At 34.4% G+C, this 61685-nt stretch overlaps 3 protein-coding genes and 1 pseudogene across 3 annotated transcripts; all 4 read right to left on the bottom strand.

The window, feature by feature from the left end:
• Nucleotides 1-12288: 12288 nt before the first annotated feature.
• LOC116550682 (keratin-associated protein 19-3-like) lies at nucleotides 12289-12859 on the bottom strand. Its single transcript, XM_032276672.1, has one exon. It carries the CDS (start codon nucleotides 12818-12820, stop codon nucleotides 12569-12571), a length of 252 nt encoding a protein of 83 aa, XP_032132563.1. The 5' UTR covers nucleotides 12821-12859; the 3' UTR covers nucleotides 12289-12568.
• A 3966-nt stretch (nucleotides 12860-16825) lies between these two features.
• LOC116550683 (keratin-associated protein 19-3-like) lies at nucleotides 16826-22202 on the bottom strand. Its single transcript, XM_032276673.1, has 2 exons — nucleotides 22029-22202; nucleotides 16826-16917 (listed from the first exon to the last, which is right to left on the bottom strand). The coding sequence occupies exons 1-2, from the start codon at nucleotides 22159-22161 to the stop codon at nucleotides 16826-16828; spliced, it is 225 nt and encodes a 74-aa protein (XP_032132564.1). The 5' UTR covers nucleotides 22162-22202.
• Nucleotides 22203-26559: 4357 nt separating this feature from the next.
• On the bottom strand, nucleotides 26560-26820 carry LOC116550680 (keratin-associated protein 19-8-like). The gene has a single exon (XM_032276671.1). It carries the CDS (start codon nucleotides 26818-26820, stop codon nucleotides 26560-26562), a length of 261 nt encoding a protein of 86 aa, XP_032132562.1.
• A 6406-nt stretch (nucleotides 26821-33226) lies between these two features.
• On the bottom strand, nucleotides 33227-33767 carry LOC116550679 (annotated as a pseudogene).
• Between the last annotated feature and the right edge of the window lie 27918 nt (nucleotides 33768-61685).

Raw genomic sequence — 61685 nt, 5'->3', positions numbered from 1 at the left:
TTAGGTAAGTATGAGAAAGTAGCAAACTGCTTGTCTCCTATCCTTTGTATGACAAGAATGAAAGCAATTTAACAAAATATTTCTTTTGTTTTCTCTGTACTTCTCATTTTGATGACTGAAAAATCAATTCTCTTCCTTTAGAGACTCAAAGAAAATACATAGGAGGGGATACATTTGAAATTATACCTTCAAAATGTCAGTGACACTAGCTGATGAAACACTTAAGCAGAAATCAACTTTAATGCTTTTCAACACATATAAAAATACTTTCCTGTTTTACTTTTTTCCTGATTTTTAGTTTGATTCTTAACAAAACTTTTCAGCCACATTGTCTACATTCAATGAGGAATATATTCCTCTTAATATTGATGCAGATGAAGATTAACACAAATATGTTAAATGGCCTACAGGGATAGTCTTTACATGTAAGGAAGAAAGTTCAAAGTTAAATGTAAACACACATACACATTTGTTTAAATGTCGACACTCTATTTGATATTCACAAAACTGAGGAATATTTTTGACACTTGTTGTTTCTGTCCAATTTGTTAAGATAATATTTTGTTGACTTTGTGTATTCTATTTTCTATTTCTTCTATTTTCCTTTATTTTAAAAATGGACTATAGGAAGAACTTAGGGAGGCAAACATGTTATAAGGAAATATTTGTTTGTTTGTTTTGAAAGTGTTTAATGGAAATTTTAGAGGAAAAAATGGGAAATTTGGGTAAAATAGATAAGATAGTCACCTAAAGCATGTATAATGAACAAAAGAAATTAGACAAATTTAAAAAAGTTGCAGAGCCCAGGGGTACTCCTCGCAACTAATGTCTTATGAGGAAAGAGACAAGAAACAAGTGGAAAGTTCTTTGTGCTTCTTTTTTCATATATTTCTGTGTGTGTGTGTGTGTGTGTGTGTGTGTGTGTGTGTGTGTTCAGATATATATAAATATAATACAAATGGAATATTCAGTGTCAAATTGCATGTTTAAATGGTGGATTATTTTTTACTACATTCAAATAAATTTGTCCCAGGTGATTAGAATTGAGGCCCACTAGAATAACTACTTGCAACGCATTATAATTTAAGCTCATCATAAAGCATATGTTCACTTGTTTTATGGTAAACATCAATTCATGAAGGGAAGAAAAGTCTTAAAAATAAAAATCAGTTAACCCAAGTTATTTCAAGTCATAAATTTAAATACCCACTAGATTCTTCAGTGAACACTGAAGAGCAGTTATTTTTATGGTTTTGTACTTTATGTAAAGCTGGAGACATATATTTTACTTGAAACTTGTAGCATTTTTTTTAACAGATCTTATAAGCTACCGTTTTTTTTTTTTTTTTTTTTTTTTAGACGGAGTTTCACTCATGTTACCCAGGCTGGAGTGCAATGGCGCGATCTCGGCTCACCACAACCTCCGCCTCCTGGGTTCAGGCAATTCTCCTGCCTCAGCCTCCTGAGTAGCTGGGATTACAGGCACGCACCACCATGCCCAGCTAATTTTTTGTAATTTTAGTAGAGACGGGGTTTCACCATGTTGACCAGGATGGTCTCGATCTCTTGACCTCGTGATCCACCCACCTCAGCCTCCCAAAGTGCTGGGATTACAGGCTTGAGCCACCGCGCCCAGCCAGCTACGTATTAAATAAACAGACACATAATAAAGACAGGTAAGCAGCATTATACACAATTCTGTTAAGACAAAACTAAAACTGTAAAGAAACCACATATATTATGCAATGATTTATAAGAATTATAAATAGGAATATAATAAGTATATAATAAATATGTTTAGCCCTTTTTCCTAAGACAAGAGGACTTAAATTTTTAAAAGGCATTTGGCTTTATTTTCTAAGTGAAATTTTGATGTTCAAAAAGAAGTTCTGCTCAATAGTAATGGCAAAACTAAGATCATAGAACGTAAACTTGTGCAACACCTATGTTTTACAGATGGGGAGAGCGAGCTTATTGACTTATAGAAACTCAGGCCTGCCATGCACATGACCTGTTAATGATTATGATGTTTGTACTACACCACTGTTTGGAATAAAAGTTGAAAAAAACTCCTCCACTATAAAGACACTTATAAAGTCACCATAGATTATTGACTGGTGTTTCCAAAAGGAAAATAAGATAGGTTTTTGTTAGAAGTTAAAAGATTATTGTATCAGCTACATCATTTAAATTCACTTTGAAAGACATCCAGTCATTATAATCAGGTAACTATGGGAATAACATATATTGTTACTAAAAGCAAGAAATCATTTTTCATTTAGAAGGGCCAATCAACGCCAAAGAAGCATGATTATCGCAAATTATTACTTTTAAAAACAATAATAAATAGGTTCAAAGAAAAAAATTCAGAAGGAAAAATAATGTTTCAAATGGTCACCATGAAAGTTACAAACTGGGCCAGGCACTGTGGCTCATGCCTGTAATCCCAGCACTTTGGGAGGCTGAGGTGGGCGGGTCATGAGGTCAGGAGTTTGACCAGCCTAGCCAATAAGGTGAAACCCCCATCTCTACTAAAAATCCACCCCCACCCCCCTGCCAAAAATTAGCTAGGCATGGTGGTGGGCACCTGCAATCCCAGCTGCTCATAAGGCTGAGGTAGGAGAAACGTTTGAACCCAGGAGGTGAAGTTTGCAGTGTGCCAAGATGGTGTCATTATACTCCAGCATAGGCAACAAGGTGAGACTCTGTCTCAAAAAAAAAAAAAGAAAGAAAGAAAATTACAAATTGAATATTGGAGTGGAGGCCAAGTAAATGTGAAAAAGTCACTGCACAAACACAATCACCATGTTAAATGAGCTGCAGGTAAAACTGACTTTCTAATTTAACTTGGAGGGTTAGTGCAATCAAAAGGGTCAAATAGGTTGTATATGATGGCACAGTCTTGATTTTCATTGCTTAAATCTTTGAGATTAGGTTGTCATTTCTTTTAAGTCTTTTGTTATTAATATGGAGTTTTTTTTGCCAAAGACTGAACATTTTATGCCAGAAAGTATTAAAGAAAATTATTAAATAAATAAGTGAGTATTTCTCTACATAGTATAAAATCAATTCGTTTGTTCATTTGCTTGGATTGATTTGTTTTCAATGATACAGACTTAGTTTTAAAATAGCCTCCCGTGCTGCTCCTTAGTTACACATTTGCTTTACTTGCTTTTAAATATTATAGTCTTTTAATATTTTTTACCACTCAGAATAAGAAAAAAACAACTGTCCATGCCATCCAAATATTCCCATAAAGAACATAACTGTGATATGCCCCTCAGATGAAAAAAAATTCATCAGAAGAATAATGTCCTTTAAATAACTCACTCACATCACGTCTCAGTCATTGAAAGCACCTTGCAAGTTTATTTCTTTCTTCCCATAGAAACCTCCTTTCACATGATGTCTCTGAGGTCGAAATTCAGCAGCCTAGGAGACTCAATATGATATGAAATGTATCCAAGTTGAGATTTATTCTACAACAATTAAATACCAAACTAGTCATTCTCCAAAATATTTTGAGAAAAAAAAAGTCATACTTTAAAGATCATGGTTTACAAATGATCAACACAAGTCCCAGGGATGGCACAAAATGGTTCTAATTCAATGAATGCAGAATGTTAGTATCTTCATAATGAATGCTGAACTGGTTACAGAAAATATGCACCTTACATGGCCACAGAGAGGCCAGAATTTTATGTTTACCCTGTTTGTCAAGGTCTTTATCTCTACAGCCAAAATGAGAACGGTGATTTAAACAATTGAAGTGACAATACTCAGCCCACTGCTTTTGTGGAAGCCTAGACTGTCAATGACTGCAGCTATTTTAGAGGAATAAATTCAGTTGGGTAGACAAAGCCACTTGACTTGAGTTTCAATGTCACTCTCTGTTCTCCGTACAGTAAGTTTGTAAACCCTCAGAAGTGGGGCTGGTAAAGCTTACAGCCTTTACATCTCAAATAGCAAATTTCTAATATTCAGGAAGGGAGGGCCTCCTGAATATTAACATGTTTAAACTTAGTATGCCTTTAATCAACTTCGTGCCTGTAAGAGGTAATTTCTCCATTCTCAAAGCCTTGGCTTTTATCTGACCCCAATTGAGATTCTCATAAATTTACTCCATGACATGAGGTAATTCCTCAACTGTATTTCAAAAGATTATTTTGCTTCACTAATTATACATGACAGCTTCTGACATTCTCTGTAAGAAGGTATTTATGTAAACTTCATGGCCTGTCCACCATTATTCAAAACCAACCTCTATTAAAGGGTTAACCACTTCAACTGAGTTCCTAGAATAGACACATCTCTTAACCTGGCAATAATAATGGTAAGAATAGTGTTTATTAATACTTATTATATGCCAGGAACTTTAGATGTATTGATTCACTTAACACTGTCCCCTATGAGGTAAGTGCTATTATTACCCTCATTTTATAGGTGGCCTAGAGAGCTGAAGCAATGGCATGCTCAAAGTCATCATGGCTATTAAGTAGTGTGCATGTTGCATATGAATTTAGGTAAACTGACTTCAGAGCCTATGTTTTTCCACTTCACTAAACTGCTGATTTATAGAGACCTCCAAAAAGGGGAAAAAAGCAGACGCCTCTCGATGGTGTTTTCTATAACACACTTAGATCACCTAAAGGCTTGGAGTATAATTTTTCTATACATGGTTTATCTCTGTTGGCTTCTTATCCATGTCCTTTTGATCTCAGCCCTTTGCCCCTGCCACATCCATCCTAAAGAGGTCAGTCACTATGTGCCCTCTCTTGGGGGCTAGATTTGTCACTGAGTCACTCCATCCATGTGAGCTCCGCTTGACTTGGCTTCTCTGGTTCCAGATGTGTTTCTCTACTTTCTCCTTTTCCTTTCTCTTTTCCCTCCCAATATGTGTGTGCATAGTCTTCCGCAAGTAAATAGTAATAACGTACAGGATGGTTCTCTTCCAAAACCGTCACAAAATGAATTTACAATTCCGACCATGACCACAAGTCTTAACCCTAAGTCCTAGGCAAAGTTTTGAGATTTACGGAGCAATGCCAAGCCCCACTTTTACCCCAGTTAATAGTAAGTCAAACCCCAGTCATGTGAGCAAACAACAAGGCTGTCTTACATCCCCCAGCTGTTGGATGGTTGAGTATGAACCTTCTTATTATACTGAGGCTTGTGGTTGTGTGTCATATAGCGTATGATGGCAATAGAAAATGGAAAAAAATCAATTATAATAGTGTCAAAATAAGACTAGCAATAACTAATATATATGGTAAGCGATGCTTTGAGGTTTTTTATGCATTACTCATTTAATCCTCACAAGGATCCTACGAAATTGTTGCCATTATTACCCCAATTTAACAGATGAGAAAACTGAAATCCAATGGGCTTACGTATTTTTTCCAAGGTCACCCTGGGAAGTGGCAGAGTTTCCAGTCTGACTTACGTAAATTTGCCTTCAGGAAGTTTATGCCCAACCACCCAGGGACACTGCATCTCAATAAAACTTTGAAGATGACACTGAATTTGACAATAAAAAAGTTGTTTGGAATATTTACCCCGTTAGCTTCAACTAAGTGACAGACTATAGGGGAGGATGAAGGATTGCAATGGAAAGTGAAGTACAGAGGAAGTGAGAGATTGCGGGGTGGGGCAGTTATTCCTTTAGGTCATTCTGTGGCATGAAGAAAAGAGATGACAGTCGATTTAAAGGTAGTTCTAGATGACAATGAGGTTTTAACCTTGGTTTCTTTGGTTGTGTTTTTTACAGGACTTTGCATCTCTGAAAAGAGATATTGCATTCAGACTTCCTGAGTTAAAAACCAGCTTTACCCTGTATAAACATCCAACTTTAGGAATTTTTTAACCTTTTTGAGATTTACTTTTTTTTAGCATACAAATGAGTTTTAAGAAGACTGAAGGACAGTATCCCAGAACATAGATGGTGGTTCCAAGCTGGTCAATTTCAGATATCTTTCTACAAGGGGAAACTCCAAATAGAAGGATAGGTAACAGTGAATAAAACAACAAGCCAGAAGATAAGAAATAGAAAACCTGGAAAACTGAATGCTTCTAGTCTTACAGGGGAGAAAGAAAACTTCCTTCTCAAAAACAGTTGAGAAAAAAAAATGGGTGAACATAAATCTGCAAAGTGAAAGGAGATCAAGGTATATCTCTCCTGATGATACCATAAAAGAATTTTGACTGGAGCCTCTAATTCTTAAATGTGACCAGTGATATCCTATAATTAAAACATTGGACCTTCTTTAGGGACATTTGCCTCCCCTTCACTGCTCAGGTGCACAAACTTATATTCAGAGTCAAAATACTTTTTAATTTATCACAAGTTATAATGCCTCACAACTCACTATTGCATGATTTGTGGAAGTTGTTTAAATTTTCTAAACTACAATTTCCTTACCTATTCCACAGAAATAACAATAGCATATGCCTTACCATGTCTGAATATTATGTGTGACATGCCACCAAAGACAGAAAATAAATACGAGCTATCATTAGCAGGTATATTGCAGTTGCAATTGGCTTACGTTTATGCCTGTGATTATCCAGCACATTGTAGTAGCTAATGCCTATCTATGGAAAAGATGAATAAAGCATGATATTAATAGCATAAAAGTAAAGCTTTTTTACATTTTTACAATTTTATTAATAGAATCATATTATTACAAGAAAAGAACACAGGATTCAATGGGAAGACTGGCATATGAATTAATAACCAATAGTTTGGCATTATGATAGATTTAACTGGCGCATATTTTATGAAATACTTCCTGTAAGCCAGGCATTATTCTAGGCCCTGTGGAAGCAGAAATGAGTAAAAGACATTAAGTTTCTGCCCACAGGTAGCTTACATTTCCTGGGGATATACACAATATGTGAGTCAACGAGCAAGTATATAACATGACAAGTGTTATGAAAAAAAAGGTGATATAAAGGACCACAGGCCAATAGGGTCTCAGGGAAGACCTCTACACAAAAATGACATTTGTGCATAATAATATCAAGTAACTGCTGAAATCAGGAAGACATCTCAACAGAGAAGATATTTTTTTAATATATTTTTATTTTACTTTAATTTCTGGATACATGTGCAGAATGTGCAGGTTTGTTACATAAGAATATATGTGCCGTGGTGGTTTGCTGCACCTATCAACCCATCATCTCAGTTTTAAGCCCTGCATGCATTAGGTGTTTGTCATAATACTCTCCCTCCCCTTGCTCCCCACCCCCTGACAGACCCCTGTGTGTGATGTTCCTCTCCCTGTGTCCATATACTCTCATTGCACAGCTTCCACTTATGAGTGAGAACACTCAGTGTTTGATTTTCTGTTCCTGTGTTAGTTTGCTGAGAATGATGGTTTCCAGCTTCATCCATGTCCCTGCAAAGGACACGATCTCATTTTTTTTTATGGCTCTGTAGTGTTCCATGTGCCACATTTTCTTTATCCAGTCTATCACTGACAGGCATTTGGGATGGTTCCAAGCCTTTGCTATTGTAAATAGTCCTGTAATAAACATACATGTACATAAGTCTTTATACTAGAATGATTTATAATCCTTTGGGTATATGGGAGAAAATTTTTGCAAACTACCCATCTGACAAAGGTCTAATATCTAGAATCTACAAGGAACTAAAACAAATTTACAAGAAAAAAAAACACAACCCCATCAAAAAGTGAACAAAGGATTTGAACAGACATATGAAAAAAAGATCATCATCAATGATCATAAGAGAAATGCAAATCAAAACCACAATGAGATATCATCTCACATCAGTCAGAATGGCAATTGTTAAAAAGTAAGGAAACAACAGATCTTGGCAAGGCTGTGGAAAAATAACAACACTTTTAAACTGTTGGTGGGCGTGTAAATTACTTCAACCATTGTGGGAGACAGTGTGGTGATTTCTCAAGGATTTAGAACCAGAAGTACCATTTGACCCAGCAATCACTTGTTAAATTTTGAAGATGAGTAGGAACTCATTATGAGGAATGAAGAGCAGACCATCCAAGGTGAGGGAGAGGCTACTAAAAAGACAAATATTTAACAGGATTATAATCGTTTAGGTGAATACACATATTAATTCAGTCGTTGTTTGCTGAGTATCATATCATACCTGATGAGCCAACTGCATGGCCCCTGCTCTTCTGTAACTTGCCTTTTAATGAAATTTCCTTTCATATCAGCATATTGAAAGCTTCATTTTCCTCATCATAATAGCAGCATTATGTGTCATCCCAGGGAGAGACATAAAAAGCCATTTTAAACAAATCACTTTCAGCAAACAGAATAAAGAAAGGTGGTAGGTTTTGAGTTTAGGAGATCAGATAGGAACAGATGAGAAGCGCAGCCATAGTCCAAGTGGCAAATTATGAACATGAGCATTAGATAAAAGGCAAAACGGAATTGAATACATTTTTAAAGAACTACATATTTTACATATCTATTAATAGGATAGCACAAAATAGCTACCAATTGGCTGTGGAGATGACAGAAGAGACATGCAAAGCTTCTCCATGTTCTGACTTGAGAGGCTGTGACGATCACAGTGTCCTTGTCAACCAATTGGACAATAGCATCCACATGGTCTCTACAACCCATAGGAAGGTGCTTGGCAGAAACATAACTAAATATATAACAATATTAAGCCTCAGAATCTCCAAGTTCATAGCTCAAACCATAGATGGATCCATAGCTGCAACCTAGTCCTCTATGTTTCCAAGGCCAGCAGTGATGTTTGTCAAACTTATTTCCAGAAAAAGAAAATACTTTTATTCGGATTACCAAATTGCTCAGGCATCCTGAATTTTTATTCTATACACACATTCAATACAATATTGATTCAATTGATCTTTCATGTTAATAGAGCATTTTTTGTTGATTAAAGAGTTTTTATATTGATTTGCATTATTAAGAGTTTTCTATGACCAACTTGAGTGCAGTAATAAGATGTGACCATGATTATTATGTCTGAAAAATTCTTCTAGGTAGAGGAAAGAAAATTTAATTTTTGTTTCCATGTTTCAAGAAATTATTCACTCTCCAATTTTATCCTTTAACATTAATCTTGGCTCCTAAATTATGCAATCACTATTCACTAGCATGTTTAGGTATACATGAGACTATTATACCTCCCTCAAAATTAGGATCTACAGTTTTCCTCAGGAAATTTTTCTCTACATGCATTCAGAAGAATCATATGTTCTAATATCTTACTGGTATATTGTAATAGACATCAACAAAAATTCAGTTTTCCCAACAGAACTATTTAGTGACTGCAATTTAGAAATATATCTCATGTTCCCAGCTTCCAATTCTTTAACAACCTAACCAAGAATAAAAACACTTTTTTTGCAATATACTTTTAAAAGCCATGACATTCAGAAGCAACACTAATTATATTTGGGTACAAATTAAATTTAACAGCATCTGGACAGTTCAGGTCGGAAATCAAAAAGACCTTCAAATAAGGCCAGCACTTAAACCTAATGAGGATGTTTTTTGTTGTTGTTTTTGCTTCCGTTGTTTAGTTTCCTAATTTGAAGTACAAACTATGGTGTAGTAAAAAGGTAACAGTTTTTCTGTCTACAAGGTCATCTTTAGTAGAACATAATGTCTGTCTAGAGAAAATTATACAGAATAGTAACTTCAGTTACCATAATCTACAGGGGCTATTCTCTTGCACTTTTTGGTTAGAACATAAAATAAGTAGCTAAAGCTAAAAACTAGTTTAATTAAATAATTTATTAACTCTTCTGTTTGGTCCGAGGGAATTTAAAACATACTAAACCTTAGACTGCACCATCTCACTAACAAAATTAAGCATTTTCAAAGGCTATCTGCCGGAGGGTCTTTGAGTCGCTGTCTTTCAATTTAACAGCACTTGGACAGGTATCTGGTTCTCATTTCAACTTCACAAAAGATCAATTGTCTATGCTCAGTATCCTGATCTTATTACTATACATTATGTATAGATATACATGTATATATCAAAGTTTCACTATGCACCCCATAAATACATACCATTATTGTGTCAATTAAAAAATAAAATAAAACAAAACATGGACTGTGTTCTAAATATGATTGGGCTCTTAACCTATGAATTTTCTCTTTCTTTTTTGATTTTTTCCTTTCTTCGTTTTTTTTCTTCTCTCCATTTTTTGCTTCCAATGTTTAGTTTTCAAATTTGAAATCAAAACTATAGTCTAGGTAAAAAGGTAACAATTTTTCTCTAAGAAATTATTTATAAAATAGTGCTCCTCTTTTGGATTTACAAGAAGATAAAAAGATTTTCTAAGATAGATAGTAGGGGTCCAAATTTGAATTTAAGTGGATTCAGACAAGCCTGGTCATTTCAGACAAACTGGTGGAACAGGCTTCTCTTGCTACTTTGAAAGCTGACTGAGAAACACAGCAGAGGAGTTCCATCTGTGTTCACTGTTGGTGTTCCAAGATGCCTGGCCAGGGGTTGTCAGCTTGTAAAACAAGACCAAAAAGGGCAGAAGAATCTTCTGGGTGAGAATAAATTCCAAGGGAAAAAAGATCCAGGCTTCTTGAACTTGACTGAGCAATGAAGCCAGAGTTGACAGCCAAGAAGGCCTCTTTTCAGTAAAGCCTCCAGTGTATTCTCATCTGACTTTGTGTCATCATCCATTCATGACAAGGTATATAGACTAGTAAGAGCCTCTAATAAAGTGCAACGAAAATCAGAAAGCATCCCCTCCTGCTTACCTCAATTTTTCTTTCTTTTAGTGTATATTTTTAAAATTCTTTATTTTTGTGGGGACGTAGTAGGTAGATACATATATATTTATAAGGACATGAGATATTTTGGCAGAGGCTTTCCAAGTGTAATAATTACATCATGGAAAATGGGGCAGCCCTGCCCTCAAGCATTTATCCTTTGTGTTACAAACAATCCAGTTATACTCTTTGGGTTATTTTAACATGTACAATTAAATTATTATTGATTATAGCCCCTAATTGTGCTATTAAATACTAAGTCGTTATTTATTATTTCTAGTTTTTTGCATCTATTAACCATCCCCACTCCCCTCCCCCAATACCCTTTCCAGCCTTTAGTAACCGTTCTTCTACCTCCATGAGTTCCATTGCTTTGATTTTTAGATCCCACAAATAAATAAGAACATGTGACGTTTGTCTTTCTGTGCCTGGCTTATCTCACTTAACATAGGAAACTCCCAGGACATTGGTCTGGGCAAAAATTTCTTGAGTAATACCCAATAAACACAGGCAATCGAGACCAAAATGGACAAATTGGATCACATGAAGTTAAAAAGCTTCTGCACAACAAATGAGCCAATCAACTAGGTGAAGCAACAACCCACAGAATTGGAGAACACATTTGTAAACTAACTCCAATTTTTTTTTTTTTTTTTTTTTGAGATGGAGTTTCGCTCTTGTTACCCAGGCTGGAGTTCAATGGCGCGATCTCGGCTGACGGCACCTTCCGTCTCCTGAGTTCAAGCAATTCTCCTGCCTCAGCCTCCCGAGTAGCTGGGACTATAGGCACGTACCACCATGCCTAGCTAATTTTTGTATTTTTAGTAGAGACGGGGTTTCACCATGTTGACCAGGATGGTCTCGATCTCTTGACCTCATGATCCACCCGCCTCGGCCTCCCAAAGTGCTGGGATTATAGATGTGAGCCACCGTGCCTGGCCTAACTCCAGTTTTTTTGTACAACATTGTACCACTGGGTTCCAGTGCCTCATTGCAGTGGGAGTTGTATCAGTCATATATGAGACAATGGCCTTCAGGTAGATGCTAAATATAGAGTGTAGTTCTGACCAGGAAATGAGTGAAACTTCCCAATCTCCTTCTCACAGCTGCAACTGAAGGTGGAAAAAAGGCAAAGATATGCTTGGCCAGAACAATGGTATCAAGAAGACATTCAGCTAACAATAATGTTGCACAGCAGAATATGGGAATGACACTGTCCTTAATGATTCCAGGAACACTTGAGGGATACTTGAGAGGAGCTGACATCCTAAGTAAATAGATAGGGCCATATTATTTTAAATTTCTTGTTAAGATGGTGTCTTATTTGTTCTCAAGCTTCTATTAACATAGTAAACTAGAAAGATTTTTCATCAGATTCCACCATGGAGCTGCAGATCTCACTGCTTCATAAGTAAAACTTTTATATTAAATGCAAAACAAAATGTCAAATAGTAACAACGAAAGCATTGAAAAGAACAAAATATTTATATTTTGATTCATTTATTAGATAAAAGGAAAATACAGGTTTTTGCTAGGATCTTGATAGAAAAATAACATCGTGGCAATGGTAAGAAAAATAAAGCAAATTGAGAAGAACAAATTAGAGTGGTTATACATGAATATGCTCTCAAACGACAGATTCCAAAAGTAAAAAGACAACAAATATTTATAGAAGCAGCTTAACCATTGATAAATATCTGTCCACTGATGCTGAAGACAATAGAATAGATGTTTCTGGAATGAAAGCACAGGCTAGGACCAAACACATTTGGACGTTTCTCCTCTGCTTCCAATTTCAGCAAGTCATTTAGTAAGAGCCAGAGAATCCGTATCCTCCATAGCATGATGGACGGCAGCATCCATATCTGTAGCCTCCAAAGCCAGAGCCATATCCGTAGTCTCCGAAGCCAGAGCCATATCCGTAGCCCCCATAGCCACAGCCATAGCCATAGCCCAGTCTGCGGAAGCTGCCACATCCACAGCCACAGCCATAGCCCAGGCCACCGAAGCCTCCACAGCCATAGCCCAGGCCTCCATAGTACTTGCCGTAGTAACTCATGGTGTCAGGAGTAGTGAGTTGATTTGCTGTTCAGGCAAGATCCTGAGTGTGAATGCCAGCATGTGTATAAGGAGGCTTATATACCCTGGTCAGAGCACATAATGAGCATGTGCCCCTCTTTCTGTGTCGTTCCATGAATTACACTTGCTGGAGGCAGCTCGTTAATCTATTGTCCCCTGACAACACTCAGTAAGAATGCCTGAGCTTGTTTGGCTACCTAGTTAGGTTGTCCCTGAGCGTGTTGCTTTAATTTTATTAGAAGGGATTGCTGTTTCTTCAAAGTCTAAACATTCCAAACCCTAAATAGAATTATTTATTACCAGTCACTTAACATCAGTCACATTAAACATTCTTGAATTTCTAATTAAATGTATTCTCATCACAAGCATTTTTGGAAGTTGTTATAATTGATTCTACAAAATTTCAAGAACTAGCCAAGGTCAAGACTCTTAAACCCATCAGTTTTTTCATAAAGCACACATATTTTGTAGCATGTGAAACAAGAAAGATTTGATTCACCTGTGCATGTCCCTGAAATAAACAAATGTCCCCTAATTTATAGATTTTAAAACTTTGATCATGCACAATTGTTATATTTATTTTGGCCTTTGCACACCAGCATGCGAAACATTTGTTTTGTTTGAAGAATACAGCACAATTGTAGTCACAAGTAGAGAGACTCTTACAGGGATCAAAAGTCCATCTCATGTGAAGTCTTTCCAGAGTTTTCTATTTATATCCCAAGTCCCTTTTCCATTATATGTTCTACCCTCACTGTTACCCAAAAATTAGGATTATAATCTGCTACCATACAGAATGGTTTCTCTTTCTCTACTTTTTGTCATTAATTCACCTCTCTTATATCTTTTGCTGATCTCACTTCAAACTTCACCCAATTCTTTTTCTCCACAGTTCATTACTATATCCAGGTAAAGTTTGAACTAGGTAAAATGTTCTGGCTACAACCTATTTACTCAAATCAACATTTATTCTTTCCATGTAGATTTCCATACTCAATATTTGCTCTTGTCTTTGTCTATTCAGTGCCTATGTTTTTTGTTGTGTTTTGTTTTCAAGTGCTTTCTAGTTAGCCTTTTCTAAGATATCAACTAGATCTTTCTAAGACATTGATTACAGTGTTTCTTATTTCAGGCATATTTCAACTCTTCAAATTATCTGAAATTTTAAAAATATTTGTGCAACTTAGAATAACAAGAAATTCTCTAAATGTGAGGCACAATTATGAAAAATATAGAAAAGAAGGAGAATCTCTTTAGGGAGAGCTGACCAGAGAGTCCTTCAGTTCAGCCCAGAGAGTTAGAAATACCCAAGCATTCCCTCATACCTGATTAAACCTCATCCAGATTTATGTGTATCTTGAAACTTGGAACTCCAAAAATGTATCAGTTTTACATGAGTATAATCATACTGCTAAGCTTTTTTTAGATTTATGAGTAGTTGAATGACACATTTTAAAAAGTTTTACTTCATTTAAAATTTTTATTGATATGTATTTTACATGATTATGAGATACATGTGATATTTAATTTCATGTATAGAATGTAAATTGTTTAAGGTAGAGTATTTGAGATATCCATCACTGAATATTTATCATTTCTTTCTGTTGGGAATAAATCATGTTCTCTCTTCTAGCTACTTTGAAATACACCATATATTGTTAACTATAATCACTCTACAATAGAACTTACACCTTTCATCCAACTTTTATCACCCCTGCACCCACACACTCTTCCCAGCCTCCAATATCTATCATTCTGTTCTCTACATTCATAAGATCAACGTTTTAGCTCCCATTTATGAGTGAGAACATGCGATATCTGTCTATTTCACTAAACATAATGACTTCCAGTTCAAGTGACACTGTGTTTTTTGTTTGTTTTATAATGTGGTATTTCTCTGACCTGCTGAGTGTCAAAATAAAGCCTTGTATTTAGTTGGCATTCAAAAATATTATTTGAATAAATTACATGACTTTGACATCAATGCAAGGGCCATGAATAGCATAAAATGACCAACCTACTGGCTATTCTGGGAAATGTTGTAAAGCTGAACATGAGTTCCAACAAGATTTCTGCTGTCAGAGTAGCATTTAACCAAACACTAGCCTTCCTCTTTGATGTCTGGGTTACTATAACACAATCTCATCTCATTTTTATTCTCCATTTCAGAAAATCAGTCAAGTGATTAAATGTGGGTAACCCCCCATATAGGTCCCGAGGAAGGAAAGCTAAGCAGAATCCTGGCACAATTAGTGCCTGAAGAATGTCTCAGTTTATGGCGTTACTACTCAGCTATCTCCTTTTATATAGTCCTTTATATACAATCATATATTAGTTTATAGAATTAGGGCCTGAAGAATATGTCCATTTATAGTGTTACTGCTCAGTTATTTCCATTTATATAATGCTTTATATAGAATCATATATTAGTTTATAGAATTGGGGCTTGAAGAATATCTCAGTTATAGTGTTACTACTCAGTTATTTCTTTTTATATAATCCTCTATCTATAATCATATATTAGTTCATAGAATGAGTGTCTAAAGAATATCTTACCACTCAGTTATTTCTATATATATATGTCTTAGTTCATACTCAGAGGAATGCCTAGAGTAGACATGGTACAGAGCATGAATTAAGGAATAAGTAGCTTATAGTCAGAGGAATGTCTGGAGCAGACACAGTGCAGAGCATGATTTAAGGGAAAAACAGTTATATCAGTACAAGAATCCACAGCCCAGGCAGCAGCGTTCAGTATCATAAAGATACCCGCTGAATGGCAGGCTGGGGGCAAGAACCACTGCTCCTGATAAAGGAGTTTTGACCATTTCTTGAAAGGATGAGGTTTCACTGAAGTTTATCTTCATTCATATATATATATATATATATATATATATATGTATATATAATTCATTCATACATATACACATATATGTACATATATATGTGTATGTATATATACATATATGTATATATGAAGTATATATGTATATATATACATATGAATATGTATATGTATATATATGAATGAAGTATATATGTATATGTATACATATGAATATGTATATGTATATATACATGTATATATATTATATATATGTGTGTATATATTATATATACATATAGATATATATATTCATATGCATATAATATATATGCATATAATACATATACACATATATACATATATGCATATATGTATAATACATATACATATAAACACATATGTATTATATATGCATTATTATATACGTATATGTATATATGTATAATACACATACATATAATATATAATATATGCATATATATGTGCATATATTATATAACATATTATATGCATATATATGTTATGTATATATGTATACATATATACATAATATATGTATATATATTATATGTATGTGTATTATACATATATACCTATATACGCATATAATACATGTATATGTATATGCATATATGTATATATGCATATGTGGTATATGCATATATATGTGCATATGCACATACATACATATGCATCATATATAATATACATATATGTATATGTGTATATAATACATTGTATATATACATGTATTTATGTATACATATACATATATACATATGTATGTTTTTATATAGTCCACTGTGTGTCTGGAAAAGCTGCAGACACTCAATGCTAGCAGTGAAAGCAGCCAGGAGAACTATGCGCTGCAGGGCCACAGAAGCAGAGCTGCCCAATGCCCTGGGAGTCTACCCCTTGCATCAGTGTGGCCTGGATGTGAGACATGGAGTAAAAGGAGATTATTTTGAAGCTTTAATATTTCATGACTGGCCTACTGAGCTTTGGACTTGTTCGGGGCCTATATGTTTTGGCCCATTTCTCCCTTTGGAATGGGAGCATTTACACATTTATACCTGTACCCCCATTGTATCTTAGAAGTTAGTAACTTGTTTTTAAATCCCCTTAAGGTAACAGACACTGTGTTACTAAAGCAGCAGCTTAGTAGAAGCCAGTGGATCCATATCCTCTGTACCATGATGGGCAACAGCAGCCATCTCCATAGCCTCTGTAGACACAGCCATATTTACAGCCTCCATAGCCATAGCCATAGCCATAGCCCAGTCTGTGAAAACTGCCAAATCCATAGCTGTAACCATAGCCCATGCCACAAAAACCTTCATAGCCATAGTCCAGGCCTCTGTAGTAGCTGTCATAGTAGCTCATGGTGTTAGGGATAGTGAGTTCAGTTTGCTGTCCAAGGCAAGGACCTGAGTATGAATATCAGCATGTTTAGGGAATGCTTATATACCCTGAGCAGAATATGTGATAAACATATGGCTATTCTTTCACAGCATTCCAATTTATTTATTTACTCGATGCAAATCATCAATCTGTTTGTTAGCACAAGGAGAGACACAAACTCATTAAAATCTTTGAGCAGGCTTAGTTGCATGGTTAGAATGCCCTTGAACTTTTTAAATTCTTTTTTAGATGTAATCTTTATCTTGTTGCCCAGGCTGGAGTGCAGTGGTGTGATTTTGGCTCACTGCAACCTTTGTCTCCTGAGTTCAAGTGATTCTCCTCCCTCAGCCTCCCAGGTAGCTGGGATTACAGGCACCTGCCACCACGCCCAGCTAATTTTTGTATTTTTAGTAGAGATAGGGTTTCGTCATGTTGTCCAGGCTGGTCTCGAACTCCTGACATTAAGTGATCCATCTGCCTTGGCTTCTCAAAGTGCTGAGATTACAGGCGTGAGACACCATGCCCAACCAATACATTTTTTTTAAATGACAAAATAATCTGCATCTTCAGTTACACAATTTAAAAATCGTACATAGAATTCTTCATCACTAAGCATATTGAATTATTTGTATTTGACAATGTGTTTTCATTAAATATTTTCTCATTTCTCATTTTTATATCATTCCTTAGATTGTTCTATTTTACCACCACTTAGATTTAAATACATTGATCAAGTTTAAAACTTTTAAATCTAGTAAAGCCTTCAAATATCAAATATATTTATTGAGTTGAGAAATTAAGGCTATCCCTCCTTCAAAGGAAAACAAGCTTTTTGAAGAAATAAATTTTCTGATTAGCTGTGGTAAATACAAAGTAATGAAAAACACATAGTAGGCATAATATAAAACTACTTTAACTTCTATAACAGCTTGCAAAACATCATTCTGGCTTATCAACATAATAAACAAATTCACTTTTACACCAGCCTGAACAGCTTTTCAAAAATATTCTCCCCCGGTGGGACACAATGGCCCACTCCTGTAATTCTGAAGGCCAAGGTGGGAGGATTGCTTGAGCTCAGGTGTATTCATTTGTTTTACACTGCTGATAAAGATATACCTGAGACTGGGAAGAAAAAGATATTTAATTGGACTTACAGATTCCACATGGCTGGGGTGGCCTCAGAATCATGGCAGGAGGTGAAAGGCACTTCCTACATGGCGGCAGCAAGAGAAAATGAGGAAGAAGCAAAAGCAGAAACCCCTGATAAATCTATCAGATCTCATGAGACTTATTCATTGTCATTAGAATAACATGGAAAAGACCAGCCCCCATGACTCAATTGAAGTTGAGATTCAAATGGGGACACAGCCAAATTATATCACCAGGAGTTTGAGAATAGTCTGGGCAATATAGGGAGACCTTGTCTCTACGAAAAAGTTAAAAAATTAGCCAGGTGTGAAGATTCACGTCTGTGGTTCCAACTACTCGGGAGGCTAAGGCAGGAAGATTGCTTGATCCCTGGGAGGTTGATGCTGCAGTGAGCTGTGATCGTGCCACTGCGCTCCAGCCTGGGAGACAGAGAGAGACTGTCACAAACAAGTCTATTTATACCATTCTGCACTTTTCCAGAATTTGCTCTACCTAAAATGTTACCTCGAAATTCAGATTACCTTGTCTTCATGCTTTACAGATACCACTTTTCTTCCACTTCCTACTCAAAATTCGTTACACCTTTATTTTTGTTCTGACAAAGAAAACTGGACAGTTTTTTTTTATTCTCCACAGGTAGTTTTTGAAAACAAACAATTAACAAAAAAAAAAAATCTAACTAGTTTAAGAACCTCATGAATTCTTGAGTAAACCTGCTAGATTTTATAACTTTCATGTTAGGCTAATAATGTACATTGCTGTTTCTGATGCATATAACCATGTCCAAGGGAAATATAATCCAACGGATTTTACAAATGAAAGTCACATTTTATTATTTATTATAAATGAAATATTAATTAATAGAATGTGCCCTGTTTTACTATTTTCAAATAACAAAATAATAAGATATATCTCATTGTGATACACAAATACACATAGGTAGATACATGCACATATATGATTATATAATGCTGTGAAATATGTTAACCAAAACACCCAAATACTTCTGCTTTTTTCCTAATTAAAAAGTAGAACAATTATAATATCTTTTTTGGATAGTGATTCTGAAATTCAGTTGGAAACTGAGAAATGTTTACTTTTCTGATTTTTTTTTTCTCTGAATTCAATGGACTCAATGACTTGCACCATTATTTCTCTATTATGTTACTTTTTGGAAGGTTTCTCCAGGAAGATAATGAGCTAATTGTGAAACTGAGATCCTGGTTCATGTGTGTAGTAATGAAAGTTAAGTTTTCTTTTCTTTTTTTTTTTTTTTTTTTTTTTTGAGACGGAATTTCACTCATGTTACCCAGGCTGGAGTGCAATGGCGCGATCTTGGCTCACCGCAACCTCCACCTCCTGGGTTCAGGCAATTCTCCTGCTTCAGCCTCCTGAGTAGCTGGGATTACAGGCGCTCGCCACCATGCCCAGCTAATTTTTTTGTATTTTTAGTAGAGATGGGGTTTCACCACGTTGACCAGGATGGTCTTGATCTCTTGACCTCGTGATCCACCCACCTCGGCCTCCCAGAGTATTGGGATTACAGGGGTGAGCCACCGCGCCCGGCCCTGAAAATTAAGTTTTCTATTGGCCAAATGATAACTTTTATTTGAAAGATAAAGACATTTTTCCATAAATTCAAAACATTTTTCTTTAAGACACATAAAAATGAATTAAATAAATAAGATGTAATAAAATTTGATAATGCATTTGAATAAAAGTATAATATACAATGTTTCTCAATGTAATCACATTGATGGATGTTTTTATTTTTAGCTCTATAGAGCATGTCCATTGACTTCGAAACTGTTAACCTGAATAAATAAGTGCAAAATAATGGAAACACACAACTGTACCTTCCGTTTATACATATTGTTTTCCTGTAACACCCAGACTGAATTGACTAGAAAAATAGCTGATACCACATGGCTAAACAAGTTTAACATTGCGACTTTCAAATGAAAACTTTAATCTTTTGAAATAGATATACCCATACAGATAAATATAGGTATACTTATAAGTATATATATACATACATATAGATATGCATATAGATGTTACAATTGAAATCTAGATGAAGATAACATCAAAATTAAGAGGTTCAATTCTCTAAATCAGAACAGTAAAATATTATAGATATAGTGATTCTAAGAAACCACCTTTACGTCCCCTGTAAATTCAGTCATGTTATGGAAACTGAGCAGAACTTTCAAGATATCCTCTTTGGTTCATGAAGGGAGAAAACACGATGGGAATAAAGACGTCATGGTGGCACCTGCATTCAGAAGACCTTGGCAATAACCCTGATCCTGACTCTGCCACTAGAACTGGTGTAAGTTTTCTGAATGTTTTTGCTGTTGTCATGGTTTTTAACCTAAAAGATTAAATGAATGTAACTGCTACCGCTTAATGTTTGTTCTAGTTCAGCAACATTTGATGCTACTATGTGACTCAATCAAACACATTTAACAAGTTTTGACCGATTCAAACAAAATGTCTTGATTTTGTATTGTTTGTTGAATATATCATTTTACTTTAGAAAACAGTTGATATTCATTTATGTCTGTTTAAAATTTCATCAACAAAATGCCCCCCTTCCTATTTTTATAAGGGGAGTGGTTTAACTGAAATTCAGCTTTGTAAGAAAGCTTTGTAAGAACACTTTGGATCAAAGTGTTCTTGTCATCAGCTTAGGCTAAAAAATAAATTAGTTGACAACAAAGACTTATTTCTTTCCTTTGTTAAGTTGCAAATTTTTTGATATAATGATAATGGTGAAGAAGATAGCCATATCATGCCATGAAGATCAAGTAAGATAATAGAAAAGCTAGTTGAAAAAAATCAGTTAAATGTTTTGAGCTAAATAGGTTAATCCAATGTGAAAAAAATTCTATACTAATTTAATAGTTACATACATCAGTTGTTCAATGAAAATGTCAAATAAATTAATGTGCAGAAAAGTATGATAGGGTGAGGTTATACCAAATACAGTAATTCTTGGAAAGATAATAAACTTTCATAATTAACCCAGTAATATGGTTTGATCTGTAACCATTTGCTTGCTTTTACAATAAAAAGAAACAAATTTTGAATGAATAAAAGGATTTGTTACACATTTGTAGCTACTTGACAAATACGTCCTGAATTAAATAAAATATATATGCTTGATATACAAATATATAGACATGTTAAGTTGGTATTAATTTTTGTTGTTGCCTTAAATCTGAATATTATCTAAGTAAAAGCAAAATGTTGAAAAACATCAGATTTTTAACCATTTTGAAGTTCTTGTTGTCATTTTAATCTATTATTCTTTGGAGGTATTTATTTATCTATCTGCATGCATGTTTATGAGGTATGTGAAAAAACATAGATTCTCAACCAAGGAGATAGCTTCTCTCGCTGACAATTGAGTAGAATGTAACTGTCATCACATACATATAACTGAGTTTCATGAACAAAACAGAACCATATTGTGTTTTCAAATTAGAATGTTTTATTGGAAGATAGATACTTCAACCAGTTATAAAAGCAAAAGTAGACGATACTAGGATTATGATAGAGATATGAGTGTAAATGGCAAAATTGCCTGAAGTTCTGAGATGTTAAATTATTTTGTGCAAATAGGTCCAGCATGATCTTGGTTGTCCAATGGTTGAAGTCAGCTTTGGAATGTCCTCTTGTAATTTGAAACACTGCGTCGCTGGGGCAGTAGTTTAATAGAATCCAGAGAATCCGTATCCTCCATAGTATGATGGGTAGCAGGAGCCATATCCATAGCCTCCAAAGCCACAGCCATAGCCATAGCCTCCATAGCCACAGCCATAGCCATAGCCCCGTCTGCGGAAGCTGCCACATCCACAGCCATAGCCATAGCCCAGGCCACCGAAGCCTCCACAGCCACAGCCCAGGCCTCCGTAGTAGTTGCCGTAGTAACTCATGGTGTCCCAGGTATTGAGTTTGGTTTGCTGCTCAAGGCAAGGTTCTGAGTGTGAACGTTGACATCTGTGCGGGCATGCTTATATACCCTGACAGATCACGTGACAAACGCTGTCTATTTTAGTGTAATTCTGCATGTTATGCTTAGCTGACCCAATCCTGACATCTGAAGAAGCCCTCAAACTAATTAAAGTGTTTGAGCTTCCAATGCTGTCTTGCTATGCTGTCCCTTTAACATATTGCATCACTTTTATGAGAAGAAATTGCTGTAGCTTCAAAGTCTGTACACAGCAGACCTCAAATAGACTTCTTCGTAGGCATATTGTATTACATAGCTGGTAATGCTATGTTTTGAAATTAAGTATTGCTTCATCTCTGGCTTTCCTGGAACTGTTTTGCTTCATTTATGATTAAATAAAAGACCCTGGTTAAATTCAAGGCCGTGAAATTTATCACATTCTTTCAGAGGTATCTTGTACTCAGGTGAGGTCCCTTTTCAAAGGGAAAAATACATTGGAAAGACTGGAGCCATCTGTCCCCTGCTATGCATAACAGTAAAGAACTTCACCGGGTAAAAAAGTTAAAGCCATCATTCTCCTATTATTCTAGAACATTGGTCATCATAATGAATATTCTCTTTTATTTTGTTTTACTAGTTTAAAAAATAAAAATCGTTTTGATTTAACAACATAACAGAATATTGCTCAAGCACTGAAGTCAAATCACAGTAATCAAAAATTTATTTTATAAGCAGCTTTACAAACTATTCAAAAAATTTTTTTTCATATCCATCCTGACTCCCTTACTGACATATTAAACATCCAAGGTGCTACCAAAAATGCAGGTTATATTGCCCCCCTCTCTTATAAACACCATCATTCCCTTTCCCTGATCCACACAACTGTCCTCTTATCAATACACTCTTTTAATTCCCATTAGGGTCTGGGGCTAAGTGAGATGATGAAATGTATGAATTCTCTTTGCCTCCCATCATTTTTCATTTAATACTTACTTAAATTTGTATATTATATAATATCTTCATTTTTTCATATTTTTGCCTTTATATTCTCTTTACCTATTGTACGTTCCTTTTCTTTCCTAAAAGAAAATAACTACCTATGCAACAATCCTGCATGTTCTTCATATGTACCCCAAAACCTGAAATGCCATAAAATTAAATAAATGGGGGAAAAAAAAGCAAATAGCTAACTAATCTTTACTAAGATGTTAAGTATTTATTAAAGCACTAGATGTTGCAAATATATGCCATCGCCAAGGAACCTGGGAAATTCAGTAAGAGACTGTTACCACTGTGAATGTATTAGAAATCCCCCAAAGTATGTATAATGTGAAAACACGGAATGAAGAAAATAACAATTAAAGACAAAGAGTACCTCAGCTGACTCTAAGAAGTTAGTCACCTAGACCTAAGGCTGATCTCAAACCCCACCCACATAGGCCCTTAGCTTTAAGCTTAAATATATAATTTCTTATTGGATTTTTATTATTTTGAATACACTGTTCAGCTTTTGATGAGTTTATGAGTAATTTTCGAATTATAGCTTCAAATTATACATTTCTCCAACTAGATTTGTTGTCTGCAGTTCAATGACCAGCATGCAATAGAGACTCAATATATAAATGTTGAATAGACAAATGAATTCTAAAGTTCTTACAGGTAAAAAATGTTACATCTCATTGGAATGAACAGTACTATAAATGTATCCAAAAATAAGGATTTAGAAGAGAAATTAGCTCAAATAGCTTGCTTTCTTTAGAGGAACAAATCACTTATCATTTTATTTGCTTTTTTGTTGCTATTGTTTAAGGTATATTTAAAAATACTTAAGTCTTAAGTATACAAGTTGGTGATACTTTGCTTATACTTATGGACCACCTATATCAAGCATACCATAATTCCCTATATCTGTCTCTTGACTCTACCAGCTAATATTATTGCTGGTAGAGTAACTATTAACTTCCTAGATAAGGTTTTCTTGTTCTGTACTTCACTTTAGTGGTCTCATATAGTATACTGACATTTTCCATTTCCATCCCCAATTATTCTGTGCATCACTGTCTATTTGGTAGATCTCTATCATATGTAATGTGAATTTTGTTGTTTTAATTTGTGAAAAGTAATCTACTACATGAATAGAGCACAACTGATTTATGATTCTGCTCTGGTAGACCTATATTTGAAGAATTTGGGGGTTTCAGTTTTGATTTGGTTTTGTTTTTGCAGCGAGCATGAACAAAGAAAGATGCTATATGCCTTCTTATAAAGATTCTTTTATTCTTTTCTTTTTCTTTTTATTTATTTATTTTTATTTTTATTTTTTTGAGATAGAATCTTTCTCTATCACACAGGCTGGAGTGCAGTGGCACTATCTCAGCTCACTGCAACCTCCACCTCCCAGGTTCAAGCTATTCTCCTGCCTCAGCCTCCCAAGTAACTGGGAGTACAGGCATGCATCACCATTCCCAAATGCAAAATAATTTTGTATTTTACTGGGCTGAGGTTTCACCATTTGGCCAGGCTGGTCTCAAACTTCTTACTTTAAGTAGTCCACCTGCCTAGGCCTCCCAAAGTGCCAGAATTACAGGAGTGAGCCACCACACCCAGCTAAGATCCTTATTTTTAGACCTAGCCTTTCCTATAACTTTGTTATAGCTGGTATAGGAATTGCTAATTTGTAACGTATCTATACTTATTTTATACATTATATATAATTATATATCATTATAAATAACAAATACTATTATATATTATATAATATATATTTAGCTTCCATAGTTTCTACCAGTCTCAAGATACAGTATTATATTTAAGAGTTGTTAAATTTACTGTGCCAACAGGGATGTTTGAGAGTTTCAGTTGCTTCACATCCTACCCTACACGGATCATTTTCAAACTCTTTAAAGAATTGACCATTCTTCTGAATACAGTGATATCTAAATATTATTTTAATTTCTCTTTATTTAATAATGATATTCAGCAATTTTACATATACTTATAGGCCATTTAGATATCTTTTTTTTTTTTGAGATGCCTGATTAAGTATTTTGTTCATTTTTAATTGGGCTAGTAATATTTTATTACTTATTCTCAGGAGATCTTTATGTATTTGGGTATAGATGTTTTAATACAGATTTATGTATTAAAAATATTTTCATTCAATATGTAGATTTTTTCACCTTAAAATGGTATCTTTACATAAATAAAATGCAATAATATAATAAACTCCCATTTTAAAATCTTTTTGTTTTATGTTTAATGTTTTCAGTTCTAGTTTTAAAAATTTTGACTACCTCTCACATTGTTATTTAAAACTTTTGTCTGTTTTCTTTAGACTTGTTCTATTTTTGTGATTATTTTTAAAAAGGCAGTTGGTAATTTGAATATTACATTTTTTATTAACTCAAGCTAAAGCAACATAATCACAAGTAAATCAAACAGGTTTCAGACACTGCCAAATATGCATCTATTTTGGGGCTATGGTCTTGTTGTAATGGGTTTTTCCTAAGATAAACGAAGCTCTTCCCTGAAAGTAAAGATATTCTGCAATACTTCTTTTAAATCCTGCAGTGACCCATAAAACCAATGAATCCAAGTTCAATTAATTTGGTCATACTACATGGTACTAGAAGTAACAAATGCTTTCTCTAAGCAGTTAAATTGATTATTATACTTATTTATAGCTACAGAAGACCTTTTCCTGTATTGAAGTAAAATACCACTCACAATTAGGAAAATGGAAGAGCTACTGTCATCCTCTGTCAAACTAAGTAGTGTAGTCCTCCAATGGAATTATTGATCCAGTCAAGGGGCAGTGTACGTACTTAGACTGACTAAAAGTGTGGGTCTTACTAGCAGGCTGTATAAACCTATTCTTATGTTTAGTAAATAAGTCTCAGCCTTTCTAATTCTTCCTAATATTTTTATACCATTTGAATTTATCTTTGTTTACTAATTACTTTTATTTAGATCCAGATATGCTAGAAATTAAGAGGTTCAAGATTCATCAAAATCTTATATAAAAAGAAGCATATAGTGTGAAAAGTAGACTAATCGTCATAAACTCAGCTGTGACTGTTACATGAACATGTAACGAGAATTTTAAGATTATTGGGAAGCTCTCAAGAAAAGAAATATGCAATGAAATGGAGAGTCAGCATTTACATAAATAGATAAATAAATAAACAGAAACCATGTGTGCTATTTCAAATTGAGACAATTTATTGCAAAAGGAACTGAGCAATTCCACAGTTAGGAAAGTACAGATAGTGGATGTCAGCAGACATAATATAGACAATTATAAAATAATAACAAATATTCCTAACATCTTAGATGCTAAATGTTTTTTATCTTGGACTGATCCAGTGCGACCTTACTTGATTCAATATTTGGTTAATTTGAATGTTTTTATGACCTCTGATGTTGGGTCCTCAGGGTAGAATTTAGAGAATCCGTATCCTCCATAGCATGATGGATAGCAGCAGCCATATCCATAGCCTCCAAAGCCAGAGCCATATCCACAGCCACAGCCATAGCCCAGTTGGCAGAAGCTGCCATATCCACAGCCGTAGCCATAGCCTAGGCCACCAAAGCCTCTACGGCTGTAGCCCAGGCCTCTGTAGTAATTGCCATAGTAGCTCATGGTGTCAGGAGTGGTGAGTTGGTTTGCTGCTCAAGGCAAAGTGCTGAGTATGAATGGCAGCAGGTGTAGAGGGAAGCTCGTATACCCTGGTCAGAGCACATGATGAGTCACATGCATATCTGATTTTTTTGTGTGTGTATCTGTTTTAATTAGCTACTTAACACAAATCATTCATTTTCCTCTGACACAAGAAGAGGCCCTCATATTCATTAAATTGTTTGAGCTTGCTTTGTTGCTGGGTTAGGGCAGCCCTTAAAAGTTATTACATCACTTAATGAGAAGAAATTGCTGTATCTAAAGTCTTGGCATACCAGACCCTAAATAAATTTTTTCATAGCTAGACATATACATCAATCATATTTTATAATGTTGTATTTTTCAGTTAAATATTCCTTCATCTCTGGTTTTCTTTGAAATGCTATGCTTCACTGACAAATTAAATTAAAGAAATGGGTCAAATGCAAAGCTCTACAATCTATCATACCCTTTTATCTCATTCCTCAGCTCCCCACCCTACAGGTGAATTATCTAACTCCTGTGGAGATAAGGAAACAGAAGCATTTGAAAGCCAAAAGACATCAACTCAACTGTTCTGAACACCAATAAAGAATTCTAGGAAAAAAAGTGTGTATATTTTCTTTAATTTTAGAACATTATAACTACTATTTTTCTTTGCGTACTATCTTGACTAATAAAAAAAATTTCTGTGTTTTACAATTTATGCACCAATATTCATATATAATTCTAAACTAAAATCCATAGTTTAGGTTAGTATTCACTCTTTGCATTCTATAGTTCTATGATCTTGACAATGATGGAACAACATTGTTCAGAAACAGATTTTAAAAAACAGTAATAAAAAATTTATCTCAAAAGCAGCTTTAAAAACTGACCAAAATATTTCTTTCAAATTCTGACCCATTTTTCTGATAAGACACCAAACCAAGGTGCTCCCAAACACGTATATTACATTTCATCTTCCTCCTTGTGTTTATATTCAGCATTTCCCACCATTTCCTCACACATATATCTGATATCTTATGCAATCTTTCTTTAAAATTCATAGATTTTATTTTTAGAACTGCTTTACATTTACAGAAAAATTAAGGATGAAATACAGAATATACCTATACTCAGTCACACATATAAATGTTTCTCAGTATTATTAATATACTGCAGCTGGGTGCAGTGGCTCATACCTGTAATTCGAGCACTTCGGGAGGCTGAGGCGGGTGGATCACGAGCTAAGGAGTTCGAGATCAGCCTGGCCAAGATGGTGAAACCCTGTCTCTACTAAAACTACGAAGTACAAAAAAATTAGCCAAGCGTGGTGGTGGATGCCTGTAATTCTAGCTACTCGGGAGGCTGAGGCAGACAATTGCTTAAACCCGGGAGCTGGAGGTTGCAGTGAGCCGAGATTGCACCACTGCACTCTAGCCTGGGTGACAGAGAGAGACTGTACCCCCCCCCAAAAAAAAAAATATATATATATATATATATATGCCATTGGTATTGTATGCTTATTGTGATTGATGAACCAGTATTGATATATTGTTACTGTATTATGTGTGGTATTATATTATCAAAGTTCATAGTTTAATTAAGGTTCATTCTTTATGCCATACAGTTCTATGGGTTTTGACAAATTCATAAGTCATGTAACAGCTATTACAGTATTACACAAAATAGTTTTTCTGCCCTAAAAATTGCCTGTTCTCCACCTGCTCTTTCCTCACTTCTCCCAAACTCCTAAACACTACTGATTATTTTTTTCAGAATGTTGGAGTTGGAATTGCACAGTATTGTGGCCTTTTCACATTGACTTCTTTTATTAGAAATATGTTTTTAGGATTATCCATTCCTTTTTTGATAGCTCATTTATTTTTATCACTGGATAATGTTCCATTGTATGAATATACTATAGAAAGATTATCCATTCACTTATTGAAGAGCATGTTGGTTGCTACCAACTTTGGATAATTATGAATAAAACTTCTATAAACATTTGTATTCTGGTTTTTGTGTAGACATGTTTTACCTCATTCAGGTAAATACCAAAATGGACAATTACTGGATTGTATAGTAAAAGCATGTTTAGCTTTGTAAGAAACTGCCAGATTGTCTTCCAAAGTTACTCTTTCATTTTGCACTCACATAAGCGATGCATGTGAGTCCTGCTGCTGCACATTCTCACCAACATTCTCACCAGCATTTGTTGCTGTCAGTCTTTTGAACTTTGGCCATTTGAGTCGGTATGTTAAAATTCAGTTACAATATCACCCAGCCTCTGTCCTCCCATCATCCATTAGGTTATAATTACTAAGTGAAATTTGGAAATATGTAAAATTTCTTTTTGGTCCCCATCCATTTTCATTTATTTGATAATTTTTTTTGCTTCATTCTTCTAGTATCTTTACTTTTACCATATCAGCTTTCATTTGTATTTCCTTTGCCTATTCTGTGCTTTAAACACACACACACACACCTTTTTCTTCCCAGAAAATATCATGCTAGACTACTAAGCTGTTAAATATTTACTAAAGCATATGATATTAAAAGATTATTTAAATCAAAGGGCTATTTGAAGTTCAGTAAGATACCGTGAACATTAGAAATGTTTTCAGAATCTTCAAAATGTATGTATAATATTACAAAATAACAGGCAGAAAAAATAACTTAGGGTACAAGTCCTCAGCTGAATCTAGAGAATTTAGTCACATACAGCCACAGCTGACGCAAAACATGGTTAATTCAGTTGTGCCCTTAACTTTAACCCCCAACCTTTAAGTTCTTACTATGATCTCAAATATAGTGATCAGTTATTTTTAGTCTTATAAGTAATTTTCAAAGGATGCGTTTTCGCAACTGAATTTGTATACTTCTTTGCAATAATTACCATGTAGTAACAATATAGTACATAAGTGGTGAATGGATGAATAAATTCTGAAATCTATGTCTCTCAAAGGCATGAGTAATTCTCTGACTGCATCTGAACAATAGGGATTTAAAGATGAAATGAGAGTTCGGTGAGGTGGCTCATGCCTCTAATCACAGTACTTTGGGAGGTTGAGGGAGGAGGTTCATTTGAGTCCAGGAGTTCGAGACTAGCTCGGGCAACATAGTGAACCCTCCTTTCTACTAAAGAAGGAGAAGGAGAAGGAGGCAGAAGAAAAAGAAGAAAAAGAAGAAGAATGGCATCTGACTTTAGAGGAACATATAACCTTCATTTTATTTCATTTGTATTAGCTCTTTATTTTGAAGCATATCGTACACAATAATAATTATATCATAATATAAATGTAAGTATAATGTTTGATAAATTTTTGCATATGTACATACACTATCTACACCAAGCACACCCTAATCCACAACATGTTCCATTGCTCCATTATGGTAAATATTATTCCCTAGAGATAACCATCTTTCTAGTTTTTAATACCAGCTTCAAAACGTCTTGTCAATAATTTTCCAAAATCTAGTTTCCTAAATTTACAGTCTAATCCATAATGCAAGAACTGCGCAGTATCCTGAGAAATGTAAGACAATTCTAGCTGTTCCACATCTTTGACAATGCTTGTCACTTTTAGACTTTGACTATTATTCTGGACATGTAGTAATATCTAAGTATTAATTTAATTTAGTTTTTTTCTGATGACTAATGATACAGACCACCATTTTATATGTGTATTGGCCATTAGATATTCTCCTTTTTTAAAGTACCTACTCATGTATTTCATCCATTTTTAAGTGGGTTTGTTATATTCTAGCATCGATTTGTGGGAGCTTTTTGTGTATTTGGATATCGGTACTTTGAAAAGCTTTGGTTAGAAAATGTTTTCTCCAAGCATGTGGTTTCTTTTCTCCACTTTAAAATATTGTTTAAATGTAAATAGAATATCTTAATATAAGACACAATGTATTAATATTCATATTTTATGTTTTATGCTTTTTTGTCCTAATTGAGAAACTTTTGTTACCTCACATCTTATTCTCAATTTCTTTCTCATGTCTTTTCAGAACCTGTTCCATTTTTACAGACCATCCTAAATCAAAAGACAGTAGCTAACTTGAATATTTAATTCTCGTTATTTCAAAAGATAGCTATAAAATCACAGATAAATGGGTTGAATGACATCATGCTGCCTATTTTGCTTTGTTACATCTTTTCTCAGTTGTGGGGCTGATGATCCTGTGATGCATTTTCTCTAGACCAGGTTATAGCTTTTCCTTGGAAGGAAATGTATTCTAAAGGTATTCTTTTAATTTCAGCACAAATCAATGCAATCTAACAACTAGAGATGTAACAGTATGATAAAATTGCGTCATACTAAAAGCGTTACTTTCTCTCAATGGTTATATTAATTGTTCTTCTTCTGACATAGACAGTCTTTCTTCAGACTATGATGCTATTTATCACTTAGGGAGTAAAAAAGTTTTCATGTGAAATTCTGTCACACTCAGTAAAAGTAACCAGTACAGTTCCGCAATGGAGACACTAAGATATTTTTACCGAGATCTATTTATTGTGAAACTACAACATCTCACTGGAATTGAATAAAAGAATTGGTCATAGTTTCTGGCTAAGCAAATCCATCCATATGTTCAGTAAACAAGTCAGAGTTTTTCAAATGCTTATGATTTTTTTTAAATGTTAAAATATTGGATTTTCATTATTGACTAGTTGTTTTTACATGGATAAAGCTAAATTAGAAATTGCTATGTTCAAGATTCTACAGCAGAGTGTTTACAAATGAAAATAAATAGAGGTGGTCCTTTGGCTGTGATAATTAAACTCCTCAGACACACATGAGCCTTCAAGGTACTTTATGTGACAGCACACAAGAAGAGAAGCACAAAATGAATGGGATGGTGAGCATGGGGAAGTAGAATGCCTGATATTCAGAAAAACTGGGCTCTGGTCTAGGTTCTCCCTCTCACGCCATTTTTGATCCTTAGCAAATGATTTCACTTTTTGGAGTTTTTTTTTTTCCCCATTTAATGTGGTAATAGGGTAAGCACTGGGAAACCTTTATAATAGTACCCCTACATGCTCCACAGTTCTTTTATATTATTTTCCTGGTATTTTTGAATTTGCTTGACTGTTTCAGTACTGAAATATATTATCCTTGAAAAATATGTAATAAAATATTACATAAAATAAAATATGTAATTTTATATGTAATATTTTATTTTATATGTAATATTTTATTACATATTTTTCATAGGCACATACTATTTGAAATAGCAACGCAAAAAGTTCTATGTTTGCTTGTTGGAGGTTAAAAGACTTGGCTAGAGTGTTTAAAGCTTCAGGTCAGTCACAGCCTTAATATTAATTACTTCACAAGTGATGGCAGTGATTTCTGTATTTCCTTGGTGTATTGCAAAATATTTAAAGGTGCTGATAATATGAAAGAACAATTTCACGTCACACCACAATGAACCAGGAAGAAAACATGATAGAAAGTCACAAAAAGTTCCTTTTCAATGTATATTCAGATATATGCTTTGTCTTATCACTGCTTTTCTAACCATTAAAGAGGCCAAATAAACATACATTTTGAACAAATGGTAGGAGTACATGCTGTTCATGTTGGTCTCCATTTAGATATTAAAGTTTATAAAGTTAATATTTCAGGACTGAATTTAAACACAGACATTATCTAACTGAGAGCACTGAAATGAAAAAGCTATGGTCAATATGATTCAGTGTTCCAAAGAAAAAAGCTTCTTTTCAGTTGAGTGTTACAGTTTTCATTTGTGCATATGTACACTTTACCTTTGTACAGCATGGATTTGGACTAAGCAAATGCACTCATACTCAGATTTTGTTCTACCTCTGCCACTCCTGAGACAGCAAGAGCAATGCCCCCTTTCCTCCTCCTCCTTGGCCTATTCAATGTGAAGACAATGACGATAAAGACATTTATGATGAGCTGCTTCCACTTAACAAACAGCAAAAATAAATTCTCTTCCTTATCATTTTAATAACATTTTCTTTTCTCTTGTTTACTTTATTGTAAGAATACAATATATAATGCATATAAAGTTCAAAGTATGTGTTAGTCAACTGTTTATGTTATCATTGAGGCTTCCAGTCAATAGTCAGCTACCAGTAGTTAGGTTTCTGGAGCATCAAAAGTTATATGTGGATTTTCAACTTCATGGGGGATTCAGTACCCCTAACTCCTAACTCATACACTATTTGAGGTCAACTGTGACCTTTGAATGCAGATATATACATGCATACACATACAGCCATATAGATAGGTGCATGTATACACAAAATTCAATATATATAATATACTCTATATGTATAGTAGTTTGTTCTTTTTTTATTGGGTATAATTACAAATAACCACTTTGCCATTTTGAGTCAAGCATAAAATAAAAGCCATGTATTTGCTTTAAGTTGGCATAATTTATTGTAAAAGAAACAGAGAAACCCCACAGCTATAAAGGTAGAAATAAGACACATCCAGAGACATGAAGCAACAAATTATGGAATGATAGATATTCTTAAAACTCTTAGATGCTAACTGCCCTTTATCTTGGATTGATCCAGGGTGACCTCGTTTGTTTGTTAGTGCAGTCAATATTGCAGTTGGGTGACCTTCTTATGGCCTCTCATGTTTGATTGTCAAGGAAGGATTTCAATAAAATCCAGAGAATCCATATCCTGCATAGCATGATGGGTGGCAGCTGCGGTATCCATAGCCTCCGAAGCCAGAGCTGTATCCGCAGCCTCCATAGCCACAGCCACAGCCCGGTCTGCGGAAGCTGCCACATCCACAGCCATAGCCATAGCCATAGCCCAGGCCGCCGAAACCTCCACAGCCATAGCCCAGGCCACCGAAGCCTCCACAGCCATAGCCCAGGCCTCCGTAGTAGTTGCCGTAGTAGCTCATAGTGTCAGGAGTGGTGAGCTGGTTTGCTGCTCAAGGCAATATCCTGAGTGTGAATACCAGCCCGTGTAGAAGGAGGCTTATATACCCTGGTCAGAGCATGTGATGAGTCACCTGCATACCCTACTTTGCTGCAGTTATTTGTATTACGTTTGATGTTCCAACTGGTATATCTGTTGTCTCCCGATGCAGAGAGAGGCCCTCATTCTCATTAAAATATTTCAGCTTACTTAATATCTTATTCAGGACATGCTTGATCTTACATGCTTTGCTTTTATGAGAAGAAATGGCTGACTGTTCAAAATATGCACATTCCAAATGCTAAACTGAATTGCCTATTACCAGGTATATTACATCATCTACACTTTATGGTATTCCTTTTATAATTAATCGTTTCCTTTGTCTGTCATCTTCCCAACTGATAACTTTACATTCAACTAAGTTTACAGCTATTTCTTTCAATGTACAGATGTTGAATCTGTAATTTTAAAAAAAGAAAACTTATTTATCAAGGTGAGGTCTTCAGAAAGTGCCTATATTCACAATACATGAAAACATTTGAAATCAAAATGACTTTAATGCCCTGCTGGGTACAGTAGCTGAAGGACTCAAAAAAAGAGAGCATATGTTGATTTTTAGCATTTTATTCACAATTGCTTTTATGCTATTTTTGGCTTTGCACACCAGCTTCAGAACCTTTTGGTTGCAATATATGTAAGAATTAATTTTAGAAATTGAGGGCACAAAATCCAGCTCCTATGCAGGCTTATCAGAGTAGCAGTTCAGTTTTCCATTCAAATCCCAAAACTCTGCTTTATAATTGGTTTTATTCAAAGTCCGACTAAAACTGCAGATTGCCTCTGCCTCTGTTCTTGCATACTCTAGCCAATTACTTTCTTTCTTTATCCTTTTTCAGTAGTGTATATATGACCTCAATTTTCATTCTCATTTCACCTTTCATCCTTCTTCCCGTTTTCTCAGTGTCTATAGGAACAGCCAGGTAGCAGTTTATTGCTTACATTTCCCCTACCCCCTCTGTCTTCCATTCACTTACTTCAATCAATGCTTGTTTTTCCTTTCTCCTCTTCGTATTCACTATTACCGCTTTCCTGATGTTCTTCTATGTCTATTCTGTACTCACTTATTCTGAGGTAATTTCTAACCACTGTCTACTGATCTGTTAATAGATCATTATAGCACCGTTTTTAAAACTTTCTATTTTTTGTACTTACTAACCACCCCCAACTCCCCACCCCAGCAAAAATACTTAGAAATAATGAATAAGATCTACTATTAGATAACACAATAAGGTGACTATAGTCAATGACAACGTAAATGTACATTTTAAAATGTTGAGTATAATTGGACTGTTGTAACTCAAAAGATAAATACTTGAGGGGGTGGATTTTTAAAAATTTAGTCCAACTCCTGTGACTTTCTGAAATGTTAAAAGAGTATCCTAAAATTGAAATTGTCTTCAAAGTTTTTGAAATAAAGGCACCATGGTGAAATGACAGAATGGAGAAACATATGTAAGGAAATTTGACCTGGGCTTCATAGAACTCCTCAGCTGACCTCATTGAGTTAGTGAAACACACACAACATTGAGCCTACTCTTGATTCATCTCCACACAGCACCTGTCTCTTGGCTTGGGAAACTAAAAATTTATTTAATTTACATGGCTTTGAACATGGTGTTGAGATTTTGTGAGATTTCTAAGTATTTTATCAAAGACAAATTTCCTAAAAGGGATGTTTCAGTTCTTCTAAGCAACTGACTAGGGAATTAAAAACTGTTTATTGAAGAAATTGTAAGTAAATGGACAGTAACTACCATAGCAACCACAATCTGTGCACTACCCTGACTATGCCTTAGTGAGCTACATTTTTAAGACAGAAAAATGGCTCAATAAGTCTTTCAATTTATAGAGTAGGATTTAATCCAACATTTGCTACATTTCTGTTATCCAAATATTGGTTCATTCTTATTTCTTCTTATCTGAACTTGAAACAGTCAATAAGCTGAATTCTCAGTGAGTCTTTTTGAGGCCATAAAATCACAAATAACTCAGACTGTATTAAGGATATCACAGTTTGTTCATATAAATCAGCCTGATAATGTAAGAGTGTTTAATAGCTAATTTTTGTTTGAGATGCATAAAAGATGCACACACCTGAGACATAAAACCAAGCAAGATATGAATGGAAAATTTCAATAGCCAAATAAGAATTCGAATGTTTTAAAGAAATAGAGCATCTGATAATTTTCCACAAAACCACTTAATAATCATAAGCAGTAAATGATTAATACCAAAATTAAAATACTATAAATCTGTATATTGTTCTATATAAAACATATAAAACATATATTTTGTCTTTTTTCAAAGTGAACAGAGTAAAATGAAAATATCCATTGTTAAATGAAGACACATATTTATTTGCAGTGATATTGGTTTTATGCTCAAAGCAGATTGTTAGACCCAAAGTAGATTAGACCCAAAGTTGATAGAACAATGTTTTATATTTTCTCCTTCTTTTCACTTTTAGGAAGTTTACTTTGGAATATGTGCTTAATAACCTTATGATAATGGATTAGGAAAAAGAAAATGTATTCTTACTTGGGATAAGTAGTAACTTTCACCTGGAAAGAAAGCTTTTGTTATAAATTTCAAAGACTTCCTTTAACTCAGAGACAAATCAATAATATATGAAAATGTAGGTTACAAATGTATGTTGATATTGAATTATACCAGCAATGTCACAAGTGCTTTTTCCTCATCCTAATTATATTGATATTTCTTTTAATTTCAAATTTTTAACCTTTTATTCAGGTTTTGAAGATATTTACCTATATGAGAATAGAGCAGTTTTGTATGAAATTCAGTTATATGTCTCAAAATTCCTGTAATGAAGTTACCAAACATTATCTACCTTGCCCTCCCCTGTGAAAGTACAGCATCTACAAAGATAAATAACAAGATTTGCCTGAGTTGTTTGTTTATTTTTCATCTTCACATTGTATAAACTGAAGTATTTTAATAAAAAGACAAAATCTTGAGAATCGAGTTTATTTGTTCTGTTTTTCCCGTTAAGTAAAGCTAAGTTAGCAATTCATAAATGGATTATACATAACAAAAGTTAACAAGAAAAATTTAAAAAACAACAGCAACAAAACATAGTTAATCTAAGGGATGAAATTAATCTCCATAAACTCTGCTATAAAATTGAAACCACTCACAGTATTATTACAAAATGATGGCATTCAAATTTGGAAGTATGCAGTGAAAGACTCAAAATGATGGACCAGAAAGTAAGGATTCAGGTGAACTGCTTTCTGGTCTTGGTTCTAACACCTAGATTGTAACTCTGGGCATCACTTAACTGTTCGGCATTTCCTCACCTGTACTACAGGGGGCAGCACGATACAATCTATAATCTAATATTTGGTCCAGCTCTCATTTCTTTTGTCCTTATGTTACTGAATTTCACTAGCTCAAACAAACAAACTCTTATGCCAATACCTGAATATGCCACTCAATTTTGTAAAAAGCAACACATTTTTTGATCTTTTATATATTCTATTACATGAAATACCAATAATTAAATACTTGTTTTCATGGTTTTGGGTTTTATACATAAGTCTTAATCCATCTTGAGTTAATTTTTGTGTAAGATGTAAGGAAAGGGTCCAATTTCATTTTTCTGAACATGGCTAGCCAGTTTTCCAAGGATCATTTATTAAACAGGGAATCTTTTCCCTATTGCTTATTTTTGTCAAGTTTGTCAAAGATCAGGTGATTGTAGATGTGCGATGTTATTTCTGAGGTCTCTGTTTTGCTTCATTGGTGTATATATCTGTTTTGGTACCAGTACCATGCTGCTTTGGTGAATGTATCCTTGCAGTATAGTTGAAGTCAGTAGCATGATGACTCCAGCTTTGTCCTTTTTGCTTAGGATTGTCTTGGCTATACAAGCTCTTTTCTGGTCCCATATGAAATTTAAAGTAGTTTTTTCTAATTTTGCAAAGAAAGTCAATAATAGTTTGATGGGAATAGCATCGAATCTATAAATTACTTTGGGCAGTGTGGCTATATTGATATTTTCTATAATGAGCATGGGATGTTTTTCCATTTGTTTGTGTCTTCTCTTATTCCTTGAGTAGTGGTTTGTAGTTTTCCTTGAAGAGGTCCTTCAAGTCCATTGTAAGTTGTATTCCTAGCTATTTTATTCACTTTTTAGCAATTGCGAATGGGAGTTCATTCATAATTTGGGTCTCTACTGGTCTGTTGTTGGTGTACAGGAATGCTTGTAATTTTTGCATATCGATTTTGTGTCCTGAGAACTTGCTAACGTTGCTTATCAGCTTAAGGAGTTTTGGGGCTGAAACAATGGGATTTTCTAAATATAGAACCATGTTACATGCAAACAAAGACAATTTGACTTCCTCTCTTCCTATTTGAATAGGCTTTATGTCTTTCTCTTGCCTGACTGCTCTGGCCAGAACTTCCAATACCATGTCAAATAGGAACAGTGAGAAAGGGCATCCTTGTTTTGTGCCAGTTTTCAAAAGGGATGCTTCCAGCTTTTGCCCATTTAGTGTAATATTGGCTATGGGTTTCTCGTAAATATCTCTTATTATTTTGAGATATGTTTCATCACTACCCAGTTTATTGAGAGCTTTTAACATGAAGGCTAAGGGAGAAATAGCAGCAGGTGGGGAGATGGGGAGAGATAACATTAGGAGAAATACCTAATGTAGGTGACAGGGGGATGGAGGCAGCAAACCACCATGGCATATGTATGCCTATGTAACAATCCTGCAACATCTGCTCATCTACCCCAGAACTTAAAGTATAGTAAAAAAAGAAAAGAAAATACAAAAATTAGCTGGGTGTGGTGGCACATGCCTTTAATCCCAGCTATGCGGGAGGCTGAGGCAGAAGAATGCCAAATAATGCCTCTAGGAGGTGGCAGTTTCAGTGAGCCATAATCCAGCTACTGTGCTCCAGTCTGGGTGACAGAGGGAGTGAGACACTATCTCAAGAAAAATAAAAGACTTCTAAGAAAGAAAACTGCTGTTTTAAAATAAATAATACTAATTTTACAGTTTTTCTCAATCTGCAAATTCAAAAAGCAAAAGCAAATGAAAAATTGGAAAATAAAATGCAAAAATATTAACAATAGTTTCAGAAAACATAAAATACAGGTAAATATAACAAAGATCTATTTCTTGATAATTAAAAATTAATGCTTGAAGAAATTCATAAGAACTGTTAAAATGAGGGTATATCACATCTATGTATTGACAACAGACTAAATATTCCCAAATCATTTTTTAATGAAATCCTAATCAAACTGCTTGTATATTTACAAAATACTCTAAAATGCATAAAGAAATCTAAAGTGCATAGAGAACACAATGCAATCTTTAAAAAATAACAAAGTTTGACAAGTTATATTCACTGATGTCCAGACTGAATAAACTAGAATTATCAAGAGAGTGTAATATTGATGTGTGGATACACAAATAGATCAATGGGAAAAATTCCAGTCTAGAATTAGACTTTTTTCCACAAAGACTCTAAAGCAAACAAAAGACTTCATCAAAATGGTGCTAAAACAATGAAATATTAACATGGAACAAGAAAAAAATTATACTTAATAACTACTTAATACTATTACATAGAAATTAATTCAAAATGTACTACAGTTCTAGCATAATATCTAAACTGCTAAAGCTTCTAGAATTTTATAGGTCACTGAAGGCACTGATTATAAAATGAAACATTGTGAAATGTATTTTATCAACAGCAAAGCACAGATTAGGAGAATAAAAAAGTAAGAATATATAAATTGATAAGGATACAGGTATAGATATCTCATGTAAAGATCTCCTACAACCTAATTGTCAATATAAAAGCATCCCAATTATGGGCACACTGAAAGCAAGATATACAAATATCCAATAAATAAAAAGTATCTAAAATCATTAGTTATCAGAATTATCAGGAAAATGTGAATTAAAACCACATTTAGATAATACTACTCACCCATTAGAAGTGCTAAGATGAAAAAAAAGCCATTTTATTTTTACTTAATAAGCTATGATTTACATTAATCATTATTTATCAAACTTCCCACCAGGTTAATTTTCAAATGTTTCTAACATGCATTAGTGCAATTTTCAACTCGTTTACCATGATAATGCATTTTATTATGACTTTCTGTTATATTCCCAAAAGAGTGAATCCAAGGTTTTGGTACATAGCATCATACTTCAATACATTCTGTTAACATGCTTAATTTAAAGCAATAAAGCAGTGAAGATAACAGGTCCATGGGAACGGAAAGCAGTCCCCAGAAGTGCTGGCTAATGAGCAGATTACATTATCCTCACCCTATGAATGACTCACAAAGCAGCTAATCAAAACAAAATAGATAGCAGGGAATGTGTGATAGGGTTATTGTGTAACAGGGTTATTGGACTCCAGTTTTGTGGTATAATATGAAGCTTCACATAGCTCTTTGATATAAATTTTCCTTCAGTCATTCAGAATAATATGGATGCAACCAGAGGCCAGTGGCCAAATACAGTTGTGATCAAGACTATTTATAATCCCAATCCAGGGATTTTAGCACCTAAACATTATTGCCATAAATTGGAGTTCACACCAACATAAATTTTGGTTAAAGACTGAAAAAGTCATTTAAGTCATATTTACTGTCAAATAAATACCTTCAGTGATAAATGTTCTTGGGACTGGAAATCTGGGAGAAGGAGAATAGCAACAGGGAGAGACCAGTTATGTCTCTCCTTCAAACTCAATCTATGATATTTGTTTTTTGTTCATTTAACGATAGGAATAAATGTCATCCTCAGGAAAAAAAACAGTTGCCTTCATTTCAAATATCATAAAATAGGAAAAACTTATTAAGATACATGACTAAAGTTAAGACCATATTGCAATGTCGCATCAAACACATCTGTTGGAAAATGATTATAGAGGTATTTCCCAATATAAAATACACCACAGAAAATCCAGATGAAAAATTAGTACCTTTGAGAATGAAAGGAGAAATGACTGTTGTAGGAAAATATCCAATATTTATAAATAAAACCAAATTGCTATTGAACAGCTGGATATACACAGACAGCTATTGAGTCTTATGCCAACAACCTTGTAAACCAATAATTCATCTTCCCTGTCTGCTACAAGCAGGGGATATATTTGATAGGACAAAACTTTTGAAGAGTTGTATTTTGTCATTGGATCATTTCCCCAAGAATCTTAAGTCCCAACTCCTAGTAAAAAGCAAAGGCCCAGTATCTTCCATAACAATTTGGGTGGCAGCATTGTATCCATAACCACCATACCCAGAGTCATAGCCACGCCCTGCACTGCAGAATCTGCCACATCCACAGACATTGCCATCATAGTCACCCATGCCAGACCGCAGCCCTCCAACATAGATGCCAGAGTAGCCCATTGTTTAGAGTTGAAGATTGATGTTGAAAGATACTCAAACCTCTTTAGTGATGGTGTGACAAATCTTAGACACTCTCTACATAATATTATACCAAAGAGTGCACATGAAACAATCTCAATGATTTGTTTCTCCTTATATAAGAAGGGGGCCTCATGTCTATTAAAACTTGGCTTGCTTAGGCAAAACAATACTTCTCACTTAGTGCTCTTAAGTTTAATTACTGTTTAAAACACACGCATAGTGATTTCAGATGATATATTTTTCATGTTTTTGAAGTATTCATAATACCATGCTTTTAAATGATATTTTGTATTCTTTTTCTGATGGAACATCTTAAGCACATATGAAAAAGCAGACGGCTAGAATAGCAAGCTGTGGTAATTGCGAATTTATGTATTGGGATATTTGTGCTCACAGCATAAATGATACTGTTATTTTGCTTTTAGAGAAAAAAATCCTTAGGGTCATTTAAACACCCATTTCAAACTCATTCATCTTCTCTACCTTTCTTCTGTCATTGATCATATCATGTTTGTTGTGGGCATTTGAGACAAGTCAGCATCTACTAGTTATCTGTAAACAGCAGATAAGTAGATCTAGTAGAGTGTGTATTGGATTTCTCATTTATCCACAGACTGCCTACAACATAAAGTATGTGTTCAATACGTCTTTCTGAGTGAATGAATGTGATTTGTTTGACTTGATTATATACAGTATTCTCCTCTTATCCACAGGGCATATGTTCCAAGATCCTCAGTGGAAGCCTGAAAACACAGATAGTACTGAAACCAATATATGCTATGTTTCTTTTCCCATACATGCAAACTTATGATAAAGTTTAATTTATAAATCAGGCATAGTAAGAGATTAAGAACAATAACTAATAATACAATAGAACAATTATAGCAATATGCCAGCATCAGTATTCTTGTGTCTTGCAGCCATTGTGAAGTAAAATAAGAGTCACTTGAATGCAAGCACTGTGATACGCCCACAGTTGATCTCATTGTTGAAAGAGCTCTTGAAGTAACTAACAGACGGGGAGCATCTACAGTGTGGATCCCCTGGACAAAGAGAGGATTCCTGTCCTGGGCTGGATGGAGCAGGACTGCACAAGATGTCATCATGCTACTTAGAATGACAGGCAATTTAAAACTTATGAACTTTATTTCTGTTATTTCCTATTTACTATTTTCAGCTATAGTTGATTTCAAGCACCTGAAATGAAGGAAGCAAAACTGCAGATAAAGAGAGACAACTGTATACAATTTGACAACACCATAACAGTGTATTTGGCACTCTGAGAGGAAGGGTGTATTAATTTGTTTTCATGATGCTGATAAACATATACCCAAGACTGGGCAATTTACAAAAGAAAGAGGTTTAATGGACTTACAGTTCCATGTGGCTGAGGAGGCCTTACAATCATGGCAGAATGTGAAAGGCACATCTCACATGGCAGCAGATAAGAGAAGAGAGCTTGTGCAGGAAAATTCCCTTTTTAAAACATTCAGATCTCCTAAGACTTATTCACTATCACAAGAACAGCACAGGAAACACCTGCCCCATGATTCAATTACCTCCCACCAGGTCTTTCTCACAACACGTGAGAATTCAAGATGAGATTTTGGTGGAGATGTAGACAAATCATGTCACAGGGGTTTCTGCTTTTCATCTAGAAGTTCACTATATGCTCTGCTTTGGAAAAGTCAAACTTTCTTCTCTGACATTCTGACATGGTTTGGCTGTGTCCACCTGCCCCAAATCTTATACTGAACTATAGCTCCCATTATTCCCATGTTTGGTTGGAGGGAACCGGTGAGAGGTAATTGAATCATGGGGGTGAGTCTTTCCCATGCTGTGAACATATTAGCGAATAAGTCTCACGAGATCTGATGGTTTTATAAAAGAGAGTTACCCCACACAAGCTCTCTTGCTTGCCGCCATGTGAGACATCCCTTTGCTCTTCCTTTATCTTCTGTCATGATTGTGAGGTCTGCAGCCATGTGAGCTGATGTCTTCTTTCTTACTCTTTAAGCTTCTTACTTCCAAGGAAAGAATATTTTCTTTAATAAAATTTCTCTAACTCTGCTAAGAATGTACCAAAACCAGAATTCTTATAGTGCCACAATTTTTCTATTTATCCTTATTTAACTCTGAAAAAAGCATCACCTGAAACCTAAAGTGTCCTTGTGAGGCTCAATATTAAAATTAGTTCTAGTCTAAATACATGAAATGTTTAACACTCTTAATCTGTAACTTTTTAAAAAAATAAGTCCTATTAAATAAGCAAAGTCCAAATATTCCTTGGAGTATCTTGCGTCAATCTCTTGAAAGAGTGATGGCCAAGGAAGTAACAGGGAAAAAAAAAAAAAAAACCCACTCCAGATTAGAAATTTATTTTTCCTATTGGGAATGTTCTTTAGTTTATCTCAGTGGGGATAGGGGAGAACTTGTGATATCATGAAAAGCTTTAATGAAAAATGACTACAGAGATGCCATCAATAACTACATATTAATAATTTAAGGGTTCTGAGATAAATATCAGTTTCAACTATAGGATCTGCAGTCATGCTGTTCACTCTGTTGCCACTGCAGCTGTTACCACTCCTAGTTCTTGTGGAATTTTCCATTAGGGTTATGAAGGCTTACGTAGAATCTAAAAAGAGCTTACTAGAAAACACCCTAGATTAAAGGATCTAGAAATTGAGTTTTCTGTTTCTAGGTTCAAGAAACATGAATAGATTTGTCAGCAGAAATCAAATCCACATCTTCTGAAGCCAGAACATATCCAAGACCTCCATCGCTAGAGCCGCAGCCATCACCTAGGCCTCAGATGCTCCCACACTACAGCAAGTATCAGAGTCCAGGTCTTTCTTGTCCAAGCCCAGGCCCCCATGGTAGTCCAGATTTGTGAGTATGCTTGAAGGTTGTCTAAGTTCCTCTGCATATGAACTAACACCTGCAGAGCTGCTCTGATAGTCCCTCAGTGGTAGATGTGGCAAACCACACCAATTTATTTCGAGTTTATTCAAGACTATTGTACTATAGAAATCCAATTAAACTATTTTCTTAATTAGAAGAGATTCAAATAAGGAAGCTTAAATTTTTAATTTAATTTTCCTACTGAGCTTGCCTTCCACGAAACCCATTATGCTCATAATGAATAAAGTTGATGGACTTTGCAAAGTCAACCATGACTTAATTTTCCAGGAAACTCCAGGTCAGGCTTCAAGACATCAGGCAGCCCTCTGATTATATCACCTGAGGTGTGGCTCCCAATTCAGTTTACTTTCTTGGCCCCATATTTTTCTCCAGATCAAATGAAGTGCATTCTTTCTATCTTTTCAATTTCTAAGACATGTCTGAGGTCTATTATTCCTTAAAGTTGCAATGCTATATAAAGTTGTGCTTCATTCACATAACATTTAACATAACAATTTTTCTGTTGTTCAAATTTTGTAAAACATCTCATGTTGCATTTCCTCTGAATCATGTTTTAATCTTTGGGTAAAAGTATTTTAGAAGTGGGAATTTTGAGCTTCAAATTCTAGTAGGCAAGCAATAAGACTAGTAATTTATTTAATATTTATGTTCAGGTAACATCAAGAATAGTATATTTTCATATTTTTCTGTCAATGATACTTGTATTTCTTATATTAAAAGGTAGTAAAAAAGTAAAATGTTTCTTCCAAAATATTTCTTTATATTAACAAGTTTAAAACAATTTTATAACTTTGCTGTCTTATTTGGTTATTGAAGCAAAAAATATATATCATTATTTCATTTACAGTTTATTTACTAAAAGACTTTTTCCTCCATTTTTCTATCTTCCCTTCTTCCTTCTATACTTTCTCTCAACTTTGTTCTAATGCCATATACATACACATATACATAAATACACACATTATATATGTTCTAATGCCATAAACATACATGTGTTTATTTAATATTCATATATTATTTAAATATATGCATATTGATGCATGCATGTATGTATATGGAATATACATAATATGCATATTTATATATATGTGTATGCATAAGGCATTAGAACATATATAATGTGTATATTTATGTATATGTATATGGCATTAGAGCATATATATATATATATAAACACACACATAAACATATTTATACAATAAAAGGTGAATCATACTTTATTTTTCTGTTACAGAGTTTACTATTATTAAAAATTAGTAGAAAATAAAGTATGTGTGTTATAATTCAATATTGTCATAGTTGTGGTAGAATCTAAAACTCCAAATATTTAAGAGAGCTGAAGGTGGAGCAGCTGGGTGAGCAGCTAGAGCAGCTAGGGTGAGCAGCCATCCTGGTTTTGCTGGGACTATGCCAGTTTGAGCCCTGGATATATCAAGTGCTGGGAAGACTCTCAGCTCAAGTAAACTGGGATGATTGGTGACCCAAGAAGTAAGTCATATATGAGATAGTCAACCCAGGGAACTTCCTATGTACCCAATTATGAATGCATTTGATCTTTCAGGAAGAATGAATAAGAATGTAACAGGTTGAGGGAAAGAAAGGAAAAATTACCTTTCATAGTAAGAGAACTTTAAGTGGCATATTGTGGAGCCACAAGAGTATGCAGAATAGAGTTAAATAATAATAAAATAATAATAGACTTAAATAATGATAGAATACAGAGTGTGTGAGAAATTGGTGTAAGATGAGGCAAAAAAGTTCATATTTTTAAAAAACTTTTATGTTTATTAATTTTTTCTAATTTTACCATCTAGATTTGAAGTTAGCAAACTATAGCCAGAGTCAAGTCTTGCCAGTCCCTGTAATTTTGAATACAGTTTTATTGAAACAGAGGCATGCTCTTCATTTGTATATCATCTACGACTGCTTTGTTACTACAATGATAGAATTGAATAGTTTTGCGAAGAATATTTGGCCAGAAATTCTAAAACATTTACTGTCTGGTCTTTTACAGAAAAAGTTTACCAGACTCTTACTCCAGCTAACTCGAAAGCCCTTAGAGGTATCCAAGAAGAGGGGCATAATCAATTTTACTGAGCCTTTTTTTTTTTTAAGTAAAGAAACTTCTAATATCCCAGTAGGCTGTCTACTCAATATGTAATTAATCAGAATATGAATTTCTTGGCTGTTTATCTTTTAAGTCAGAGTCATCCTTGCAATAACTTATTGTCTTCTAACAATGTTTCCATTTTGTAACTTTTTTTATACCTCTGAGAAATGCTTAAAAGTAAGATCAGAGTTGGTAGGTAATGGAAAAATAAGTAGCCTTGATATATGAAAAGAGATTTGGCAATATTTATTTGTATGGGCCTAGGGGAAATAGAGGTAATTTAATAATATAACCAAGTCTGCAATTTAGAACCAACATGAATGAGAACTCATGTGAACAAAGGAAATTTTGGGAAAAAAATGTCTCAAAACTTTTTCAAAATTAACTGCTGTGGAAAAAAAGCCTCTGAGTAGCCAAACCCAGTGTGAAATCTATTTTATTCCCAAAAGAAGCAACTGAGTCCATCTGTATAAAATGACCCACTATGAGTTTCTGTGCTTTTGGGAGCATGGCTTAAGAAGGAGCTCATTTTGAAGACATAGAATTTGGAAACAAATTTTCAGCAAACAGGAAAGATTATAGAATTTAATGTGCCTCAGATATTTTCACTTGACATTTATCAGGAAAATCCCCTTACTTTAACTCACACTGAACATAAAAATGAGAGGAATCATAAATTATTCCTTGTGAAATGGAAATCTTCCTTTGAATCAGCTAAGAATAGTAGTGAAATTAAAGAGCATTTGGTTTTATAATCATCTCCAGTATAAATATAGTAACAGACTGATGAGATTGGTATGGGCACAGTATATGAAACCATCTGAATTGAATTTTTCAGAGAAGCCTAAATTATAAATAGTATGTGTGCCCCATTTGAGGCTTGATTAAAGTTAAGAATAATATAGCCACATAAATGACTCTATAAAGAAAATTCTATGGATAACACAGGGTGCAAAACAAAAACTCCTTCTCTTACAGTTGATTATAATTTAATAAGGGAGACTCATGAATATAACCTCATCTAATGAAGGAAAACTGTAATAAGGATTCTTGAAAAAGGCCACAATTTTTCAGTGGACTCAAAGAGAATGAAATAATTAATTCAATAAGCAAATGGATATAGAAGGATTCATGAACTAGGTCGCACTTGAAACTCCACTCATTTGCAAAGTTACTAAGGTCAATATTCCAGCTATTCCCTTAAGTGAGATTATGTTACACATTTCACAAACAGATTATTTTGTAACATCTATATTCCATCCTGGGATTCTCATAACCTCCTAAATATTTTTTAAATTCACAGATATTGAAGCACACTCTTTGTATTTTAAATTCTGTGGATTTTGAAATATGCCCAGTCTCATGTATCCACCATTCCGTACCATACAGAATACTTTCTCTTCCATAAAAATAGCCTGTTCCTCATCTGTCCAACCCTCTGTCTCTCCAAGCTCTGGCCTCTGCTCTTCTCTTTCCTAGCTCTATATTTTACCTTTGTAAGAATGTCATATAAACAGAATCATATAATATATATTCATTTACAATGGGCTTCTTTACCTTAGGAATATGTATTTAAGATTTATCAATGTGTTTGCATAGCTTGATGACTCATTCTTTTCTTTTTAATCACGGAATAATATTCCACTCTATGAATATACCACTGTTTTTTAATTTATTCACCTACCATTATTTTGTGATTATAAATAATGCTGCTATAAACATTTGAGTGCCAACTTTTGTATGGAAATGCAGTTTTAAAATAAATTGGTCTATATCTAGTGGTGTGATTTCTGGATTGTATGGCCAGACAATGTTCTGCTTTGTGAGAAACTGCCAACCATCTTCCAAAGCAACTGCACCATTTTAAATTTATTTCAGCAAAAAATAGAATGCCTACTGGTCCACATCTTTGACAGCAATTGGTATTCTCAGGTTCTGAGAATTTTAACTTTTTAAAAGGTGTATGCCAACATTTCATTGGTGTTTCAATTTGCATATTTCTAATAACACATGATGTTGCATATCACTTACAATACTTATTTGCCATCCGTATGTCTTCTTTACTGAGATTTATTCAGATTATTTTGGCCTATTTTTAATGAAGTTGTTTGATTAATATTGTTGTATTATTGTATGAGATACGTTCCATCAACACCTTGTTTACTGAGAGCTTTTAGCATGAAGAATTGAATTTTATTAAAGGCCTTTTCTGTATCTATTGAGATAATCATGTGGTTTTTGCCATTGGTTCTGTTTATGTGGTGGATTACATTTATTGATTTGTGTATGTTGGATCAGCCTTGCATCCAGGAATAAAGCCGACTTCATTGTTCTGGGTAAGCTTTTTGATGTGCTGCTGGCTTTGGTTTGCCAGTATTTTATTGAGGATTTTCACATCGATGTTCATCAGGGATACTGGCCTGAAATTTTCTATTTTGTTCTGTCTCTGCCAGGTTTTGATGTCAGGATGATGCTGGCTTTTTTTTTTAAACGTTTGCTGTACTTTTATGTTCCAGAAGGTTTCAGATATTTTCAGTATTCTTTTTCTTTTTCTTTTCTCATCTTTTCTGTTGACTTTGATCTTCACTGCCATAAATATGGTTCTCCTCAGAGAGCCTGTGACATGTAGCTCTTTCAGGTTTGTCCACTTCTATTTACTATATTGATGGTTTTGTTGGTAAGCCTGGATTGCTGGTTTGGGGGTAAGCTAAAGAGAAAGGGACCATTATATAGTTTCCTGATTAAATATCATTTTTAAAACAGAAGCTCTGTCTTACTGCTCCTACTTGTGCTATTTTCTTCTAGTTATATGGCTTTACCTTCTTTCCCCCATTCTGTTCTTCAATTGCAGCATTCTTCATCTATTCTTCATATATTTCAACCATTCTTCATCTATTTCCTAGAAGCCCTGATCCTTGTTGTATATGGCCCTTCTCTTACTTTAGGCTGGACAAGAAGGCTGGAGGGGGCTGGAATGGTAATCCCCTTTCCCTAGATGAGCTGAAGTTTCAGAATTGCACTTTCAGCAACGTTTGCTGTTCATTCTTTTCTTTATTCTTCTTTTCTTATAGGATAGACCTCTTTAATGCAGAAGGTTGGCCATTTTTTTAGAATGGTTATTCTTCCCCTCCCCTTTTCAAAATCAAGAGAGCATCTTTGGATCTACATAGTAAAAACCTGGTAGGGTTTTTGGAGGGCAAACCAGGAAATTATGGGGGTCTTCCTCACACTCTCCCCCAAGTGGTTTCTCAGTCTCAGGCAATCTCACCCTGCCTCTAAAACTTCATAAAAAATCCCACTATGTTAGTACTTTTATCAGTTTATGACTGGAGAAGATTCTGCTATAGGCAAGCAGGCTTGGGTAGCTGCATCATTCTGGATATGCATGCTTTTTAGGTTTGCAGTAGTAGGTTGTCTAGTGACTTTAGTTATCTAATGCATTCAAGAAAATTAGCTAATTTGAGACCTGTCCAGATTTTGCTTGTTTTAAGGATAGTAGTGATTACTTCTAAGCTCTTCATATGCCAAAACCAAAACTGGCAGTTTTACATATCATCTTTTAATATCTGCTAAGCACATTTTATGAGAAGTGTGACTCTGCAGGGGAATAAAATGTTATTTGCACAATGGATTTAAGTCCAGCATTTTCCAACTATTAAACTGAAGTATAATAATTTCCTTTGCATAAAAAGAGAAAACTGCGATGACTTGTTTATTGCACATTTACAAATGAATTGGTTATCTAACTTAGGTATCTCAGCATTTCTTTTATTTACTAATGATGAATATCTTTGTTTCTTGTGTTTTTCTCTGAACCAGGTTTACCATCTTGCTTGTTTCCTATGTAATACATTAAGTACAATTTTATTCACATTATCTCTTTTAACAAGAATTATGTTTTTAGCCTTTGTGTTACTATTCATTGATGGAGACTTGGTTTCAGATTGTTGAAAGCTTTATACTATCATCTCCCCAATTTTTAATTATATGACACAGCTCTTGGTTAGGCAAGTTATACTATACTATAAGAATAGAGAATAATTTGCATTGCTCATGGATGGGTATCATTTCTCATACCTTTAAGCACATTTTTTTCCTTCATCCTCTTTATTTGGCAAGAATGGAGTATATCTTTCAATATTTAACTGAGGCTTCAAATCTTCTGTGAAGAGTTTCCCTCGGTCAAAGTTAAGTTTAAGAATTATCACATAAAAACTGACTTTCTGCTATGCATTTTCTTTCCTCAAAAATGGCATAATACATAACCCTCTTCAAAGGAACTAATTTTACCTTGTTCATCTTAGTATTCTCAGTAGTTACCACTGTCTCTAGAATGATATAAAAAGTAATAAATGTCTACTAAATTGAGTAGAATACAAAAATAACTGAAATATGGTCCTGCCTGAACACATTTAATTCTAGAGAGAGAGATAAATAACAAATAAAATTTGAATAGTTGGCAGCATGTGTATGTATAATGATGGAACCGTAAATAAAAGTATACTCAACATAAAAAGAAACTGTCACTTATAATAAATAAAAGACCACTCCTTTGAGGAAAGTGAGTTTGACCTATGTTTTCAGAGGTGTGAGAGATCAGTAGACACTGAAAAGAAGAAAAGCTATTCAAAAGACAGAAAACAGTAATGAAAAAGTTCCAAGACACTTAGGAAATATACACGAAAGATAAGACTATATCTTTTCCTGTTAATTTTAACCTGATTTCTAGTTGTTTTAGAAAACAATGGTGAAAAAATAATTTAAAATATGGAAGCAAATTTCACAGAAAACTTTTTAAACGACCTCATAATTTAAAGTTCATTATTGGCAATGATTTTCCTTTAAAAAAAATTAAAATAAAACACTTTTGGCTATGCATGCTAAGGAGTTCTTATTTACCAATTAACAGAGATTGCACACTAAAGACCCCACGTGTAAGAATGGTTATACAATCTCAGCAGGATAAAACATTTTCCTGATAGTGCAATCCATGAAGATTTGGGAGACATTAGCACCTGCTACTAGAATTTGCACTAGAATTCTTTCAGGAGCACACATTCTTCAGCTTAGGCTAGCTGGCATCAAAGACTCTTTCTTCGGTCAAACTTTAATCAAGCTTTCTTGAGCTCTTTTCAGAAGTAAGCCTCAACCTTGGCCAATAAGAACAAATGCAGTTCTTTAAACATAACAACATTTATGCAAGAAGATTATCAAATACATGCAAATGTTTTTCAAGCCTGTACTTGAGTCACATGAGTCCCATTGACTTATTAGTCTCATGGAAAAATCCAAAGTCAGAACAGTTGTTCACTACCAATGAGGGTGAATATATTAAAGCATGAAAAATTAAGGCTGTTAACACAACCAATATACACAGTATCTTGTATCTAACCATTCCTGCCCATTCCTGTTACTATTATGTTCATTTCAGTCCTTATCATACCATACCAAAAGTACATTATAACTTAATTAGTTCCTTTTATAGGTATTTATGTACAGTTCATCTTGATATGAAACAATTATTCCTAAAAGTTTTTGTGTATTTTACAGGAGTGCCTTGGATAAAATCACAGAATGATTGACTCTTTATAACAACAGGGAGTATTCAAAGGTCCTTCTGGATCTGGAAACTATATACTTTGTCTTTGATTATTTTTTTCAGAAGTTTGCTGTTCTCTATACACTCACATCTGTCAGAATGGCTATTATTAAAAAGTGAAAAAATAACATGCTGGTGAGGTTGTAGAGAAAAGGGTAATGCTTATACACTGCTGGTGGGAATGTAAATTAGTTCAGCCATTGTGAAAAGCAGTTTGGTGATTTCTGAAAGAACTAAAACCAGAATTATCATTCAACCCAGAAAAAGCTTGAACCAGAATTACCATTTGACCCAGAAATTCTATTATTGGATATATACCTAAAGGAATATAAATCATTGTACCATAAAGAAACATGCATGTATATGTTCATCACCGCACTATTCAAAATAGCAAAGACATGGAATCAAGCAAAATGTCCATCAACTGTAGACTGGATAAAGAAATAGGGAAAATGTGGCACATATACACCATGGAATATTATGCAGCCATCAAAAACGATGAGTTTGGGTCCTTTGTAGGGACATGGATGAACCTGGAAACCATCATTCTCAGCAAACTGACAGAAGACCAGAAGATCAAACACCGCATGTTCTCACTCATAGGCAGGTGTTAAACAATGAGAACACATGGACACAGGGAGGGGAGCACTACACACTGGGGTCAGTTGGGGGGAAATAGGGGAGGGACGGTGGGGGGTGGGAAGCTGGGGAGAGATAGCAAGGGGAGAAATGCCAGATGTAGGTGATGGGGAGGAAGGCAGCAAATCACACTGCCACGTGTGTTCCTATGCAACAATTTTGCACGTTCTTCACATGTACCCCAAAACCTAAAATGCAATAAAATAAATAAAAAAAAAAAAGAAAGAAAATGTGGTACTTATACGTCATTAAATACCATGCATTCATAAAAAGGCACAAGATCATGTTCTTTGTAGGGATATGGATGGAGCTGGAGGCCATTATTGTACAAAAACTAATGCAGAAAAACAAAAACCAAATACCATGTGTTCTCACTTGTAAGTGGGAGTTTGACTTTGAGTACATATGGACACAAAAAAGGGAACAACAGACACCTGGCGCCTACTTGTGGGTGGAGGGTGGAAGGAAGATAAGGATTTAAAAGCTACCTATTGGGTATTATGCTTATTTCCTTGGTGGTGAAATAATCTGTACACTAAACCCCCATGACATGCAATTTACCTATATAACAAACCTACACATGTACCCCTGTACAGAAAATAAAAGTAAAGAAAACTAATTATCTTAGTAAATATTATAAATATATAGACAATAACTACATGGAATCATAAATGTAAAAAAACTCTGTAGACTATATTTTTACTTCAATAGCTAATGGACACTATCAATACAAACTGTCTGAAAGAATTCATTACATGTATGTTTATTGAAACATGTTTCCACTTTTAAGTACTTTATTATTACTGCATCTTTAGCTTTCTTTATTGTCACTTAACTTCGAAACCTTGGATTGATCTTGCATTTCTTATCCTCATTACTTATATTAGCAGCTCTTGACTATTTTGAAATATGTCTCCTTAAAACTTATTTCTTTATATTCCAGTCACTAACAAAGGCCCACAGCAGGAGTTGCGATCTTCTTAAAAGATGCCAGGGAAACTGCATCAGCAACTTTTTAAATTCAAACTCTTTAAAACACTGTTTTTAAACCACTGTCCTCTTTGACATCTTCAAATGTATGAAACAAGGAAAAGGGTACTCATATGAAGCTCTACAAACCTATATTCAGTCCGATGATATGATATCAAATTTTGACCTATACTTTTCCCTAAGTTTTTTCATCAATATAATGTTTTTTTTTTTTTTTTCTCACTATCTGAAACAATACATCTGCTTCTGGCCTCATTGGTTATTCCTTTGGTCAGCTAGTTCAAGGTCTCAGTCTTTTTGCAAGTTCAGGGGAAATATCATCTTTTACATCAGCTCTGTGGTATCTATCTTTCCATGTTCTTTAAGTCCTATCATATTTTTGATGATAGAACCTTTAATTTTGGTGCAGTTTTCTATTATTCTGGCATAAAAAACTATAAAAGTAGGCAACATAGTGTAGTGAAATCTTAGAGGAATGTCACCCAACTTCAGCTACGATCAAGTCATTCCAAATTATCTTTCATTTATACCTATAATCACATCCTGTTTTCATATTTTGGAAAATAATTCAGACAACATACCATTTTATCTGAAGGTGTTTTGATATGTACAAAACATGAAAACAATATATAAAACATAAGGATATATTAAGAATAATGAAACCAATTAGAATTGTATTTTCATGTTTCTTATTTTTTGGTAAAATAGACTCCATTCAGTAGGGCTACTTCTTCGATTTACTGCAGTACTGGATAAGTACTCACTACTTAATTATTTGAGAAGCTTAAATTCTCCATGAAATCAGTGAGTATCAGTCTTATAATCGTGCCTAATTTCTCTAAGTTATTGAAAGAAATCATTGCTGATGTTATGTTTTTCATTCTTGAATACACTGTTGAATTACTTTGGAGAATTAATTCCAATACATTGCAAGAGGCCACATAGTTGAGTAAGTGGAAGATCAGGAATAACATCATCTGAGATTCAGAAATAAGAGAAATCCAAGGAAGCTAAACATGAGATATATCAACAACCAGAGTCATTACTGAAGACAAAAGGCCAGGAACAAGTTATAGAAGATAATTCCCATCAATGCTTTAATAAGGAAAAAATAACAGTAACCAAATAGGCATAAAACAGTAGAAGAATTACTCTGATTTTAGAATAGATGAAGTGGAGGTAAATTAATACATGATAATACCTTTGTCTTCCAAGTAGAAACCTAGCACCAAAGTATCCTGAAGACAGAGCCATAATCTATCTCTATCTATCATCTATCTACCATCTATTTATCTACCTACCTACCTATATATCTGTCTTTTTTGCATAGTTCAGTAATTCAACAATGTCTGATGGCATCAAGTACGATACCCAGCCCCTTTCAGCACTAACCATTCTTACCATTCTTTTTTTTTTCCCCATTTATTTATTTTATTGCATTTTAGGTTTTGGGGTACATGTGAAGAACATGCAAAATTGTCAATTATACATAATGATATTAAAAATAGAACAGGTGTTATATGGAACTTTAAACTTTGTGGTAAAAGTATCTCCATCGGAATTCAGAAAGTCCAAAATTATTTAGTCCTTTGGAATTCCAAATCAAATGGAAAAATGAAATGAGCAAAATCCATATCATATGAAGGGTCATATTCATAAAGCATCAGAGAGTGTCATGCATAAAGGAACAGGTATGAAGTAAATAATCCCATAGGAAAAAAAAAGATTGTGCAATGCAAAAAGATTATTAAGACATTGCAAAACTCAAAAATTAGTTGTGTTGGGATGAATAAGAAGAAATGAACCCAGGGTTTTATGCTTGTGAAAAATATTTATTAGACTATGCCCAGAACTATTACAGAATATATGATGAAAGTTTCACGTCAACAATGTTTCAGGAATGAGAAGGTCAAGCTTCGCTGAAACTCCGGTTCAGATACATAGGTTTCCACTGATTCAGTGTGCAGCCTATATTGCAGTATCTTCTTAAGTGTCCTTTCCAAAGTTTTGCTGATTTTAAGGGTATCTTAAAAATTCATAAACACTCTAAAAAGATGAGAAGTGAGCAATAGAAAATATCATTTTTAGAAGAATCCAGATGACCAGTATCTCCTATAGAAAGTGCGATGGAAGTAGCCACAGCCATAACTACCATAACCACCAAGGCCGTGGCTGGTGCCATAGCCATAGTCACTGAAACCACCAAGGCCATAGCCAAGGCCACTGTAATAGTTGCCGTAGTAGCAGCTCATTTTGTCAAGGTTTGAAGATTTGGTTTGATGTTGAAGGTGAGTTTCCTAAGAATGAATATTACCATCTACAATAGACTTTTACACTCCCTCAGTGTGAGTGTGGCAAACCACAACACAGTAGTGTCATTCTCTTTCAAAATTCATCTCCAGTGAAAAACAGTACTATTAAATCATACCTTTAGTATCATAAGTCAGATCTTTCTTATGGGTGGTTCCAAAAATGAATGAAGACACTATTTTTTTTTAATTTAGCATTATTTTCATTCTTCATTACCAAACTATTATATGGAATGATTCTTTTCATGTTCCCAAGGTTATGTTTGCACAGATTTCTATATCTATGATTAAAGACTCAGGCTGCCTTACTTCAAATAGCCTGAGATTTTTACCATTGTCAGTGTCATCTCTATTTTGTATCAGTGTTTTCCCTAAGGACAATGTCTTATTCCTATTTATGAGTAAATAAACTAGTGTAAAATTGCTAAATAATCCTAAGTGGCTACAATTAATTTGAGACCACAGGAATGCATATTTTTAAGAAAAGGCATATGGAGAAATACGTGACTTTTCTTCCTTGTTTGCGTATTTGTGCAATAACCTTCTAAGCATCTTTAGAGTTGTAAAGATAATATTCAAGTCTTGTCAAAAAATAATCCAAGTCAACACTTCCAAGTTTCTTCCAACTACAGCTTACATTAGACAATAATTCTGCTTGGATATGACCTCTCAATTTGTTCCCTAAAACTGAGATTTGCCTTTCACTCTAAGTTTTCCCTTAGACTTTCTTTCTCACTCTTAAAGAACTTCCTCTTCTCCTTAGAGTCTCCTACAACCATTCTAGTCCACTCGTATCTGACATAATACTCTTTTAAACTGACATTGCCTCTTGCAGAATTTGTCTTTTTTCCTTGATTTTTAAATTAATTGCTTGAATTGGCTTAAAAATACTTTGAGGAAATAGACCTTATCTTTATATCTCTGAGGCCCAATGTGATACTTTGTAGAAGTAAAATATATATTTGTTGAATTATTTAACATTTCTCTTTCTGAAATACCAATTTAAATTTTTATAAGTTGTTCGCTTTTTAAGGAGAGATTTATACAAAGGAATGCTTTACCTTTAAGCTTGCTAAAATAAATAGCCTAATTAAAACTAATACAATCGATACAAATTTTCATATTAGTATTTTATTATGTGTAAAGGGCTACAATAGATCTTTGTGTAGGAAGTTGATAGATAATAAATATATTAATCATTTCTCCACAGACTTTAAATTTTACCACTTAATCGTAATCACAAATATGTGTATGTTTCTTCACGTTGTGTGTGCATGAAGTATTTGGTGCATGTGACTGAATATATATATGTTATAATTTCATATAAATGACACCAGATAGTATATAGAAGAGTGAAATGATGGATAGTAACAATGATTTCAAGAGGAATTAACTATTATAGTAGCCACAATGTCTTGCAGATGAATTTTGAAGAAGGTATAAAATGAGTTGCATCTAGAAGGAGGCGTAGGAATTTTATAAAGTCAAGAGAAGCAGCTATAGCAAGGAACAAGAGTTCTAGCTTACGATCAGTGACAAAGCTAAGGAAAATGTGCCCTCAATAAGCAAAACATTGTAATTGGGGCACAGAGTTTTAATAAACAAAATGATGCTTGAGAAGTACATTGGCTCAAGATCAAGGTGGGCCATGTATTATATTTTATCTTTTTGTGTAGAATAGTGACATCGTATCAGCAATGTTTTGAGAATGAGTATTTTCTATGCAGTGTGGTTTATAGGGCAAATTGTTTAGAGCAAGAGGACCATTTGGAAGGCCTTTCTAATGTCCTGTTATGGAATAATTTTTTAACCACCCAAAAAGGATGAGCAAAAGAGATGTTAAAACCAATAGTATTTGTGCAGAGTTTTGGAGACAAATGTAAAACTTACAAGCTATATGTATGTTTTTTATATCCCTTTAGGTTAAGTTCATTTTTTTAAATGGAAAATAAACAGACTATAAGTGTTCTCATTAATTTTTGCATACTTTTAACAAATTATGATGAAGCCCATTTCTTTGGATTTCTAATCAGTCAACAATCATTTGGAAGAAAAGTGTATGAACTACACCATATCTGGACTCAGAGTTTGAATTAGGACTTCTTTGACAAGTGCCAGAATTACTGCAGCAGCATTTTATCTGGCTTTCAATTATCTCCCTTTAAACATATTTTTTGTGCTACCACTGTCTTTAAAATGTGTTGTAATATAAAATAAAAATATTGTTACTGTACTTGTTACTTAAGGATGTCTATATAGCTGGATATAGTGGCTCATACATTTAATACCAGCACTTTGGGAGGCCAAGACAAGTGAATCGCTTGAGGTCAGGAGTTAGAGACCAGCCTGGTCAACATGATGAATTGCCATCTCTACTAAAAATACAAAAATTAGCCGCATGTGGTGGTGCACGCCTGTAGTCCACACTTCTTAGGAGGCTGAGGCAGGAGAATCACTTGAACCTGGGAGGTGGAGGTTGCAGTTAGCTGAGATCACATCACTGCACTCCATCTTGAACAACATAGCATGACACCAACTCAAAAAAAGAAAAAAAAAATGATGCTGTATCCAGAATAATAATCCAAAACTCATCCCAAAGTTTGAATTTCTTCTTTGTCCTAAGATAAAATTTTCTTCTTCTTTCCTATAACATTGTGCATTCTGCCCTCTTCTTTGATTATGCTTTTCTTTAATTCATTTAAATTCTTTACAATTTTGCAAGGTGCACATGTATAGTTCTATTTGATACATCTCTGTGTATTCTATAAATCCTATAGTCACTGTCACAAAATAACATGTCTAGCTGTTTCCTAAAATTCTGCTTGTGAAAAACTTTGTAAATACAGAAAAGTAGGCACTGTCACATAAAGAACTTCCATAAACTAGTTAGTCATTGGCATCTTATTATTGTAGCAGAGAAGGCAACACCCAGCTGGAGTGATGAAATTCTAGGTCGGAAAATTAGGTCCACACTGAAACAAATGTGCCTTTGCGTGGTGAGACCTTCATTAAGAAAAGCCCTCAGAAAATATCACTGGTGATACTGAAGGGCATTAAACACTCTATTAGGGAAAGAATCCTAAAATTTTGAGTTCTAATATCATGCTCAATTTTTTTTCAGTAAAATCCAGAGGACCAGTAGCTTCTACGGAAAGAGCAACATGATTTTAGATTCCCATAAGCAAAGATTATTAGAAAATAGGTCCAGAAATATCATCAAATGGATAAGGAAGAAAGCTTCATGTTAATGACAGTGAAAATGAGGATACGTCGATTAGTCTGGCCAAGGGAAACAAACACCTGCAGATTTGGAGCGCTAATCTACACTACGATGTCTTCAGGGGCTCATGAATGACTCTGAAAGATGTCACTGATAACAGTGAAGAAAACAAAAGAATGACAATGAGAATAATATAAAATCTCTTAATTTATCTGCAATGGACTGTATTTTCAAAAAGAGTGCGTATGACCAATATCTTTCATAGAAAGACGGATGAGAATGGTCACAGCCATAATCACCATCAAGGCCATAGCTGGGCCTGTGGCCATAGCTGAGACCACCAAACTGACCAAGGCCACGGCCAAGTTCACCGCAGTCCTTGCTGTAGTAGTTGCTCATCATGTTAGGGATTGAGGATTGGTTTGATATTGAAGGTGAATTTCCTAAAAATAAATATTACCACCCAACCTACTTTTATATTCTCTCAGTGGGGGTGGGGTACTCCATAGATATTTTTCAGTTTTGTTTATTTAACAAATGTGCAAAACAGCCCAAGTGTATTCTTGTTTTGTGATTTGAGAAGTTTTAATGCTGCTTATCTATAATTATATTTATTTATTTGCTTCATCTGGACTTCTTAATGTCAACTCATAATAAAAGGTAATGACTGCCAATCTTCGAAGCTTATGACTGAGCTTAACATAGCCTAGCTGGATTACTTGATGCGGTCTGACCTCTTCTTGCATCGTATCTAATTTTGTTGGTCCTTGGCTCTCATCCTTCTCTTCTTTTACCAAGAATCACAGCTCTCCTCCTAGCCCAGAAATTACATTTGCCTACTTACTTATTGGAATGAGTTTGAAGGTGTTAGACCACATTAGTTAAGACCTCAGTATAGGCAGTGAAGCCTGTTATTACTTCAAAGTCCTGTTTATAACCCACTTGAGTGAAATTCTCAATCTCTTAAAATACCTATTTTCCTATATGTGCAAAGACAATAATAATTTACATCTCTGTTTTTGACATTTGCTGCAAAGCTCCCTAAGCACAGAGCAGCAAACCCTTCATAACTTACCTCTTTCTCAGGTCACAAATGTAATTATATAAAAGGAAAATATGCTGTGAAAGCTTACCTTCTTATATAGCTTTGAGGGTCCTTAAAGGTGTACAAATTGAACAAAGAAATGTAAATGAAAGGGCAATGTCCTTTTCATTTTGGGGAAAAATCTGTGCTTAATTCTAAAGTATTTGAAATACAATAAAGGAGTATCTCTCTAAGAAGGAAAGACTTGAAATCTTTTTATAAGTAAGCATTAATAAGAAACGTAATTCAAAAGGAAAATATATTGTTAATTGCAAAAATATTGGCAGAACTTAAATGAAAAATATCCATTGAGATGAATAAATAAAATTTAAATTATGTTTCCTATATCAATAAAGTAATTTTATTGGAAACGTATACAAATATATATATATTTTATTGTATTTTGGGCTCTGTGGTACATGTGCACATCCTGCATCCTACAGGATTGTTGCATAGGTACATACATGCCATGGTGGTTTGCTGTCTCCATCCCCCATCCCCATCGCCTACATCAGGCATTTCTCCTGGTGTTATCCCTCCCCATCCTCCCCACTTCCCCTCTGTCCCCCCCTACCCTCCCCTCTACCCCCCGCCCCTGACCTAGCCCAGTGAGTGTTGTTCTCTTCCCTATGCCCAAATGTTCTCATTGTTCATCACCTGTCTATGAATGAAAACATGCAGTGCTTTGTTTTCTGTTCTTGTGTCAGTTTGCTGAGAATGATGGTTTCTAGATTCATCCATGTCTCTACAAAGGACCCAAACTCATCGTTTTTTATGACTCCATAGTATTCCATGGTGTATATGTGCCACATTTTCTTTGTCCAGTTTATCATTGATGGGCATTTGGGTTGGTTCCAGGTCTTTGCTATCATAAACAGTGCCTCAACAAATATACGTATGCATGTGTCTTTATAATATAACAATTTATAATCCTTTGGGTATGTTCACAGTAATGGCATTGCTGGGTCAAATGGAATTTCTATTCATATACAGAGATTTTCTCCATGGAATAAGGAAGTTAGTACAATGTTAATAATGTAGCAATAATGAAAAATTTTTTAACTAGATGAATGAAATTCTAAATCAGAGAAATAGACCCTCTTATTTCAAGTTGGCCCTTAGTACGCAGTCTGCAGTATGATTGCTTCATTAAGGGTTCATGCTGGGCTATCAGAAAAGGAGTTGTTAAAGAGGACAAGACTGTGCATGATTTTGATCACACTGAAGGAACAAAAAAACAAGTCAACTAAAATAATGAAAGTGAGAAGGATTACAAGATCAACAAATAGTTGAGTGGAATGTAAGGAACAAATTTCTTCCATAGAAAGGAAGTAGGTGGTGGCCATCAAGTCCACCAGATCCTAGTTCAGACCATGAAACCATCAGGACCCATCATAGCCCCATCTGCTGCAGTTGTTACCACAGAGGCTTACAGAGGCTAGAGAATAGTTTTGAAGATCATTTTGCCTTCTGAGTCCAAAGGACACCAATCACAGAAGTATAAGTGATATTTGAGAAGATTAGTTAATATTACCGAGATTTGTTGTGAATTTCCAAAGAAAAATGCATAAAACA

The sequence above is a fragment of the Sapajus apella genome, unplaced genomic scaffold (genome assembly GCF_009761245.1).
Source record: "Sapajus apella isolate SASKATOON/1434 unplaced genomic scaffold, GSC_monkey_1.0 scaffold8, whole genome shotgun sequence".
In the NCBI taxonomy this organism is placed as follows: Eukaryota; Metazoa; Chordata; class Mammalia; order Primates; family Cebidae; genus Sapajus; species Sapajus apella.
The sequence above is the reverse complement of the archived record's forward strand: the minus strand, read 5'-3'. Positions and strand labels throughout refer to the sequence as shown.

Coding starts and splice junctions, on each gene's coding strand:
- LOC116550682 (XM_032276672.1), bottom strand. CDS start 12,820: ATGAGTTACTACGGCAAGTACTATGGAGGCCTGGGCTATGGCTGTGGA.
- LOC116550683 (XM_032276673.1), bottom strand. CDS start 22,161: ATGAGTTACTACGGCAACTACTACGGAGGCCTGGGCTGTGGCTGTGGA. Junction 16,918..22,028: donor CTATGGCTGTGGCTATGGAG/GCTATGGCTATG, acceptor ATGGCTATGGAG/GCTGTAAATATGGCTGTGTC.
- LOC116550680 (XM_032276671.1), bottom strand. CDS start 26,820: ATGAGCTACTATGGCAATTACTACAGAGGCCTGGGCTACAGCCGTAGA.